This window comes from Antechinus flavipes, chromosome 6 (genome assembly GCF_016432865.1).
Source record: "Antechinus flavipes isolate AdamAnt ecotype Samford, QLD, Australia chromosome 6, AdamAnt_v2, whole genome shotgun sequence".
Lineage (NCBI taxonomy): Eukaryota > Metazoa > Chordata > Mammalia > Dasyuromorphia > Dasyuridae > Antechinus > Antechinus flavipes.
This window is the reverse complement of record NC_067403.1, coordinates 123367610-123439698: the sequence shown is the minus strand read 5'-3', so window position 1 is coordinate 123439698 and position 72089 is coordinate 123367610. Positions and strand designations below refer to the sequence as shown.

The 72089-nt window shown below is 36.3% G+C and overlaps 1 protein-coding gene across 2 annotated transcripts; it reads right to left on the bottom strand.

Moving 5' to 3' along the window:
• Positions 1-16535: 16535 nt before the first annotated feature.
• FAM149A (family with sequence similarity 149 member A) lies at positions 16536-63650 on the bottom strand. 2 transcript variants are annotated; one of them, XM_051964272.1, is made up of 14 exons: positions 62813-63650; positions 47816-47926; positions 44205-44343; positions 43063-43205; positions 41033-41158; positions 38009-38158; positions 37013-37203; positions 34638-34792; positions 27358-27461; positions 26195-26422; positions 21735-21843; positions 18738-18866; positions 18263-18341; positions 16536-16797 (listed from the first exon to the last, which is right to left on the bottom strand). In XM_051964272.1, the coding sequence occupies exons 1-14, from the start codon at positions 62950-62952 to the stop codon at positions 16724-16726; spliced, it is 1878 nt and encodes a 625-aa protein (XP_051820232.1). In that variant the 5' UTR covers positions 62953-63650; the 3' UTR covers positions 16536-16723. The 2 variants fall into 2 exon arrangements, with proteins under 2 accessions (XP_051820232.1, XP_051820233.1); XM_051964273.1 differs by lacking the exons at positions 44205-44343; positions 62813-63650 and having other exon boundaries at positions 47816-47833.
• Between the last annotated feature and the right edge of the window lie 8439 nt (positions 63651-72089).

Sequence of the window (72089 nt, the reverse complement as noted above, 5' to 3'; positions counted from 1 at the left end):
CTGACCAAGGGCAGAATTGGAGGTGGTCTCCCAACATAATCTCAAAGGGAGTTAACCCTAATTTGTTAGGAGTGCATCTACTCCTTAGTAACGCTAATGGCAGGAGTGAGACCCAGGAGTTCTGGGTCTCCAAGACAAGCTTTGAGAGGAACTCCTTAAGTGTTCTATTCATCCTTTCCACTTGCCCAGAGCTCTGCGGTCTGTATGCAGTGGAGTTTCCAATCAATGCCCAGGGCCTTGCTGATGCCTTGTGACATTTTGGCAACAAAAGCAGGCCCATTATCAGACCCTATGGCTACTGGAAGACCAAAGTGGGGCATTAACTCATTTAGTATCTTCTTACCCACTGTGAGAACTGTTTCATTTCGGGTGGGGAAGGCTTCTGTCCACCCTGAGAAAGTATCTACAGATACTAACAGGTATTTGTACCCAGCTGTTGACAGCTGTACCTCAGTATAATCTACCTCCCATCTCTCCCCGGGGATATGTCCCTTAAGCCTGATTCCCACACGAGCCTCTATAATTCTTTTCATATTTAGCAAGTGTTGCATCTATGAATATAACTTCTGATCAAATGGCTAACATCCTTTATGTAATATCTGCTCAATAACTGATGCATTTTCTTTTCACCCAAATGAGTGAAATCATGCAAATCCTTCACTAGCATTCTACTTAATGCTTGTGGAATAAAAATTTTGTCCTCTATATACCACCGAGGTCCCTCCCTTTGTCCTCCCCTCCGATTCGCGAAAGAATCTTCTGCAGGAGTGTAGACAGGAATGGGAGGAAAGAGAGAAACTGCCAAAGGCAGGGAGGAAGTGGGGGAGGAGGTGGCAGCTCGCCGAGCCGCTGCATCCGCAGCCCGATTTCCCACTGCTTCCATGGTCTTGCCAGATTGGTGAGCCGAACAGTGAATAATAGCAACAGAGAGGGGTAACCAGATAGAGTCTAGTAAGGAAAGTATCTTGGCCTTATTCCTAATTTCCCTCCCAGCGGATGTCAGCAGGCCCCTTTCTTTGTAGAGAGAGGCATGGACGTGAGCTGTTGCAAAGGCATAACGGCTGTCAGTATAAATATTTGCTGATTTGCCCTTTGCAATGCACAGAGCTTGAATCAACCCTATAATCTCTGCTTTCTGGGCAGAAGATCCGGGGGGAAGGGAAGAAGACCACAGGGTAGAGAGAGACCACTGCTGCCCCAGAAACACGGGTGTTCCCCGCAACAAAATTGCTCCCGTCTGTAAAAAGAATCAGGTCAGGGTTTTTCAGCGGGGTGTCAGAAAGATCAGGCCTTGCTGACTGGGACTCCTCAAGGAGCTGGAAGCAGTCATGCAGAGGAGCCGGGTCAGAACCAGGATCTGGGAGCAAGGTGGCAGGGTTCAGGGCGGACGATTTGGAGAAAGTGAGGCGAGGATGATCGAGAAGCAGGGCCTGATAGTGGGTAATGCGAGCATTAGAGAGCCATTTGTCAGGGGCAGATCTGAGCAGAGCCTCAACAGAGTGAGGGGCAGAGATAGAGAGAGACTGGCCCAAGGAGAGCTTGTCGGCTTCCTTTACCAGGAGAGCAGTCGCAGCTATGGCCCTAAGGCAGGGGGGCCACCCAGCAGCTATCGAATCCAAGCACTTAGAGAGATAAGCAACAGGGCGTCGCCAGGGGCCAAGTGTTTGAGTTCGAACACCTTTCGCAACACCTCTAGCTTCCTCCACAAAGAGATGAAAGAGCTTTGTGACATGGGGCGGAGCTTTAGTAAAGGCGGTCCTGAGATGATCAAAGGCAGATTATTCAGCAGAGCCCCACACCAGGGGACCCTGTCCGGCCGTAGCAGAATAAAGGGATTTTGCTATCTCAGCAAAAGAGGGGATCCACAACCTACAGTATCCAGCTGTTCCCAAGAATTCCCTGACCTGCTTTTTAGTAGTGGGGACCGGAATAGATAGGATAGCCTGGATTCGTTCAGAAGACAGGGAACGGTGGCCAGATTTGAGAACATAGCCCAGATAAGACACTTCAAGGAGGCAAAGCTGAGCCTTTTTAGCAGAAACTCTGTAGCCTAGGGATTGAAGGAGATGCAAAAGGGCACGAGTTGCCCACAAGCAGAGGGACTCATCAGGGGCTGCAAGGAGAAGATCATCTACATACTGGACCAGAGAGCAATAAGAATGCTCCTTACGAAACGGTTGGAGGTCCAGATGGAGAGCTTCTCCAAACAAAGTAGGGGAGTTCTTAAAACCCTGTGGCAGCCTAGTCCAAGTAAGCTGCCCTGAAAATTCCCCTTGGGATCTATCCACTGAAAAGCAAAGAGAGGCTGACTGACTGGCGCAAAGGGCATAGAAAAGAAAGCATCCTTTAGATCTAAAACAGTATATACAGTGTGAGTAGGAGGTAACAAGCTGAGTAGGGTATAGGGATTTGGAACAGTTGGGTGGATAGTTTCAATCCTTCTGTTAACTTCCCTAAGATCCTGAACAGGACGAAAGTCCGAAGATCCAGGTTTTCTGACTGGAAGCAGAGGCGTGTTCCATGGAGACTGACAGACTATTAAGATACCAGCTTCTCTTAATCGATTAATGTGAACAGAAATACCTAGAAAGGCTTCTCTTGACATAGGGTACTGCTTGACAGAAACAGGAGAGGCAGTGGCTAGAAGCTGCACAATGACCAGTGCATGATGAGCAGCCAGACCCGGAGGGTTATTCTCTGCCCACACCTGAGGAAAATCTGTTTGCAGCTGAGTGAGAAGGGGGGAGGGAGCAGGAGAGGGCGACGCAGGGGAAGCCACTAAGATATATTCAAATTGGAGAGGTAGGGTAATAAGAAGACGCTTAGGACCTGGAGGATTTAAGGTTAGAGAAGCCTGGTCCTCAGAAAAGGAAATAGTTGCCTGAAGCACCTTGTATAGGGATAGATTTTGGAGATAATGGGCCCAAAGGTTTTGTTAAAGCAGAGTAGGTAGCTCCAGTATCTACCAAAAATTCAACAGGCTGACCCCCAATTTGTAAGCATACCCTAGGTTCTCCGGGGTCTAAAGAAAGAGAGAGAGAACCAGGGCTCCCTCAGTCTGTCCCTCAAGAGCGAGTACATCCTTGGGACGATTTCGGATCGGGCATTCGTTCTTCCAGTGCCCAGTTTTCTTACAATAGGCATACTGGTCTGAGCCTAACGGCTGCCGTCCGCGAGGGTGCTGGGAAGTACTCCTAGGGAAATTGTTTGCTTCTCTCGTGGCCGCCACTACTGTCTTGGTGCATTTTTTACCTGCTGCCGTAACTGGCGTGTCTCGGGTATTAAAGACCTTCAGAGCTATCTCGACTAGTACCCTTCTTGCTTTTGTAATTTTCTACGTATATCTGGGGCAGACTGACTAACAAATGCAATATTCACAGATCTATAGTTCTCTGGAGCTTCTGGGTCAATAGTGCTATAGGTACGGTAAGCCTCATACAAGCGTTCCAGAAATGCCCCAGGGGATTCCTCTGCACCCTGAATAACCTCAGAAATCTTAGTCATATTAATAGGTTCCCTTGTTGCTGATTTAAGGCCTTGGAGAAGGTACCTATGATAAGCAGAAAGCGCAGTACGACCTTGCTGGGAATTAGGATCCCAGGAGGGCCGTTCTGAGGGAAAGCTAGCTTCTACCTGAGCTCGATGCTCCTCTACAGACCCTCCACCCGGTCCCAGGACAGCTTTCCTTGCTTCCCTTTTAATCTTATTTCTTTCCTCTGTAGTAAAGAGAGTAGTAAGGAGCTGCTGACAATCATCCCACGTGGGCTGGTGGGTATGGAAAACAGATTCAAGAAGGTTAATCAAGGCTTGTGGTTTCTCAGAAAAAGGGGGATTTTGAGCTTTCTAGTTATAAATATCATTTGTAGAGAAGCGGACATAGACTAAGAAAGGAACCACTTCTGAGCCCACCATTTCCCTCAGAGGCAGAATAGGTTTGGGGAAAACTGGGGCTTGCTGGACAGATCCTGAAGCATTGTATGCAACTCCACCTCGAGTACAGGAAGGTGAGAGAGTTAGGGGAGCTGAAGGGCTAGCTGGAGTGGGAAACGGCACAGGAGGGACAGAGGAGAGAGAAGGCAACCGAGCAGGAGTCGGCACATCGGTGCTGGCTGTACCAAGCCCTTGTGCACTGGCTGGAGAAGGAAAAGAGGAGGGAAACAAAGGGCCAGGCGATGAAAAGCCAGGCTCAGGAGGGTTTTGTCCCTCAGGTGGCAATTCGGGCGGGGAGTTTCCAGGTAAAGGTGGATACAGATGTAAACCCAGATATGGTGGGGGAGGGGGATTATCTAAGGGGTCTTCCAGAGGATCCTGTAGGATTTTTTTCTCTGGCGGTTTACAACCCTCCCTGTCTGTCCTCAGGGACTGCGTGACCAGAATGCGAATACCATTTGTCATGGTCGCAGCCCTCAGCCAGGAAGGGGGGTAAGAGACAATTTGTAGCCAAACATCAATGTAGGGGTATTGATCTGGATGGCCAGATTCACCAGTAACTACCCAGTGCACTGCCAATGCTATTTTCCTGTCATATGTGCCCTCTGGAGGCCATCCTACCCCAAATGAAGGCCACTCCTTCTGGCAATACTGCTTTAATTTATTCTTTTTCCACGATATTCCATAATCGTTATGTTTAAATGTCTCAGAAAAATGACTAAGAAGACATTCAAGTGGATTCATTGTTTTTGAAGCAGAGTTTCCCATGGCTGAATTAACAGATAATCTTATGCCACCAAGGGAGAACTCCTCCTATCTTTAAACACTACTTCTTATCTAACCTTTTCTATCCCTTATATCCAATTACAAAGTTTCTTAAAACCTAAGTAACAAGCCAGGCAAACAAGACACACACAAAACACACGGACTTACACAGTTACAACATTAAACAAACATATAACATATACCAGAGGATATTTTCCAGCATCCCAGAAAATACCCGTCTCAGAACTTTAAACCCGTCAGTATTTATTCTGAGACCACAGGTTGTTAGCAACAGAACAGACCAGAACCAGAATAACCAGAACCAGAAACAAAACCAGATGGTACCCCAAAAGGTACCCAGACAGACTTACTCTCCCGAATGCCGAATCAAATGCCGAATCGATTTCGTTGTCCACTGTAGGCCAGACTGAGGCTGAAGAACCACTTCCTTTTCCTAGGAGTCTCTGGGGGGTAGCCAGAGTGCTGGTCTTTTCTCAAGGAACAGACCCAGGTCCTGAGCCCCCCTCAGGCCTAAGAGGAAACCGAGAGGTCTCTAATCTCTAATCCAGTTCTCAGTTTCTATTATCTCGCTGGGGCCTCCAAATTGTAATGCTGGAGAAACTGAGGCAGGAGAGAGATTAGAGAGTTTAAATATTTTGTTAATGGGAGAGTAAGATTGACTGGACAAGACTCTCATTTGGAATTATCCAGTGCTGAATGAGAGAATCTCAAATCTTTAAGTACCTTTTTGGAGACAAAGAAGAGGAAGGGAGGGAAAGTTTCTATCAGGAAGGGGAAGCCATAAAACCCTAAAAAAAAAATCCAGAGACAGGATGTTTGAATACAAAGAAGTAAAGATATGGGGGGTTATCTTGGAATATTTTAAAGGGATATTGTAAATCCTTAAGGACACAAAAGAGTCAGGAAATCTACTCTCTTGTTTATCTTGCTAATTTATAACCTGAGAGCGAATAATCCTTAGTTTTACTGGCTCTGAGGGGGATTTACAACTAAAGAGATTGAGACAGGACAGTTAAGGAAACTGGGACAAGGGAAACTTGTACAGGGAAACTGAGTCAGGACAGTTAAAGAAAACTGTGGCATAACACAAACACTATCATTACAGACTCCATCAGCTGTTTCTAACAGCAGAGGGGAGAAATTTGAGGGCCCAATACTGGATTCTGCAGCTTCCTCCATATAGCTGGGGCAGATTGTTTAATATTAACATTTTTCCCAGGAAAGATCAAGGAGGACATTAGCCTTGGACCCCTCAAAAAGCTGAGTGGGGTCCTCAGAGTAATGGCCAGATTTTTCCTTAGTCTGGGAGAGATTTGACATTGAAAGAGGCACCTCTGCTCTGAATGTCTCTCCCTGAGAGTCTGTTGCTTCTCTCAGGGGGCAGAGGTTAAAATCAGTATCCGAGGAGGAAAAATAGGGGTCACATCCTAGAATCAGAAGGATTGAGGAGTGAGGGTCTGGGAATTCTCAGGTTCTGGTTGAGGAGGTGAGGGGGATAGAGTTAAAGAAATATTGTCGGACATAAGGTCCTGTTCTGGAAGGGATTCAGAAGTCTCCTGATAAGGACTGCATAGGGATGCAAAGGAGGGATCCTATATCCCTACAGGAGCAGGATGAAGGGAGTTTCATTTCTTTCTAGCAAATTTAAGCAGCGTCCTGCAGTGCTGTTTTAATTTAAACTTTTTAATTAATAACATAAATTATACAACTTAAACACAAGTATAGAAATTTTAAATGATGAGCTAAGGATAGCATATTATGATCCTAGGGAAGATAGGAAGCCATTGGAATTTATCTAGATGACTGACTTGTTCAGCCCTACACTCTAGGAGTATACTGCATCAGTACAAGCTACTATAGGGACCTAAGGAAGGATTTTGGCAATGTGAATAAAGAGATGGACATGTGTGTGAGAGATGTGGATATAAAACCAATGATTTGGATATAGGGATGCTGGGAGTGAGGAGTCTTAACATGAAGGTTACCCTGGATGTTGGAAAGATGTTGGTGATCCAGGTGATGCTGCAGTAGATAAAATGCTGTGTCTTCTCTCCTTTCTGCCTTGACAGTAATAGGAAGTTTGGAAGAAATGTTTTTTTTGGGGCAAGAGAGAGGAAAGGAAATAATGTAATGAGATCCTCATGTAGGTTACAACCTGTAATGCCAGAGAAACTGAGGCAGGAGAGAGATTAGAGAGTTTTTAATATTTTATTAATGGGAGAGTAAGATTGACTGGACAGGACTCTCGTCTCAAATTATCCAGTCAGACAGAGATAAAGATATACTAGGACCAAGGAATTCATGTTGGTCCCAGGTCTGGAGGAGACTATCATCTCAAAGAATCCAGTGTCCAGCATCCACCCGCCAGCCGCCATTCTCCAGCAATGAATGGAGAATCTCTAACCTTTATATACCTTTTGGAGACAAAGAAGAGGGAAAGAGTAGGAAAGATCAGGAAAGCCAGCTGGAAAAGGCTATCAATCAAAAAGGAACCCAGAGACAGGATGTCTGAATACCCAGAGATAAAGATGTTAGTGAAATATCTTGGAATATTTTAGAGGGATGTTGTAAATTCTCAAGGACAGAAGATAATCAGGAGGTCTACTCTCTTGTTTATCTTGCTTGGGCTAACAATTTATAACCTTAGACTAATTGGTCCTCAGCCTTCATGGACCAGAGGGAGATTTACAGCTTAGGGGGAGTAATTAGGGAGACTGGGACAAGGGAAACTTGTACAAGGAAACTGAGTCAGGACAGTTAAAGAGAACTGTGGCATAACAAACCCTTCCAATTTTGTCTATCCTGTGTTATCACTCTGTCCCACCTAAAATAAAAAGAGAGGAGATTTTTGTTCACCTACAACTCAGTGAAGGGATGCCTTCAGAAGCCATAAAGTGATAAGGAAGATTGAAGGAGAGCAGAATTTCCCCAAGGATACCTGTGCAACTATTGTGGGTAGCAGATAATTTAGGTTATAACTGTGCTGGGAGGGTTACCACCTGCAAAGGGTGGGGGAGGTGGTTAGGAGGTTACACAGCAGAGGAAGGGGCCAGATTGGGTAAGTGTTGCAAACAAGCCTCAGGATTGGTTATAACATCTGGGTAGGGTTTGTGACTTGATTCATTGACCTCCTTAGGGTCAAATGACAATCTCTCTGAGGAATGCTACAGTCAGCCCAGAACACCTGTCTTATTTTGAAAACTACTATGCTAGAATATGAACACTTCAAAAATACTAGTCTTTCAAGCCTTTATAGGAAACTTCTCTAGCTAACACCCGCAAAATACCTTTTTTTTTTTTTTTTGGTCCCATCCTTTTATAAACTTCCAATTGTTACAGTGTTCCTACAACTGACTTTCCTACAAACTATGTAGTTCTATTTTCTGTATTAAGCTGATCAATCAAATCTTTTTTCAAAAATTCATTTCATTTAGTGCCAAGTAGATTGAGTGAACCTGAGATGAGAAGCAGAAACCATCTGTGCTCTTGTGTTTTGTTTAACAATCAGCTTTTCTGACTGCCAGAGACCATGTCCTTGGGGGACATGCCAGAGACCATGTCCTTGGAATCAAAGAGCTACATGTCCTTGGAATCAAAGAGCTAAAGAAGAATGTAATCGCCTGCACATAAATTCTGAAGCTACAACCTTATCGTAAACAAACTATACACCCTAAACTCCTGAGACAAGATGATGTGTGTCCCAGAAAATTGGCCCTATCAGCCCAGGTGCAAGATAACGATTAGGCTCCAGGATGTCTGCCACACATCTGGTGTGACATTCTTTACTTTGCAACCCCCCATTCAGAAATGTATTTAACTAGACCCTCTTCATTCATTAAACTGAGACTTTGTTTCACCCCAACTGGTCTCCCTCCTCATTTCTAACCCCATCCCTTTTCAGGCCTAGCCTCACAGACAAATGCCAGCCTCAGGACCCACACTTTGATGACCTGCTGGACAGGTCATCTGACTCCCACTTTAGAGCAGGAATAGACTTCTCTATATTACTGTGTCCTTTGTAGGAGCAAGATACGCACAATATTCCAACCCCTGACTCCTTCCAAGCTACATTATTTTTTCCTTTAAAAAAGTGTTGAGACCATCCCCATGACTTGGTTGGCTCAGGAGACCAAAAACTCAGGCTGTTGATATCACTTCCTGGTTGCCCCAAGTACAAAGCATCCCTGAGGTAATCCAAGCATCCTCTCTGAAGCTGGGCTGACAGATCATAGTGACTAGCTTGAGCAAAGGAACTCACTCAGCCAAATCAATTCAAGGTGTCCTCAATGCCTATGTCTATTGAATGTCCTTCTGTTGTGGCTAAATAAATCTCCTTTTGTTAACTGCTATGAATGTCTAATTCGTCCCAATATCAAATATAAACCCCTATGAGGCAGACCCAGCCAAAAAGAACTGGCCTTGCTTCTCCAAGACTAAAACCAAAGATATGCTGAGCAGCATTGATGGGACGTAGGAGGAATCATTCCAGCTCCTGACTCAAGACCTACAAAGCCAGAAACAAGATGCACACTGGGCCAAAGTTTAAATGATCATTTTCAATTATCCATCCAATTAGAACTGGTTATAGGCAAAACTAAAAAGTAGGACATCACACCTCCCCATTCTTCTCTCCAGAGTCAAGATTTCTGAACAGTGCCTTTTAGATTTCCCTTACTTCTCTAACCTCCTTCTAATGGAGATCTCCCGCGGATCATAAAATTACACTTGTAAAAGATTGTTAATAGCTTAAGAAAATTTTTAATTCCCAGGAAAAAGTATCTCTAGTCACTCTGAGAAGCAACAGAATGTGGTAGCTGAAAGTATTAGACTTTGAATCAGGAGCCCTAAGTTCAAATCCACCCCTCCTCAATGCTGGCTAACTGTGTAAACCTATGCATCCCTTGTGTGCCTCAGTTTCTTAATCTGCAAAATGTGTGATTGGATTCAATGGCTTCTAAAATTTCTGTTTAGCTTCATTTCTATAACCCTGGAAAAAGGGATTCCTGGGAAATAGATCGAAATTAACAGATTTATTTTAGCAGTTTTCAAACGGAAAACTTTTCATGAAAGCCATATTTAACATAGAGATAATACTTTGCAGTAAGGCTTTGGGAGAGAGGAATTTTAAAGTCAAATTAATAGATCTTTCTCTACTCCATGGAAAAAGGTTCAAGATGAATGACTAAAGCAAAAGGAAGCAGCAATAACAGGAGAGGCAAAAATATGAAGCCCTGAGCATTGAGATTTCATCTAATCAAAAGTTGACTATGTACTAGAAACTCCTTGGCCCTTAAGGATTTCCCTTAGATCCTGGAAGGAAACAGTAGTCAATTTGCCCTCCAGGGACCCAGATCCCTACTGTGAGTGGAAGTTGGAAAAGTAGCCTCAGAGTATAAGGGAAATTTCTGCTGAGGAGTGAGGAGTGAGTATTAGGAAGAGATAGTAATGTTTTTTTGCTTTTTTGTTTTGTTTTTGTTTTTACTGAGGTCATGGGGTCAAATGACTTGCCCAGCTAGGAAGAGTTAAGTGTCTGAGGTCACATTTGAACTCAGATCCTCCTGACTTCAGGATTTCAGATCCACTGTGCCACCTACCTGCCCCAATAATAATGTTTTTTGGTTTTTTTTAAGCATCAATAAAAGCTTTTGAGAAAGACAAAGACAGAAGCATAGATAGATTTCAGTTCAATTTAGGGCTGAATGTAAGAGTCACACATATAGTCACACTCTGCTAAGAGTATCTAAAAATAATGGCTACCCTCTATAATAAGCAAAGAACAGTTTTTCATTTATTCCCAGTGAAGAAAAAAGCTAAACCAGTTATTCTGGCAACCTTCCCAATGTTAGTATTGACCTGAGGCCATAGCATATCTACATATGCTTAATGTTTTTTTCCTTTCTTCATCAGCCTATCTAATATACTTGGAGATTCTTAAATGAAAATAGGGGAAGAATTTGGGGATTACTAGGAGAGCCATCTAGCCACGTATAATCCCAGGAATATCCTAACCTTTGTCCCCCATGCAAGTTAGTTTAGCTTTTCCTTAAAAGTATTAAAGCTGTACTTGAAATTTGATTAGCTCAGTGGACTAAAAAGTTCTAGCTATTAATGTCACTATGTGATTGGTTGAGTATAAATCACATGATCTACAGTCTTTCTCTGAAGCTTGGCTGTTGGACTATAAGGGACAACCCAGAAGTTAGGGAGCTTTATTCAAGTGAATCAATTCACTGTGCCTTCCATTAGTCATATCTTTGTTTCTGAACTAGTGTGTAATCAGAATAATATAAGCTTGGAATGCTCTGCCACAGATTGGATACAGATAATCCCTAAAAACATTTGGGGTGGCTTCTCTAACTTTGCTCATCTCACATTTCTTCTGAGCTAATTCAATTCTGCTTTGCTTTTCTCTGATGAGGGCATGCCATGCTAGATGATCCTGTGCCAATGTCTCCCATGTCATATAATAAATGTATCCAGATCTCATAGACATGATGAAAGCAAAGAGGACATTGTTTTAAAAGTTCACTGGCTTTGCAAGCTCTGTCTTTCCCTTCTTTGTTAGAATCTTCCAATCTAATTTGTTAGAGAAAAAATTAGAAACAAAAACAACTGCCAATGATTTTGGAGACCCTGAAACTCTAAAACTCCTTAAAGGAGAAAATCTCCTTCAATTCTGCCTCAATGAGGGACCCTGCCCCAGACGGAAACAAGATAAATAGCTCCATTCTGTTATCTAGGTGGGGTTGGTTCAGTCCTGAGCTAAAAAAATTCCAACCCTATTCAATTAAAGAAACTCATTCAATTCTATTCAAATTCAGCTCAAGCTGAAACACAGCTTGTAGCCCAAACTCTTGTTATAAAAGAGCCAATCTAAAATCCTCTCTTTGCAGGGGTCCTGACATGCCAGACTAAACCATGCTATGTCCAGGAAGCCTCTGTCCACTGGAATAATATTCTTTTCCAGTGCTACCCTCTCTTTACCCTCACCTATTTTCCTAACGAGACCTTATGCCCCTCTATTGGGATTTCTCTAGATTTAACTTCTCTGTCAGACTTTGCCTCTAAAGAATTTAGCCCTTCTATTCTTGCATAGTAAAGACTGACTTCCAATGCCAATAACAAACCTCTTTTATCAATCTAGGTTTTAGGGTTTGTAAATTCCTTTACAGAGAATACCTGTGCTGCTAGAAGGGAGTTCCCTAAAACTCCCTACCCTTGAGCCAAATCCCAAGGAGATGTAGGGGAGCCAAATCTCTCCATTTGGTTCCCTGAATCCCAAACCTGCCACTAGACCATATCATTTAAACTCCCTGACCATCAGAAACCCTAATCTCATTTTGGTTCCCTAAATCTAGATCTCATATTTTCGGTTCCCTAACCAGGAACCCCCAAAACTAAATGTCCTTATGAATTTCTGCTTATCAGAAAACTTTGAAAATTAAATATTATTATACAAACTGTATAACTGCCTCATTTGACTTCAAAATTGGATGGCATAATTATTTTCCTTGGAAAAGAACACAGTAGTTCAGGATAACATTTCATTATTTTATTTCCCTTCTCTCTTCTCCCCTACTCTCGTTGTTTATCAGTGATTATATCTAAAAGCCTTCTTTTTTCTTCTGAAATAAAACAATGGAAATTATACAATATAGCTAGTAATTGAAACATAAAACTATACTAAGAATTAAAGACATATTGACAATTTCCTTGGAATAAAAATCTCTTGGGGAAAATTGCTGATTTGTAAGAGTGGCTGATTTATGAAACTGTCCCAAGTGTTTTCTTTTCTTTTTTTAAAAAAAATAACCTTTTATTTAAAGTTTTGAGTTCCAAATTCTATCTCTCATTCTCTATCCCACCATACCTGGGATGATAAGCAATCAGATATCTATATATAGATATCTATATATCTATATATATAACTGAGCTAATTCAATTTCTGAGCTAATTCAATTAGCTCATTGAATTAGTCATTTTGACTAATTCAAATTAGTCATTTTTGTACAAGAAGACTCAAGTAAGTGGGGGGGAAAAGAAAAGAAAAAAAAGAATGTAAAAATAGCATGTTCAGTCTGCATTCAATCAATATCAGTTCTTTTTCTGGAGGCAGATAGTATGCTCCATCATTAATCTTTGGGGAGTGACTTGGATCACTGTATTGCTGAGAATAGCTAAATCATGGACAATACTTTACTGAACAATATGCACAGCATTCCCCGATTGGTGTTTACAGGATATCCTTGTCCCAAGGAATCCAATTTCATACAAACATTAGCTCACTTATCTTTCAATCTCATGGCAAATTAGGACCCTGGGGAAAGACATGTCTCTTTTATATAAGTAGGAAACAACTGAACAGCTAGAAGATTGTTGTAGAGGGCCTGGAGGTAAGAATCCATTCTAAGTCTTGAATCTTACAGTAACCAACCTCTCTTTTCATATGAAATAGCAGAGATATACTTGTTTAATATATATTTAGGACTGAAGCAAAATATAAAACTACTATACAATGGATCAAAGGCTTACCTTTGATCTTAGGACAGGAAAAACAGCCCACAATGGAGACTAAAGGCATTTGGGAGAAAGGTACTTGAGACATTGTTTACTCTGATATATCTCAACTATTTACATCTCTCTCTAAGTAACCAAGATTAGGGCTTTATCACTTACTTCTCACTAGAATTTGCTTCTTAGGAAAGTTATTGGGACATCAGAGAGTGTATTTTGTATCAAGCCTATAAGAATTGGAAATATATATATATATATATTTGTCTTGTCTGATCAATGAGATTTAGGGGTCCTCAAACTTTTTAAATAGGGAGCCAGTTCACTGTCCCTCAAACTGTTGGAGGGCCCGACTATAGTAAAAACAAGAACTTTGTTTTGTGGGCCTTTAATAAAGAAACTTCATAGCCCTGGGTGAGGGCGATAATCGTCCTCAGCTGCTGCAATTTGCCGGAGGGCCGTAGTTTGAGGACCTCTTACTTAAAGAGTTCTAATCTAATTTTCTCCACCTGGTCTTTGCATTCCATGCCCTTTATTCACTAATGGAGCTGGACTTCAATAGGTTGTAACTTCATTTCAAAGACTGGCAGGTCTTGAAAGTCTTAAATCTTTGTTTCATTTTTGAAAATACTTTTTTTATTTTTGCAAAATGCCTAATATATGTGGTTTTTAAATTAACTATTAAGAGTAGTTAATATTTTAAAATTGTTACCCAATTGGCATAAGGCATTTTAAAGAGCCTAAGCTATAATTTGAATTCACATTTTCTCCAAACTATGATAAATGAATGTAAGAACATTATTATTGTTGTTAAATCATTTTTCAGTCCTTTTGACTCTCTGTGACCTCATTTGAGGTTTTCTTGGCAGAGATACTGAAGTGGTTTCTAAATTTCTTCTCCAGCTTCTTTTTCAGATGAAAAACTTGAGGCAAACAGGGTTAAGTGACTTGTCCAGGGTCACACAGCTAGTTAATATATGAGAGAAGATTTGAACTCACAAAAATGAGTATTTTTGACACGATGTGCAGCATTTTATCCACTGAACCACATAGGGGCCATAAGGAATATTATCATGCTATTGTTGTTGTTAAGTCATGTCCAATTCTTCATGACTTCATATAGAGTTTTCTTGGCAAAAATACTGGAAGGCTTTGCCATTTTCTTTTCTAGTTTAAGGCAAATAGAGGTTAAGTGGCTTGTCCAGGATCACACAATTAGTGAGTGTCTGAAGCCAAATTTTAACTCAGTTCTTTCTGACCTTGGACCCATTTTATCCACCGAGCTAACTAGTTATATATTATGTGCTGTAAGAAATACCACATATGAAGAATTTGACAAAGTTGAGAAGGCTCATATGAATTGATGTAGAGGAGAATAATCAGAACCAGAAGAACAACTTATATGACCCCCCCACAACTTATGTAAACATAAACACCATTGATAGGCTTCAAAACTCTGAACAAAGCATCAACTAATAGTGACTATGAAGGACTTGGTGGGGAAGCATCTTTCCTGCCTGATGTGGTGGACAATAGAAACAAAATGATTTCTGATAGGGATTATACTGAATTGTTTTGTTTGTGCATATTTATTATAAAAGAGAGTTCTATTGGGAAAGCATTACTCATTGGGAAGTCTTAATGATGTAAAAAAGAAAGATAGCAGTATCAATTAAAAATATTTTAAACATATAAATTCATTGAAGCGAAACTTTTGGAAAGAGCCTCACCAAGAGAATTGAGGGTAGTCCAAGCTTCTCTGAAATAGGATTATAAGAATACATACAGCACTATTAAGCTAATATCTTAGAAATAACTTCTATGAACCAGATTTTTTTGTCTTGTATATTGTGTGTGTGGAGGGGGGTGGGAGAGAGAGGGATTCAGGCCCTCTGATTTCATCTATGTTCAGAGTTCCCAGGAAGGGATTTTTCTCTACCAATGAAGATTCACATTTGCATTTCTAAAAGTCTAGTTTCTTTACCGAAAAAAGATGTCTATGTGTAAATTTCAGGGGATCTGTAAAGTTGGATAGATAAAAAAGATGCCTTTTTTAAATCAACCTATAAATAAAATTTCATTATTATTTTGTTCAGTTATTTAAATATGTGTGTATGTGTATGTGTGTAAAAGACACTTTGTGAACAATAATCCATTTACAACCTGAGGTTATTATTCTAAGAAGTCCATAGGTTTTTCCAGAATGCCAAAGGGATCAATTACACACATCAAAAAAGAAAAAAAAAAGAAAAAAGGTAAATAATTTATGTAGTAAGTTTTCTGGGCTACTGATGGGTGAAGGGATTTGTCTAGGGTCACACATCCAGTATGTGATATGTAACAGAAATGGGAATGAAATCCATAACCTTTTGACTCTAAGACCTTTGGAAATTCCCAGAAGACTTTCATTTTGATAATTATTCTCTTTATTTAAGAATCATTATATTTTCTTCTAAAAGTATTGCTGCCAATGTCATCACCAAATTAAAGCATAAACATTGTTTTAAAACTAGCCATTGCCATTTTTTAGAAAATTGATGCATATTTTGAGTCTTTTTTTTTTTTTTTTTTTAAGAAACTTAGAATGTTGGATTTAAAAAAGAGGGTTTTATTCATATTATATCACATGTCACATATGGTCACTGCTGAAATCCTCTTTTCAGGGTTCACAGTCATAAACTAGGGACGTGTAACTTTTGAATGCATTAGAGGGTAAACTCTGGCAGGTTCTTCTAATCTAGAAAGGTTTTGAGACTAGATCTGCTGGCAGAAACTGAATTGACCATCTAAGAATTTGCTTGACTGATTTCAAAAGGACTCTTTACTAGATAGTTGGCCACCAGAAGATGACAATTTGTGACCAAAATGACGCACTAAGACCAGGCACTAGAATAAGTAATCATTCTGATTCATACTTGTGGGAAACACATACTGATGAGGTCACAAATGTCTAAAGTTAATCAAAGATAAATAAAGTTTTTAAAGAGAGAAATGTTATAAAATTTTAATAGAATTATTAGAAGTCTACTAAAATTTAGTAGAATTGTATTGCAAAGCGAAAATAGAAAGGATATTCTGATAAAAAAATTCACAAAACTGATTTGTTATCTTTTTAAAAATTGCAAATTTTATATAGGAAGCAGAATACAGGACAACCAACAGCTCTAAAGTGATGGATCACTGTCAGAGGGATTGAGTGAGTTCCCCAAGTTCACATAGATCATCTCTTTAAGCATAAGAAGTAGACCCATAGAGATGTGAAAGTTTGTGTATATGTTCAGATGCAAATGATGCAAAGTTGTAGCACATTCCAATTAAAAATGAGCATGTTTATTATGATTGGTTTTCTTTAAGAGTCCTGTCTTTAGGACCAGGAAACAAAGGGACACATAAATATAGCATAATACTTGCTGTTATTTCTCAAGTAATATAGAATAAGTTGACACTTGGCAGATTTCACTTCACTTAGTACAGTGACTAATCGGCCAAAGTTGGATCAGGAAACCACTGGAAATCTCCTTCTTGAAGTTGAGGTATTTCTTTGATATGATTTAGATAGATGTTGGGAACCTGAAATTACAAATATAAATAAAAGTATAAGAAAAGAAAATGATTTCAAAAAAAGAGATAAACTAAAGTCTATGTAGATATTTTGGATTTTGTCACAAAAAGCCATGATTTAATAAAATTATCACTTTAAGAAAAGAATTGTGATAATATAGTGAATTATTTTTTTAAAGTCCTGACTTCTAATTTCATCAATACATAATATTGCAGGCCTGTCACATAACAGGCACTTAATAAATGCATATTGACTGCTTGACAGTGGGAAACTTCTATTGTTGAAACTCCCTCCATTACCATATTGGCTCAAAACACAGAGACTTAAAAAGTTGCTTGGAGAACTGTATATGATAGATAAGATAATGGTCTGTCTTCACATAGTCATTTATTGGTTAGTTTTGCTGAAATTTTGTTTTTCTTTCCTTCTTTTTTAATCTTTATTACAAAGGATGAAAGAAGCATGTCATTGTAAATAGAAGGCCACCTCAGAGCCAGGCGCATTTGGATTCCAGTACTGTCTCTGATAAGACATTTAACCTTATAAGTCTATTTGTATCTTTATATGTTTGAATTATGCTTTATTGACAATGCAAAGTTATGCCACATTTCAAGTAAAATGGACTTGTTCATTATAATTATGTTTTTCTCTAAGAGTAAGAACTAAAAATTTTACCTGGATTTTTCCAGATCCTGAAGGCACTGTGATAACAATATTATCTCATTTGACCTTTACAAAAGCCCTGTGAGGTAGGTACTATTATTATCTTCATTTTACAATTGAAGAAACTGAGGCAAACAGAGATTAAATGATTTGCCTTGGGTAACACAGTTAACTTAATAAGGGTCTGAACTTAGGGTTCCTGATTTTAGGTCTAATATCCCAACCATTATGCTATTAGCTGCTCCCTACATTATAACTTAAAATATTGAAGTTTGTGTTTATCATTATATTTATTAAGGCCAAAAAATCTGTTATACATCTTTAGAAAGACTTCCATGCTGAATAGCTTAAATATCAATAGTAGCAACATTTAAAGATGTTCAACTACCAGAAAAATTTTACACTGGAAGTAAATAGGTAACAGAGATAGGCTCTGAACTGATGGCTTGTGACTCCTCTAGCCAGATACATGTTATCTCTCTAGTTGTTCTGACAAGAAATCAGGATTCAGTTCAGTAAATACTGTGATGCAAAGCAATAAAATGAAAGACTTGTTACAAAGTAAAATGTGTGCCTGATGGAGGCAATAGTTCATCATTTATGATGACGATTAACCAGTACTACTAAAATATCTCAACAGGACAATTTTACTCCTAAAATAAATGGTCCTTTTTACTAATTGACACTGGTTCTTCTTGCCCTACCAAAAAAATAAATCTCAGGTAGCGCTAGGTTAAGAAAAAAAAATTTTAACCATTCACAACTAATTTAAGTATTCTGAAATGTGTTAAATTATAAAACTTTACTCACCTGTTAAGAAATCTTGACCTGTCCATGTGTGGTTTACAAATTCCATTGGTGTCAATGACCTTTTGTGAGGAGTGTCAGACTATTGGAAGAAAAGGGGAGAAAGAAATGTTTAGGATGTTTCAAATTCTGCCAAAACAAAATCTCTCAGAAGATGCTATCTGCAACCAGAGAAAGAACTATAGAGACTGAATACAGATCAAAGCACATTACTTTCAACTTGTTTCTCATGGTTTTTTCCTTTTGTTTTGATTTTTCTTTCACAACATCACTCATATGGAAATATGTATAACTTATATTGCCTGCTATCTTGGGAAAGGGAGAGACAAAGGGAGGAAGGGAAAAAAAAATTTGGAACTCAAAATCTTACAAAAATGAATTTTGAAAACTATCTTTATATGTAATTGGAAAAATAAAATACCTATTGAAATTTTAAAAAAAGAAAAGAAAAGAAATCTCGGAGCAGAGCAGAACATACCCTGAAAGTGTGAGTGGTATTAGGCCTTGAAAATTGCTCGGAGATAACAGTCCTTTCCCGAAGAGGTGGTCTTTCAATATTGCCAGGCACAGCACTTAACACTCGGTTTTGAGGATATCTTCCTCTGTGCTTAAGTTAAAAACACACAAGCAGTCAATCCAAGTTTATAACAAATTTCAATATTAGCATGGTTAACTGAATAATCCTGAGAACCACTTACCTCATTCATTTTGTTCATTTCACAAGTATATGAGTCATAAATAGGCTGTGAAAAAATTTGGGTTTAATTCTGGGACATAATACTCACTTCTTATATGACCTTCACTTACCTGGACCTTATTTTTTTCATCTGTAAAATGAGGGTGCAGAAATATATGTTCTCTGAGACTCCTCAAAACTCAGAATCATATGATCTGATAGTGCTGCTATTAAGGAGCAGCATAGGACATGTTAATTATAATGATAGGCTTACTTAATCTTTTAAATAAATTTTTATTCTTATTTTTTAATATTATCAATATTTCTCCTACATTCTTTCCTTTCCTCTCTTCCCCCAGAGCAATCTTCTATTAAAAAAGAATTAAAACAACAATAACAAAGGAAAAAAAAGGAAGAAAAAAAAAGTGAAGTCAGCAAAGTTGATCAATAGTTTTAAAAACACATTCATATTACATGCAATATTTTACATTTGCACAGACTACCCCTCCTCCAAATCTCTGCAAAACAATATGGGGAGGTGTTTTTTTCTCAGAGAGGCTTACTTATAAAGTCATAATTTATTTAACCAAGTGTTAATTCTGATAAGATGCCAAAGAACCTTAATTACTTAATGGTTAAAATTTCAAAATTTGAAGGGCAATCTTATTTATTTTATTTTTAGTTTATTGATAACTTTTGTTTTTAATCACCCATATTTTCCAGCATAGATGTTCTCTCTTCTCCCACTCAGGGAGACATTTTTAATGTCTTTAATTTTTTTTATTTTGAATTAAAATTTTAAATTGAAATGAATTTAGTTTTAAAATAAAAACAAAAAAAAAGAGCAAAACAACATAAAAATAAAAAGGGGAGAGCAACAGTTTACTAAGATAAAATTACATTTGGAAAAAAATCTAATATTATATGCAGTGTTCCATACCATTGTCCTCAATCTCTCTAAAGAATGGGGTAAAAGAAATGCTTAAGCTGATTTAAAAAATAATATACACATCAAAACTATGTTAGATGCCTTGCATTTTGAGAAAAATATTTAATATGTATATAATACTATAGTAAACCCTTTGAGATTATTCCATTAGATCCTCAACAATCCTGCAAAATAGATGCTTTTGTTAGTCCCATTTTACAGATAAGAAAACTTAGGTATATCATCACACAATTAATAAGCATCTGAGGCTGGATTTGATCCTAGATTTTCTTCTGGAGTTTTCTCCCTTCTCTATAGCCTTCCCTCACCAACTTCCATCACATCATCTCATTCCACAGAGTCATAACAAACACGCTTTGCAACTGTTGTCTATGTAATATGTTCCTCTGAGAGTAATATATCCTAAAACCAACTTTCTTTCTGCTGGACCACCATACTACTTCCAGTTAAATCTGTAGCTTTATAAAATGAATCTTCCTTTGATATCTAGATATGTTAACTATGTTTTAACTCAATTTCTTCATCTTCAGGCTTCTGTCTTTTTCGCTAATCCTGGAAGCTTTTGGCCACTGATCAGCTTTCTTTTTCAATAATACAAATGACATTGGATGATTGTACCTGAGCTATATAGCTCTAGTATAAGGATATAATTTTTAGGAAAAAAGATGGAAGTTTAATAAGCTAAATATTCCACTGAGCATAAACCCTCTACCTTCAGACTCCTGTCCTTTTTCACTTTAGAACCATGTGATCAGTGATCAAACAGCTTTCTTTTTCAACATTCCAAGTGACATGACTGGTTGTACTTGAGATATATAGCATTAATCTAAGTATATAATTTGGAGGAAAAAAAAGATGAAGTTTAATAAGCTAACAGTCTCAGACTATGCAATACAGTGGAGAGATCTCTGGTTCCCAGTCAGAGGATCTGAGTTTAAATCTGACCTTTCATGCTTGCTACCAATGTAATCATGAGCATATTATTTAACTTCTTTGGGTCTCAGCTTACTAATACGAAAAATTGAGGAGATTGGATTATTTGGCTTGGTTGCTTTCAGTTCTATATCTATAATCCTAGCCTTTTCGGAATAGGTGTGGGACTGTGTGACAATAAAGTCTCTCCACTGAATATCTCCCCTGAAGAACTAGCCCAGAAAATCAAGGCTCTAGAACTGGAAATTTATCTAGTCCAATCCTGTCATTTTACAGAAGTGGAAACTGAGGTACAGGAAGATTAAGTGATTTGAATCCAAACTACTCAAACGCAGGTCTTCTTATCCTAAAACCAACTTTTTTTCTGTTGGACCATACTACTTCCAGTTAAATGTAGCTTTATAAAATGAATCTTTGTTCGTCATCTGAATATGTTAACTCAATTCCATGCTTCCATTGGCCTAAACTAGTATCTTCTTCCATTTAAAAAATGGTATATAATTAGCTTTAATTAATTTATATGATGCCCCCCTGAAAAGCTCATAGAAATGATTTCAAGTAGAGACCATTATGAGTATTTTATTCTATTATGATTTCTGTTATAAATATTAAATTCCTTCCAGTGCTCAGTTAATTTTTTAGTGCTCAGCTACATTTTTTCTGGTGATCTGAACTTGTGACTTCAGCAGGAATTCACAATGTGTAAATGATTTCTATTGATGTAAACACACAGGTCACCTGCATTTTAGAGTATCTTAATAGACTTACCTGGGAGCAGTAAAGGATTAGTTTACTTGCCCCAGGTAATACAATTTGTTTCAGAGGTTGGAATTAAGCCCCAGTCTTCTCAATGAGAATGGCCCATTTTCTTCTATGCTCTACTGCCTCTTAATAGCTTACAATAAAGTAAGTCTTACAAAGGCTTGGCGGGATCCATTCTGTTCGCCAGACTCTGAGCTTATGGGTGGTAGCCTGTTTCGAGGCACTTGAACAGACGGAGAAGACAAGCAGTCTGAGCTAATTTGCCTGTAGAAACAAACAAATAAAGACTTATTAAATGCCTAGTGTATACAAGGTCTTATAATGTTTTGTGTTTACAGTAGATTATGAATTTCTTAAGAGTAGGGGCTGACTTACCTTTCCATTGCTTTGTACCTAGTAATATGGACTAAATATGGGCTTTATTCATTCATTGTATGAAGTATAAAGAAACAGAGACATAAGATACACAGATCTAAAAGAGATGACTTACTTTTGTCATTAAAATAATATTTTAAAAATATCCATTGATATGTTTTATAACTATTTAAAATTATTGATCTCCACTAAGAAAAGTTTTTTTTTTTTTTTTTGGCTAGTCTTTAAAGAGCATAACACTAATGAGTCCAGGCTTCTAATCAAATGAAACATATATTTAGTGTTCTCTATGACCTCAATGTTGCTAGATTCTGTAGGAATTAAGGAAGACCTATAACAGTAAAGAACTGGCACTTCATTTGGGAAACAAGACTAACCATACAGGAAAGATTTAGAGAAAGAAGACATTATGTAATGTAATTTATTCCTAAATCATAAGATTAAGGTCACGTTAACATAATGTAAATCAGGGGTTCTGAAACTTTTTGTGTGTCATCAACTCCTTTGAAAGTCTGGTAAAGTCTAAAAGTTTTAAAATATTATTTAAAATACATGAAATTCCAAAGAAAAACATTTACACTGAAATATACACACATACTCATACGTACTTAAATATTATATATCACATATATCATGTTACATACGTATTAATAAAGGTGTACATATATGTATATATTCTCATATATATCATAAGTATATAAAGGGAGAAGATATATGTGTACATATCCTGAAGTTATTTTACCCTCTCTATACTTTAGTTTCCTCATGAGAGGACTGGTATTAAAATGTAGTGGAATGTAATAGAATGCCCTCTAAGATCCTTTTAAGTTCTAAATCTTTGATCACATGATGAATGATCCTGGAAGTAGTCCTTGCTTGTTTCCATGTCCTTTTCTATGATAAATGTCAAATATTCAAAATGTTCACTACTCACTTAATGGAAATTGTAATCCTAGAAACCAGAGAATTTATAAATAGATTTTTAATGAGTACATGAATTTGGATAAAGAAATAAAATTCATCATCATTTTCACTAAATTTTGATTTCCTTAGTAATTCCATTTTTTTTCATCTTATGCATTTAAAAACATGAGCAGTTCATAGATTTTATTAGACTTCCAAAGGAGTCCATCACCCACACACAAATACCTCCCCCCTCCCCCCCGCCAAGGAACCATGCTTTAGAGATTGTTAATATAGGAGCCCCGGGCTTGCACAGTTCAATGAAACTATCCAAGATGAACAGATCAAATTGGAGAGTTCCAACAAAAGATTATCCACTGGGAAAGGAAATGGCAAACCACACCAGTATCTCTGGCAAGAAAACTTAATGGACAATATTAAAATGTTTCAAGACATTACCTTGGAAGATATGCCCCTCAGGTTGGAAGGTGTACAATACATTATTGGGAAGAATATATGGTAACTACAGATAGCTCCAAAAAGAGTGAAGCAGCTGGGCTAAAACCAAAAGGTAATTCAGCTGCAAGTGTGTCTAGTGAAGAAAGGAAAATCCAATGCTGTAAAGATCACATTGTATGGGAACCTGAAATATTTAAGACCTATAAGCCAAGGTAAGGTGAATATGGTCAAAAAAGGAGATTAAAAGGTTAAATATCAAAATCTTGGGTGCCAATAAACTTAAATATCCAGGAAGGGTGAATTTAATTCAAGAAAATCAAAAGATAATTGGAATGGCAGATGTTTGTCCTTAGAGTATAAAATGAAGCTGCACAGAGACCAGTAGAGATGACATACATACTCATATACATGCATAAAGCCCAAATCAGATTGATTATATACTTGACAGCCAAAGGTAGAAAAGCCCTATCTAGTCAATTAGAACAAGACCTAGGGCTATCTGTAGCTCAGATCATGAAATTCTTGTGGTAAAATTTAGACTTAAATTGAGGAAAGTAAGGGAAAGCCATCAGATCTGAAAGAGATGATCTAAACATTTCTTTGGAATACATTGTAGAAGTGATGAAAAGATTTAAAGGATTAAATCTGGTAGATAAATGGATAAAGGTTGACTGCTGCACAGGAGGCAGTAACAAAAATAACCCAAAGAAAAAGACCCAAAAAGCTGTCTAATAAGGCTTTATGACTAATTGAAAGAAGAAGGAAAGCAAGACAAAGGAAAAAGGGAAGATATTCTGAATGCAGTTCCATAAAAAAGCAAGAAGAAACAGGTTTGTTTGTTTTTTTTAATGAGAAGCTCAAAAAATAATAGAAAACAATAGAATGAGAAAGATGAGATCTCTTCAGAAAAATTGGAGTTATCAAGGAAATGTTTCATGCTAAAAAATGGGCATGATAAAAGATAAAAATGGTAGGGACACAGAAAAAGTAGAAGAGATTAAGAAGACAGAGCAAGAATATACAAAAGAACTATACAAGAACGATCTTAACATTACTGATAACCACAGTGATACAGTTACTGACCTGAAGCCAGACACCCTAGAGGGTAAAGTCAAGTAGACTTTATGAAGCAATATTAACAATAAGGCTAGTGGAAATAATAGAGTTCTAGCTGAACTGTTTAAAATCTAAAAAGCTGAAAACTGTTAAAATGTTGCACTCATTATGCTGTCAAATTTGGAAAATTCAACAGTGGCTATTAGATTTGAAAAGGTCAGTTTAGGTCCCAGTCCTAAAGAAGGACAATGAAAGCATGTTTGAATTATCAAACAATTACACTCATTTCAATACAGCAACAAAGTTTTGCTTAAGATTCTGCAAGCTAGTCTTCAGTAATATATGACAAGGAAATTAGCAGAAGAACAATCTGGTTTTCAAAGAGGGAGATGAACTAGAAAGCAATGAATGCCAACATTCTCTGAATTGTAAAAAAAAAAAAAAAAAAAAAAAAAAGTGTTCCAGAAAAAAACATCTACTTTTCTCTCACTGATTAGACTAAAGCCTCTGACTGTGTGGATCACAACAAATTGTGTCAAGTTCTCAAAGAGATGGAATTAGCAGATTGTTACTGAAAAACCCCTATAAGGGTCAAGAAGCAACTGTTAAAACCAAACATGAAACAATTGATTGTTTCAAGATTGAGAAGGGAGAATGCCAAGGTTGTATGTTATCATATTAGTTATTTATCTTATGAGCAGAATCCATTATGCAAAATGTCTGTCTGGATGAATCAAAAACCAGGATTAAGGCTGCTAGGAAAAATGTTAATCATTTCAGATACCACTCTGATAGATAGTGAAGAGGAATTAAGAAGTCTTTTAATGAAAGTTAAAGAGGAGAATATAAAAGTTTGCTTGGAGTTAAAGATTAAAAAAAAAACAAAAACTAAACTCATGGCCTTTGCTTCCATCACTTCCTGACAAATAAAGGGAGAAGAAATAAAAACAGTGTCAGATTTTATATTCTTGAGCTTAAAGATCACTGTAGACAGTGACTACAGTCATGAAATTAAAAAACTCTTGCTCCTTTAAAGGAAAAATATGGCAAATGTGGATGACCTATTAAAAATCAGAGTTTTCACCTTGCTGATAAAGATCCATATAGTTAAAGGTATGTTTTTTTCCAGTAGTAAAATATGACGATGAAAGTTGGCTTGTAAGGAAACTTAAGCACCACAGAAACTGATGCCTTCAAATAGTGCTGCAAAAACTTTTGAGAGTCCCTTGGACAAGGACATGAAAATTAAATCATTCAATATTTAAAGAAATTAACTTTGATTATTTATTGGAAGAACAAATACTGAAACTAAAGCTTAAATATTTTGGCCACATAATGAGAAGATAGGACTCATTGAAAAAGACTGAAAGATTGAAGGCAAAAGAAGAAGATGGCAGAGGAAGAACTGGGTAGCAATGAATATAAGTTTGAACAGATTTTGGGAAATAATGGAGGACAAAATGGCTTGGTGTTTATGGTCACAATTGGACATGACTTAAAAACTGAACAAAAACAATCAAGAAGCATTTATTAAAAACCTATTATGTGCCAAGTACTATGTTACACATCAAGGATGCAAAGAAAGGCAAAAAAATCCCTGCTTGCAAGTAGCTCACAGCCTTATGGAGAAGACAACATGCAAACAACAATGTACAAACAAAATATATATAGGAAAAATTGGAATTAATCTCAGAAGGAAATCACTTAAGAGTTCAACTTCAAGATAACATCTCAATTTTTTCTTTCTTCAACCCTGACTGGGAAAAAAAAAAAGTTTTGTCCAAATTGATATTCAGTTTAACAATAAGGAAACAAGACTTACAGCTTAGTGCCCCTGAGAACTTTATCACTGTGCACATTGGAGGTTTTTGACTGATGCAGATCTGAAGAGAGAGATGGCAGCCTCCTGTGAGCAGGTGTTTTCCTTGCAGCTATAGAGAGTGCCCGAGAAGAGGACAGAACACTATGATCTGAGATTTGTCCCAACCGATGCCGGGTTGAGGAGAGAACACTGGACCCTACAACCATCAGTCTGTCCTCTTGATCATGCCTAGGAAGGAAACTCAAATTATATACTGCTCCCATCTAGATCAAAGAACCGCTGTAGAAATGTGCTAAGATTTTTATTTTTTACAAATAAACAAGAACAACAACAAAAACCACTACCCAAAGGGTTAAGTTAAAGAGTATGTGCTCCACATTACCGTCTTCATTTTCTCCATATGGGTTTCATGGGAGATAGCCACCAAGTCTATGTCAGGTATCAGTTGCCTCCACTATTACTGGTCATTCTTCCCTGACACAGGTCTATTATTTTATGTTATAAAACTGAATTCCATAAGGATAGCCATGGATTAAGAGCAGCGAGAATTGAGGTTAGGAGGTAACAGAATACAGGTGAAAAGATGAGAACTGGATCGTAGGGTTAGACTAGACCTGAGGTTAAGCTTTCTTTAATGCTACGGATTCTTTTTTTAGTTTAACCCTGTGGACTCCTTCTCTAAATGGTATTAAATGCAAAACATACATTGTAGCAATACAAAGGAAACATTATATTGAAATAAAGATGCATTTTTTTTCCCTATCCAAATTCCTAGATCCTGTGACATTCATTATTCCTGGACTAGGCAATTTCTCTAAGGTTCTCTCCAACAAATTCTATCAGGTTATGAAAAAATCTGAGTTTGGGTTCTGGTACTATCACTAAATAGTTGAGTAATATTAAGCAACTCTCCAAACTTCCCTGATTTCATTTTTCCGTATCTATATAGTTAAAGGGTTTGGACTAAATGCTTTTTCAAATTCTGTCTAACTCTGACATTCTACACCTCTTTGGCCTTAGTAACAAAGAAGTTTACAATCCCCCAGGCTATGTTTCTTTCAACCAGGAAGTTAGGTATATTTGATAGTATCTCTCACAGTCTTCCTATCCTCAAAAGTTTTGGGCGCAGAAGAATTGAAACTAGGTCATTTTTCCATACTCACAGTGTCCTGTCTCCAAAATGGGTATGTCGTTGTTGAAGAGGTTTTGCTTGAATTGTCATCACACCATTTAAATCGTTGTAAAAACTATTGGATAAGCGATGGCTCTAAAGAAAAATGTAAAAATGAAAGTCATTGTAGTCGTTATTTGTCAGTTTCTTAAACTGATATGAGCAAAGGCAAGAATAGTCTATTCCCCTGGTGGTGAAGAGCCATTCGACATTTAATCAGACTGGTCCTTAGATAACAAACAGCCCATTGCTGGATTTTCCTTGTAGCCTTTCTATCTCAAGGGAACTTGCTAGAGTTTTTGCTCTGAAGATCTAGTCTTTTAGAGAACTAGAGTCCTACACACCGTGATCCGGCATAAGAGTATGTCTTTAGTGGAGGTAGACTTCCCAAAATCTAAAACTTCAAGAAAAGGGAATCTAGTGGGCGTGGCATGGGTTATTTGAAAGTAGGATATGTCCAATCTCACTCACTCAGATTGGACAAGAATCAAACACAACGAGACAGCAGTTCCAATCAGTATGAAAACTAATGAAATCTTAGATATGTCCAAGAATCAAAAGACTCACAATAATGTCGGGATGAACAAATTATACCATTTGTTGTTCAGTTGTTTTTCAGTTATGTCAGACTCTTTATGACCCTATTTTGGGTTTTCTTGGCAAATATACTGAAGTAGATTTTGTTTTTTTTTTCCTTTTCCAACTCATTTTACAATTGACGAAGCTGAAGCAAACAGGGTTAAGTGACATTCCCCAGGTTGCCCAGCACTTAGGAAGCATGTTAGATTTGAACTCAGAAACATGTCTTCCTGATTTCTGCCTCAAAACTTACACTTATTTTTTGCTAAAATATGCCTTTTCCATTAAATTATCAGAAGAAGAATTTAATAGAGATATAACAGGATTTCTTAACATTCTATTTTAGTTCAAGGATCAATGCAACTCTTCTATGCTGGATGTCTGTGGAAAGGGAAAAAAATAAAGAGTTTAGGTTGGCAATAATAGACATTTTTAAAAAATCAGATTTAATTTTTTGAAATAAAGTTAACTTAATTGCAAATACAGTTCAGATGATTCTATTGATGTTCAACATTCAGTTTTTAATAGATCATTTATAGTTAAAATAAAAAAGAATAAATATAATATACTTCTTGAAAGCTTGTAAATATATTTTGCAAATATTTCATTTGATCCTCACAAAGTACTGTGGGGTCATTTTAATATTTCCATTCTATGACATCTAACTCTCACTTCATATGCAAAAGAATTAATTGATAAAAACTAAAATTATAACTACTTTGCATTTGATCAATCCCTGATCATTTGTGCCAGACCTGGAGTCAGAGAGAGCTGAATTCAAATAAATCTGACCTCAGAAAACTTACTAGATGAGTAAAGCTGGGCAAGTCACTTAACCCTGTTTGTCTCAGTTTCCTCATCTGGAAAAAGGGAATGCCAAACCACTCCCATATCTTTGTCAAGAAAACATCAAATGGAGTCACAAAAAGTTGAATATGGCTTAAACAATTAAACAACAAAAACATATGTATATATGTGTATGAATGTATATGTGTATATATAGTCTGTCTATATGCATAAATGTATATATAATATACATACATACATATGCACATATCATTTTGCATATTTTAAAAATCAGTTATTTTCTGGGAGGAGGCAACATTATATAGTCCAATGGTGTCAAACTGAACTAGAAATGGGAGCTATTAAACTATACATAATAAGGCTGCAAATTGCAGTTGGACTTAGAAAACCACATATGGTCAATTATTTCTTTTTTTTATTAACACATTAAAATCACTAAGATGGCACATTTTAATCTATTTTGAGCTGTTTTTAGAACTGTTGTGAGTCCTACTTTAACAACACTTCTGTAGTTGATAGAGAGCTGGCTGGGAAACTAGAAAATCTGAATTGGCTACTAATAGACTAGTTATGTATTCCTATGCAAGTCATTGTAAGTTTGGACAACATTTAAAGAACGTTTACTTGTTACTGACTTGTATTACTAATGGGAGTTTCCTACATCAAAGTGTGGATGGGTCCAGGTCCACTGTCTTAATACTCATATCCTGCAGTATTTGCAATGTAATGACAGTAATGTGGCAGACTAGATAGAGAGCAGATCTCAAAGAGATAGGAAGGCATTCTAGTGCATGGGAAGACAACAGGTATCTAATAATTGTTTATTGACTGACTGACGGGTTCAAATCCCACTTCTGACACATATTGGTTTTGTAACCCTAGACAAATTATTTAACCTTTCCATATCCTAAACAATTCTATAAAAGAGTCATTCTTAACTTGAGGTTCATGAGCTTTTTTATATGCAACACTTTTTCTTTATGTATTTATGTATATGTTCTTTTTCATATTTCAATAAAATTGGTTTTTATTGTATTCCTATATATTTTATTTTATTCACTATTGTAAAAAAGGCTTCACCAGACTGCCAAGCTAAGAATAAATTGCAAAAAGGTGCCAATCTACATTGTTAAGCCTAACTGGGACCTCTTTTAACAGAGATAAAATCACAATCCTTGTCAAAAGAAAGTTAAAAAGTACAAAATATAAATAATTTACAGAAACATTCTGAACTGGCAGGATGAGACATTTGTATAATTGCTATTTGCTTTGCTTTTAAATCCCCATCTTCTTCAGGTCTACTTGCTTTACCAAATGTTTTCAGGTCTTTCCCTATTCTGTTTTTAAAACTCATTTGTTAGATCCTCATATTAATTTTGCAGGAAAGCAGATAACAATGCAGTACAATTAGGCCAACTCTAAACCTTTGCTTCCTTATGCCAATGCCTTTATTGCTTGGCTAGTTCTCAAGCTTGGACCACCTTGGTCACCCACCAGTTGTCATCCTACTACCTACTACTGAGGAAGTCATAGAGTTGTGCTGATGAGTACATAATTCAGATTATTTACATTCACTTTCACTCTCACTGGTGTATGGTAATCCCTTTAAAAATTCTTCCCTGGTTCCACTTCTATATACTCCACAATAGTGATTACAAAAGTTTACTCTCTTTTCCTCTATTCTTCCCTCACCCAGCTTTTTCAGCAAATGACTGCCTTCTACTTAACTGATAAAATTAAGGCTATTCTTTATGCCTTTTATCTCTCATAGCACTTATTCCATATCTCAAAAAAATCACTCAATTCTTTACTTACTCTATTCTTTCCTCAATCTCCAAGAAAGCTCTTTCAATCCTTTACATAACAACAATTAATAAAATATTGCAAGGTTTAGAAAGCACTTTAAAATATTATTTCATTTTATTCCTACAATAATTCTGAGATAGATGTTACTATTATCTACCCCACTATAAAAATGAGGAAACTGAAGCACAGAGCAGTTATATAAACCAAATAATAAATAAGCTAAAACTGGTTTTAAATTGAGTTCTCCTGACTTCAGGTCTAGAGCTCTCTCTATTGAATTATCCAGCTGTCCCTATCCCATTCAGCCTTTCTCATCCCTTCCGGGAATTTGCCTTTCTACCATTCCCTCTATCATCACCCCCTTTTGAATCACTGTTTCCCTATTACCTAAAAATGTTATATAGTCTTCCTCATCTTTAAAACATTTTCATTTGACATCCCTTCCAGCTATTGTCAATTATTACTTCTTTTTACAGACTAAAGTCCAACGAGAGTTATTTATTCCCACCATATTCCCTTTGTCACCACCCACTAAGTTCTCAATTCCTTGCAGTCAGGTTTCTGACCCTACTAATTAACAGAAACTGCTCTCTTTTAGATTACAAATGAGCTCTTATATTACAAAACCAATAGCTTTTTCCTCAATCTTTTCTGCAGATTATTGTGATGCTGTAGACTATACGTTCTACTGACTACTTGGTTTCCATGACAATATTCTCTACCATTTCTCCTTCCTTATATCTTTTCCTTTACAAACTTTTTTTGCTGAATCTTCTATCTCTTGCCCTCTAAGCATAGTTTGTTTGACCTTAAGACTCTGTTCTGGGTCCTCGTTTATCTTTATACCCTCAATTAGTGATTTCATTTTCTCTCATGAGATCAATTATCATTTATGTGCATATGACTACCTAATTTATAAACCCAGATTTTCAACATTAGTCCCACATGACCAATTGCCTGCTGATTATCTCTAACTAGATTTCTCATCGACATATCAAACTCAACTGTCTAAAATATCATTTTTCTAAAAATGCCCTTCTTCCAAACTTTCCCTGCCAAGAGCAATGGCATTTCTCAAAACCTGGGTTCTACCATTTTTGACATTTCTCTCTCTCTAACTCAATGTATCCTGTCAGCTCCTAAGACAGGTCCATTCTGTCTCTGTAATCTAATTCTTTTCATTTCCTTTCTTTTCACTCCTATTATCAACCAGCCTAGTGGCATAGGTTCTTATCATCTTTCACCTTGACTATTGTGATAATCACCCTGCTTCTAGTAGTTTCCTTCTTCAATCCATTCTCCCCAAAGACAAAAAAATAAAAAATAAAAATTCTTCCTAAAGTCTAACTATATTTTCCCCTTCCATAATCTTTATTAACTCCTTCTTGCTTTTAGGATCAAATACAAATTCTTCAGCTTAACATATAAGACCCTCCACATTAGAACATGGAAGACATCTACATGTTCCGGGGAACAGGAGGGAAGAGTATTACAAACATGGGGGGATAGCTTCTGTAAGAGATAGATATAAGAAGTGGAAAAGGGAGAATTATCATGTTGTAAAACAAACAAACAAACCAAAAAAAAAAAAAAAAAAACAAAACATTAAAAGCAATTGTAGAAGTATAATCCACTTGGAATGCTGGCTCACAGCCAGAGAAGTCTGGATTTTATATTAAAGGCAAAGAAATACCACTAAATGGCACTGGAAAAGGCTTTAGGAATATCAATTAAGGAGCCGTTTGGAGAAGACACTGAAAGCAAGGGACACCAATTAGAATTCTATTACAACAGTCCAAGCAACCACTAGGGTGGCTTGGTGTGATTAGAGAGAAGGGGATGAATATGAGAGATGTTTAAGAGGTAGAATGGATAAGACTTGGGAAATTATTGGATATGAGAAGTTAAATGAGAGAGAAGAGTTAGAGTTGCCTTGTAAGTGGTAAACCTAGATAACTAGAATAGTGCCACTCCTTACAGAATTAGGGGGATGTCAAGAGTAGGGGATGGAATGCATTCTGTCTTTGATATACTGGGTTTGCAATGCCTGTAGAACATAGTGATGGAAATGCATAATACCATTAGAAGTATCTTACTGGAGTTCAGGAGAAAAATAACTCTTTTGAATAATGTGAGATTCACATGCATAGTTGAATGTAGTAGTTGAATACATAGAAGCTGATAAGATCACCAAGAGATAAAGTGTGCAAAGTAGAAATTTTCAATATTTTTTATCATAGATTCACAGAAGTATGATGAATTCTATGGATTCTTTCTCAGAGTAATGTTTTTAAATGCACAAAATAAAATACATAGAATTACAAGGGAAACTAATTCCACTTAAATATACCTATTAAAAAAGAATTTTAAGAATAAATTCCCAGATTTTAGGTTAAGAACTCCCATTATAGAAGAGAACAAGGAGAGGGCCTAGGATAGAGTTGGACTTGAAGGTTGAAATTCCCCAAAAAGATGGTGGAGGAAGACTGTGAGCTAAATGCAAAGTCATGGAGAAAGTTGGAAGATATTGGCCTAAGTGTGATGTTAAAATTGACAAGAAGTCAGATCATATGTTGAAACTAAAGAAAAGATAGAAAAGGATATAGAGGAATTTTGAAATGCAGAAAAATGGAAGACACAGGAGCTCACAATAGATGCTTTCAATCTTCTTAGTAAAATAGGAGGTAAGATCACCTGATTAAAAAAAAAAATTAGGGTGGAGATGGAAGTTAAGATTTGAAGTTTTAAATAGAAGCTAGAAAACAAGATTAACACAATAGACTTTGGGCAGGCATGACAACAAAATGACAACATGAGATAACAAAACATAAATGTATAATGGAACATTATTATTGCATGGCTTCCTCTAGTACTATTTAGTTTCTTGATAAGAAAAACAGAAGAGACATGTTACATCTCAGGGATCAGAAGTAGCAAGAAAGAAACACGATAAGGACATGGAAATAAGGGACTAAAGAGTAAAGAATGGTGCTTTGCTGAACTGGATCTAGAGTCAGGAAGAATATCTTAGTTCAAATCTGGCCTTGGAAACTAGCTGTTTAATGCTGGGCAAATTACTTAACCTCTGCCTGGATTAGTTTCCTCAACTGAAAAATGGGAATCATAATAACACCTACCTCCTAGGGCTGTTGTGATAATCAAAAGAGAAAATACTTGTAAAACATTTGGCATGGTAGCAGACACACAGTAGGCACTTATAATAAATGTTTATTCCTTTCTTACATCTTTATTACTCCAAAATGATACAAAATCAATATAAAAATAAATCATTTTCTACTTCCCTCCCTAATCAAAGCAAAGAAAGAGAAACAGAGAGACCACATGGCACAGTAACTGTCCCTGGAATAAGATCTAGGTTCTACTACCAACATTTAAAGGTGCCGTGATCATGGGCAATTCATCACCAGTGGTTCTGACTTATGTTTTGCCACTGAACTCCAAAAACACTAAAGGAGAGACTGAGGCTGATGACTTTGCACAGTGCTGCTTCACTTACATTCAATTCACTTACAAGTCAAGACATCACCCTCTTGATATCATTGGTCCTCTTCAAGAACAAAGAATGAACAACTTTCAATGCTCTGAGCCTCAGTTTCCTTCATCTAGGAAATGGGGATAATAAATCATGCCTGTAGTTCCTACTTCACAAAGGTAAGGTGTGAGACTTAATAAAATTCTACAAAAGTACCATGTAATTATTGCTATTTAATGCAAACCTTAAAATTAGGAATGTTTTTTCCTCCCAGATCTACTAGCTATATAACTTGGGACAAGTCACTACAATTTTCTGGACCTCTAATCCCTCATCTGCAAATTGGATTAAATGATCCCTATGGTCTCTTCTGTCTCTCAAATATGCAACTCTATAGTCTTTGTATTCTTCAATCAAGAAGAAAATTTCTTCCATTGTTTTTCAAATATATATAGACAGAGTTCAGTAAGATCCTATATTTAGATCTGACCCGTCTGGGAGATGATTCTAAAGAAATTATCTCCATTGAAGAAACTAAGAGAAGTTTTCAGGACCAAAGAATAGATTTGAACAGAAAAGTATCTGACCTGAGATGGACCCAGATGAGACCCCAACGACATACTGTGGGTTTCAGAACCTCTGGAAGGGGGAACACTTGATGGATTGGGAGGAATACGAGAACTTGGGAGTTTTGCCAATTTATTTCCAATTGTCTTCAAGTTTTCTCTCTGTTTACTTCCTCCTGTAACAATATTAAGTGTAAATAACAATTCAAAACTACAACCATTTGTCCAATGTGAGCAATGCAATTATGTAATTTTTAAAGTTCTTTTATGAGAGAATTGTCAATTTTCTCTTTCTTAGCAGTAAAGAATCAAACTAAAATTTTTCATTCATGATACCACAAAGTAACATAAGTACCCTCCTCAGTCAGAAGAGAAAAGGTGCCAAAGTAGTCAAGGAGCATTCAATTCAGCCCAATTCAATGAATATTTATTAAGCACCTGCTGTCTACAAGATTTTGTGTGAAGCACTGTTCACATAATAAAGTGATCCATTGTCCTTTGGTTCACTCATTTCCAAGGGCAGCTAGGTGGCACAGTGGATAGAGCACTCAGCTTAGAAGCAGGAATACTACTCTGGAATTAATAAATAGTCAAAGCATAGGAAGAGACAGTTTTCAGATGAAAAAAATCAAAGCTATCTATAGGCATATAAAGAAATATTCTAAATCATTTTTGATTAGAGAAATGCAAATTAAAACAACTCTGAGGTACTACTTCATACCAATTAGATTAGTTAATATGACAAAAAAGGGAAATGATTATTTAATTGGAGAAGATATGGGAAAATTGTGAGACTAATGCACTGTTGGTGGGATTTTTTACTGATCCAACTATTCTGGAAAGTAATTTAGAACCATGCCCAAAAGGCATCCAAACTGTGTATGCTCTTTGATCCAATGATACAACTACTAGATCTGAATCCCAAAGACATTATAAAAAGAGAAAGGAACTTATATATATAAAAATATTTATAAGCAACCCTTTTTTAGTGGCAAATTATTGCAAAATGAGGAGATGTACATCAATTGGAGAATGTTTAAACAAAATGTGTCTGAACATATGAATGTAATGGAATACTATTGGGCAATGAGAAATGATGAACAGGAAGATTTCAGAAAAACCTAGAAAGACTTGTACAAACTGATGCAAAGTGAAATAAACAACCAAGAAAACATTGCACACAGTATCAGCTACATTCTGTGATGATTAACTATGAATGACTCAGCTCTTCTCCAAGACAAAACAATCTAAGACAAGTAAAAAGGACTCATAAAGGAAAATACTATCCACATCCAGATAAAGAACTGATAGACTCAGAATGAAGAAACATTTTTTCACTACTTTATTGTTCATAGTTTTTTCCCTTCTGATCTGTTTTTCCTTTCACAAGTGTGACTAATATGGAAATATGTTTTACATGATAGCATATGTATAAACTATATCAAATTGTCTACCATTTTAGGAAGATAGGAGGGGAGGGGAGGAGAAGAAAAATGGAATTAAAAATCTTGTAAAAATGATTGCTAAAAATTATCTTAATGAAATTGGGGGAGGGGGAGGAAAGAACCAGGAAGATTCATCTTCATGAATTCATAACCAGTCTCGGACACTTAATAGTTGTTTGACTCTGGGCAAATCACTTAATCCTATTTGTCTTAAGTTTCTTCATTTATAAAATGAACTGAAGAAGGAAATGGCAAATCACACTAGGATCTCTGTGGAGACAAACCCAAAATGGGTCACAAAAATTGGGTCCATGACTGAAAATGATTGAATATGAGCAACAACAAACCATTTTTGGTTTGATGTATGGTGAACTCATAAATTATGCATAGCCTATCTTTGTGGGGGTCTATTTTTCTCCTTCTGGAGGGGAAAATGGAGAAAATTAGCTTTTTTGATACTAATCATATACAATTAGTCATCAAAATAGTTTTATTATGATTTATAATTCTTCATCATGTCAATTTTTGTCAGCCCAACCAAAGATATTTTTTAAATTATCACTGGAAGCCAGGCACAACTTTTTTTGACAAATACATTTCTTGATTTGTGTTTCATTACAGCTCCTCCAGTGTTAGCAATGATAGTGAACAAAATAATAAATAAAATTTTCTCTCATTAAGAAAGCTTAGGAAGTAAGCTTAGCTTACTTGGAGGAAAAATAATGCCTTCTTATGTAACATAATAATGGTATGTGCCTAAAACAGAAACTAGACAGAGCTGGGAAATATTCTTTAAAAGTGTTTTCATATATATATATATATATATATGAAATATATATGTATCTGTGTGTGTATATACACACACACATATACATATATACATATATGTATGTATTGGTGGATTGTTATCTGTTATTTTAAAGTTTTACATAAAGGATATTTCTCAAATACCTTGAGGGCTAGTTTCCCATGTTTTTCTAACCAAATCTTCCAACATCCTAACCACATTTCTCCAAGCATGATCAAACACTTCAGCAGCTGCAGCATCTTTGATACAATCCTCAGGCGAAATGGGAGGGATACCATGTTTATTCCTTTGTTGACCGACCATAACATTCTTGGGTTCCAGACTTTCATTATCACTTAAAAGAAAAATGAGGAAATTCTTCTTACTAAATTCAGTCAATTTTTTGTTAATAAAAAAATTCTCTAATGAAAATTAGGGTCAAACATGCATTATTTCACAATTGATTTGCTTATGTGTAAATCACAGATTGATAGTAAACTAGTTATCTAAGGATTAAGTAGGACATCAACTGGGTGAATAAAGAGATCATAAGGTAATAATAATAATTTTTTAAAATCTTCACTATCTCATTTATAAGCATAACAAATTTATAAGCATAAGCAAAAGAACTATTCCTCTCTGTAATGTTACTGCCTTTCTTCTGAGACTCCCTCCAATTTACCCTGTATATATCTTATATGTACATAGCTCTTTACATGTTTTCTTCCCCCATTAAAATATAAGCTCCTTCACGGCAGGAACTGTTTTTTCTAAGGTTGGGCTAACCCTAATAAACTGATTTATTGAGCACAATGAAATAATCCAGTTGGGAGGGATCTTACAGGAATCATTTAGTTTACACAAGAAAAAATCAAATTCAGAAGCTAATTGACATTTTCAAGACACACAGTTTGTTGACCAGAGAGGCAGTATTACAACTCTAGCATGTGATCTTTGTGATATTCCTGTATTAAATTACTTTGCAAGAAAGACATTTGCACAAAAATTTGACTTAAAATCCATGAGAGTTTCAAAAAGGAAGCTTAGAAACTTAAGAATTATAGCATCAACCAACCAAGCAAAGAAATTTGAAGACTTAAATTCAAGCTAATAATAACACCTTTGAAACTTTGTGTATCTTAATATAATGCTCTACTTACAGTTCTTTTTTGTCAAAAGCAAAATACTCTTCAATTTCTCCTTCCATATCGTAGATCTCTTCTTCTAGGAATGAAGCAGTTACATCAGAAACAACAGAAGAAATCCTTGTGAAATCTTCTGGGACAAGCTTGGAGCCTGAGATACACAGTCTATAATCACCAAAGATAATAACCATTGATTATATTCAGGAAGGTGCTCCAAAAATTCCAGGCCAGAACCTAAATGATTAAGGCTAATTTCAACTTCTGTTGAAATAACATAATTCCAAAGGAAAAAAATCAGTCAAATCAAAATGTATTTTTAATAAATAAATATATTTTAAAAGAAATATGTATTAGTAAATGTATATTTTGAAGAAAAGAATATACCTTTAAAAATAAAATAAAATCCAAACTTCACTCCTCAAAAAATAAAATCCTTAAGAGACTTTTTATAAATCCTAATCACTCTAGGAGATTGTTTTTCTCTCCTAAGCAGGAGAATTCTATTTAAACATTAGCCACCCACACTGTCCCTTCCTTTCAAAGTAATATGGACTACAAATAGACTGCCAGACACATTTTATCCTTTACTCCTACCTTTACCTTTTACAACCTGCACTATGAGGTTCCTCTAACACTGTAACTACCTCACCAGATAACCAAGTTCTATAACTTGGAACAGGAAACTGACATAAGGGAGGGGCATTTCTCTTTTACCACAATCCTCGGGATTCCTGTACAATCTCTGCACTTGCCATCTCACCTGGATATACTACACTATGAGAGCCTCAACATTAATAGATTCACTTTTCCCTCCTCTTCTCATGACTAGAAGAATCAAAAGACAGGGAGTTAAGTGATCAGGGATCATTTATAGTTGGAAAAGGTCATCTAACTGATTTCCTTATTTTACAGATGAGGAAACAGAGGTTCAGAGAGTTAAGTGTCTTGCCCAAGTATAGTATCATAGATAGTAGGTATCATAGATAGAATTTGAACACAGCTCTTTTTACTCCAAAGTCAGAGAACTTTTGTCTTTAACACACTACTACTTCTCAAGGATTGAGGATGAGACTCCCTGAGAGACAGTTTCCTATCCTGGCACAAATGCTCCTAACTGAGATGAATTAATCTCTTCCCCATTCTCTCCAAATGAATTTTTCTTGAACACCAGCATTTCCAGTTATAGCATATCTAGGAATACTCTCCTTTAGTATTTTTAAGGGTATTTTTAAGGCAGGGACCCAAACCAAAGTCATTTAACTGGACTCCCTAGCCTAATTCATACTCAAAAGGAATTTTTGAGGAACTGCTCTCTCCTTGTCTCCCATCCAAATCCATATTTTCCTCATTGGTACAATGTTCTGATATATTAGTCTGCCAATAGTTACGAATGTCAATCAAGCCTTGATTCCTGAACTGACAGAGATGATCATGAGTATGATAAATATGAGGGGGAAAAAGTTTTGAGAATAACTTATATAAACAATGATAGAGTGAAGAAAAGTAATGTGACAGAAACAGAATTACAAGCCCTCAACCCCATACACATTTACTTTTTTTTATAGGTAATGAAATCAGCATCAAGACTTGATTGGCTCAAGTAACTAAAGACTCAGGCTATTGTTATGACTTTGTGCTCATTTAAGTAGAAAGAGCCATAAGGACCTCTTATGCTTGGCTGGCAAAGCACAATGGACAACTCAGAAACAGGGGAACATCATCCATCTGAATCAACTCAAGTGTATCCTCAATATATATCCTTGTTTAATATACTTTCCTTCCCCCTTGACTAAATAAATCTCCTTTTGTTATATGTTGAATAAGAAATCTCCTTATTAGTAGTAAGTTCATTTCAAATCATTGTAAGGACGTGACTTTCCCCATATGAACCTAATTCCCATGTAAACCATGAGAACCCAATCGAGGAAGGACGTGACTCCCCCTGTGAGGACTTGACTGCTCTCTCACCCCAAGAGCATATATTTTAACTTCTTCTCCTATGAAAACCTGACCGTTCCTTGACCCATAAGAACATATATTTCAACTCTTTCCTTTTTAATCTATAAGACAGGCATGTACCACCTGTGTTTTAGCTCCAATTATATGATTCCAGGAACTCGCCATTCCTTGGAACTGTTGCTGTTGATAAGGACTGGCCCCCTTATCAATGCAACATTTGATTATAACCACCTGGAGCCCTAGTTGGTGCGTCCTTGTCTTAGATGAGGTCTTCATTTGGCCCAAAGCCAAATAGGCTATAGGGGTTTGGACCCCTATAAAGAGTGGGCAAAGCATTCTCCATTTTGAAGCCTCACCTATGGAGATGACGATCTGCCTAGGACTTTCCCAATCGAGACTCACAGGCTGAAATATCGGGGCCTTCCCAGCCCTCCAATTAGAGTTGAAGCTCCCTCGATCGTACTGAGTAATGTATTCCCTCTCTTTCTCTGCTATTCTAATCATAATCCTTATTATTCTTTGCCTCTTGTGTATTATTTGCTGTATGTGTTGTTATTGTAAGCATTCTATCCCGTGCATTGTATAATTAAATTTTACCTTTACTTTAACTGAACCTGAGAGCGTCATTTATAAAAGCGGATTCGAACTTCTCTTAAAAATCATATAACATTAATATAACATATGTTGACTGATTTGTGAGTGCCTCATTTCATTCTAACATCAAACCCAAACTACCAAGAAGCTGGCCTCAGTCAGACTCGGCCCAGAACACTAGGATAATAGTATGTTAAAGAATACAATAATATAATGAACACAAAACTGAGATAATCACAATTATAATTTTGACCACAGAAAATAGATGATGAAATACATTTCTTTCTTACTGGTGTCAAGATGAACAACTACAGAGATGAGATGATGAGCAATTGCTATAAGATGCAACCCTTTTAGGTTGTCTATATAGATTTCACTTAGTAAAAAGGACAGCTTTATGACAGGGTAGAGGAGCCACATCTGAAAAATCACAAGGACCACTCAAGAGGTATCAATAAAACTTAAAGAACAAAAAAGAAGACATACTCTTTGAGATTGTTATTGCTTTCACAGAAATAAAATGAGGACTTGGTGCGGACAGAGCTAGCGGTATTGCTTGGAAAATGTTGAAAACCTTCATCTGTTGGAAGCATGAGTTGTTTTCCTAGAACCCTGTGAAATAAAAAAAATTGATAATAATGTAACCACAATAAGAACATCATTCTGAATTTTTAAAAATAGAGTAGTTATATAGTGGAAACTATATAACATAGTTATATAATGGAAAAGATGTTGAGAGGAAAGAACTTTTTTCCATAGGATTATAGATTTAGAATTAAACTAGACTTTAGAGTTCATCTAGGTTCATCCAGTTCATCTAGTTAGTTAAGTCCCTTAATTTCCTCATCTGAAAAAGAAGATGAGAAGTTAAGAAACTTAACTAACTTAGCTAACTTATGGTCACACAGCTAGTATATAGCAGAGACAAGAGCTGAACTCAAATTCTCTCATTCTAAACCCAGAATTTTTCCTGCACCAAGCATACAAGTATAAGATTTAAAAATAAAAAAATATAAGAAAGTACATAAAACTCACATACTTTTTAACATGTATTTACATTATCCAGATATATATTTTGAAAATAAAAAAGCTTTAATTAAAAAAAAAGAACATGTAAATACAACTATCACTCACATATCACTTTAAAGTTTGCAAAGGAGTTTATATCACATTTGAACCTCATAACAACCATGGGAGGGTAGTGTTATCATTATTGTGGTTTTTGTATGATGGGGAAACTGAGGGAGACATAGCTTAAATGACTTGTCCTATGTCACATAGCTAACAAGTATCTGGGGGAGGATTTGGACTCAATTCTTCTGACATTAGATCCAGTGTTCCAACCACTGTGCCACCTAGATATCTTTAGATATCCATTCATTGACTCTTTCTATGTCCCTAACTATTTGGAATCACACTATCTATTCCATGTAGCACATTAGATGGAATAGAGTAATTATAAACATATTCAATCAGTATCTATTGAGTTCTCTTACATATTGCTATGATGGGACAGAGTAGTAGTTAGCAGATTTATAATAGTATGAAGATATGAACCTTAATACATAGACAAATAGGCTATTCAAGTATCTGTCTATCTAGGTAAAGAAAAATAGCAGTCTGGACAATGAAAATTAGTTTGCAAATTCATTTCTTTCCATTTTGGCCCAGCTTTTTTCCCCATGGATATCTTGCATCTGTTATATAGCATCACTAACTATTTATTTATTATCTATTATGTATCAGGCACTGTGCTAGGTACTGGGAACTCAAATACAACTAATAAAACAGATCCATATATGGGAATGCTTTTTCCCCTGCTATATTACAAGCCTACTACAGGCAGAATTGTTTTTCTCTTACCTCTGAATCCTCAGTATCCTGCACTGTACATAGTACAAAATAGGTACTTAATAAAGTTTTGCTGATTGATTTTCATATATCGTAATATAGAATGAAGGCATTTCCATATGATTAAGCTTTATTTTCCTTTTAGGGCTAGAAGAATATTAACTACATAGCCATCTGAGAACTGAGGGCAGAAAATCCTCCCTTTGTGAACTTCCTATATTCTTTAACTTCAGTTTATTTGTTCATACTGACCTGGCACTACACTATCATTGCCAAGAAAAATGCAAGTGGAATTATGAAGAGTCAGACATGACTTAAATGATTAAAAAACAATATTCTATTTGAATTTATTTTATTTTGTTAAATATTTGCCAAATGCATTTTAATTAAGATGCACTTGGTAACATGGCTAGAAGCATATTAGACCTCTGTTCTACATTACTTCAACATATACATACACTACATTATTTGTAATGTACACTGCATACTACAAACACAATTATGCTCTACATTAGTACAACACAGAATTATTTAGATATTTCAATATTTCCTAAGGTTTTGCAATAGAGGGAACAATTTCTAGAGTCATTTACCAGCTGATAGGGTTCTTTCACTAATATTTCCAAGGACCCACTTCAGAAAATAATACTCAATATTTCTCTTACCTGAGATGAAGTGACCTTTTAGTCCACTCTTCACATTCTGCCTGCAGATTCTGGCAATGAGGACTGATCTTCCCTTCAAAGAGCATTTCATCCACCTCTTGGAATAACTGCTCAACTTTTTTTGTTGTGGCTTTATCAAACTCCTAAAGCAGCAACACAAATGGAAGTTTGTTTGTTGAAATTTTCTTAGGAAAGAAGTATTTATAACCTGAAAGTATATTTTAATTTAGTAGAGGTAATAATTTCATAAAAGATACCACAGTCACCCTTAAGGATATACCCAATTCCTATTACAAATCCCAACGATACAGGTTTGTCTTGAAATTTGTGAGTAGATTGAGACAATTTGGATCTTGCATAGAGATATGCAAGGAACTCAGGAAGCCATCTATGCATAGCATTCTAGATCAGAAGCAGAAGGAAGACAATTTGGTGTATCACTCTCATTTTCTAGACCCCTAGATGGGTACTGGAGGCAGAACACTTAACCTGAACTTCAAACTGAACTCAAATCTGACTTCAAATAACTATTTAACTGTGTGACCCTAGGCAACTCACTTAACTACCATGTACCTCATTTTCCTCTTTTGAAAAATTGGAATAAAACAGCACCTACCTCCCAGGGATGGCTGATCCAAGGATAAATTAAATGATATTTGTAAAGATTTTTGCAAACCTTAAATTGCTATATAAATGGTAGCAACTGTTACAAAAAAGGAAGCTGAGGGCTGGGGAAGTTTAATGACTTGGCCAATATAATAGAGGTAGTATGTGTCAGAGTTTAAACCCAGTTACTCTAATTTCAGAGATTATGTTTTTCCCACTGTATCATGCTGCCTCAAATTCTGCAGTCAGATCATAAATGAAAATTTTAAAAGGAAATCACCATTTTTCAAGCACATATTTTGTGCCAGAAACTATACTAGGTGCTACACAACAAATATTATCTCATTTGATCCTCACAATTATCCTGTAAAATAGGTGCTTTTATCACCAGCATCTTACAGGTGAGGAAAATGAGGCAGACAGAGGTTAAATGACCTACCCAGGGTCTGAATCTGGGAGCCTCCCTCCCTCCAGGGTCAATGCACTATACCATCTCACTTTTTCTAGGTAAGTTTACAAAATACTGATCAACATACATCATCTGTCCAAGAGGAGACTGAGCTTCGTTCAGTAGATGCACTTCTTTCAGTAGTAACACTCTGTATTCCGGACCAAGAATTATTCAAGTCTGTGGGGGTGGTGTCCCCACTCGACAAAAGAGGTGAAACAGATTCACTGGAGAAATTAAAGCAAATGGGCAAGAATAACATTTAGAGAGAAAAGGAATTCATTGGATAGCTTTATTCTTTTTGCGTCTCATTTCTTTTTTTCTTTTTGGTTTTACATGAGCTCATTTAGCTATCAAGTCAGCTATATCTGTATCAATCTGCAATCTGGAATTGTAACTTTCTTCCATCTTCCACTTAAAAATCCAATTCTTCATCATAATATGGAGGTGAATTTATAAATCCATACCAACAGAGGGCAATCTTTGTCAATGTTCTAGCAAGCAAAAGATATGATGAATATGAGTATGACAAAGTTACTGTGTGTCTGTTATCTGAAATGATAATAACTTTGGTAAATTTTAGGACAGATTATCATTAGAAGGCTAGCCAACAATCAATAAGCTTGTCAGCCACAAGCAACCCATGAAAAAGTAACATCATGGGAAAGAAACTATTCTCAGAAAGTGGATATTTACATGGATATGTGTGTAAAATTAGGTATCACATATATTCTAAAAAATTCAGTTATTCAAAAAAAGTTGAGCATTTAAAAAATTGATTACTTAATAATTAGATTATATATATGAATGTGTATGAGTATATATATACCAAGTTGTAGAGATTATATATAATATATATATATGTATATATATATATATATCAATAATCAGTCAATTAGCATTTATTGGGGACCTATTATGTTCCAAATACTGTGCTAAGTGCCCAAGAATACAAAAAAAAAAAAAAAAAAAAAACCTCCCAGTTTGTGAACTCCTTGGGGTTAAAAAAAACAAACAAACTGGGAGGTGGTGTACAAAAAAACTATGGATACATTGGTAGATAGGATAAATTTGAAATAATCCAAAGAAGGAAAGCATTAGAATTAAGGGGCATTAGGAAAGACTTCCTGTGGAAGTTGAGTCTTTAGCTGAAATTTGAAGGGAATCAGGGATCTAGAAAACAGAAATGAGAGAAAAAGCATTCCAGGCCTGGAGATGAGCGAGTGAAAACTCTTGGTGTCAAGAGGCATGTGGCATGTTCCAGAAACAGCAATGAAGGCAGGACCACTGGCTCAAAGAGTACAGGCAGAGGAGTAAGGTGTAAAAAGAAGGGAAAGGCAGAAGGGAGCCAGTTTATGGCTTTCAACAACAGAAAATGTATTATATTTGATACCGGAGGATTATATGTGCATATATAACCTAGTTACTGAGGAATAAATTTTTAAAGTATTCAATCCTTGTTTTATATTCTTGTTTATGTATACCTAATCCTAGACTTAATCTATATCCCTATCTATATCTTGACTATATTTACATATCTATATTCATACTTTTATATCTATAGATAATATCTATATTATCCTTATCGATCTACACATACACCTCCAGATCTAGAATTATAATGAAATTCAAGTGACTTGTTCTTAATCTTTTTGTGCCATTGATCTCCTTCTGCAGCCTGGTGAAACATACCCCTTTGGAACACCATTTTCAAATGTACAAAAAAAAAAAAAAAAAAAACCTCCCAGTTTGTGAACTCCTTGGGGTTAAAAAAAACAAACAAACTGGGAGGTGGTGTACAAAAAAACTATGGATACATTGGTAGATAGGATAAATTTGAAATAATCCAAAGAAGGAAAGCATTAGAATTAAGGGGCATTAGGAAAGACTTCCTGTGGAAGTTGAGTCTTTAGCTGAAATTTGAAGGGAATCAGGGATCTAGAAAACAGAAATGAGAGAAAAAGCATTCCAGGCCTGGAGATGAGCGAGTGAAAACTCTTGGTGTCAAGAGGCATGTGGCATGTTCCAGAAACAGCAATGAAGGCAGGACCACTGGCTCAAAGAGTACAGGCAGAGGAGTAAGGTGTAAAAAGAAGGGAAAGGCAGAAGGGAGCCAGTTTATGGCTTTCAACAACAGAAAATGTATTATATTTGATACCGGAGGATTATATGTGCATATATAACCTAGTTACTGAGGAATAAATTTTTAAAGTATTCAATCCTTGTTTTATATTCTTGTTTATGTATACCTAATCCTAGACTTAATCTATATCCCTATCTATATCTTGACTATATTTACATATCTATATTCATACTTTTATATCTATAGATAATATCTATATTATCCTTATCGATCTACACATACACCTCCAGATCTAGAATTATAATGAAATTCAAGTGACTTGTTCTTAATCTTTTTGTGCCATTGATCTCCTTCTGCAGCCTGGTGAAACATACCCCTTTGGAACACCATTTTCAAATGTACAAAAAAAAAAAAAAAAAAAGCCATAGGATTACAAAGAAAAGCAGTTATATTGAAATATAATTAGAAAACTATTTTTAAAAGTCCACTGACTCCTGGTTAAGGATTCCTTATCTAGATTTAGTTTTACATTTTGTCTGTAGTTGAAAGGCTGTGTGGTTTAATTGGTAGAGTAGTGGCCTCAAAGACAAAAAGATCTGCCTCTGTTAAATATTGACTGTGTGATCCTGACTAAGCCATCTTAGCTCTCATTAATCCAAGCAACCCTCTAAGACTATAGATTACAAAGAAAATTCCAACCTACTTTGGCAAAATAGTTTCTTCTCCTTTGGAGTGCCTTCCACCAATGAAATCACCATTCTAGTCCCTATAGACAGAATTAGATTTGGGTCTATAACCTTTCTAAGTCCTAGTTTTCTATTTTAAAAATGAGGCTATTGGACTTGTTGATTTCTGAAGTCCATTCCAAATATCTATCTATGATTTTCAGAGAGACAGTATGATGTAAAAAAAAAGCTGGTCTCTGAGCCAGAAAGAACAGGGCTCAAGTCTTGCCTTGACAGATAATGAAATCACAAATATGACAAATCATACACAAATATGTCTCCCTCTCTCTGTCTTCTATGTACATATACATATACACATAGATGTATTATATGTACATATATGTAAATGTGTGTATCCACCTACATATATATGTATATGCATGCATGTGGGTGTATTACACATGGTTAGATATTTTATTTATATGTACACATTTTAAATATTGTATATGTGTATATATATATACATATATATATATATACACATTATATCCAATATATGTAGCATTTGTGTATCATATACACATTTATGCAAATATATATAGTATACTATATTATTACTATGTTATAATAATTAATATTATACTATACTATACTACTATGCTATGCTATGCTATACTATACTAATAATGCAACCACCATAGTAAAGTACCTACCATATTATTCTATACTATACTATACTAGACTATTTTTATATTTCTAGGATTTCCTAAAAATGTTGTTTAAGGTTTTCTACTTTAATAGCTTTATAACATTTTCTAAAGACTAAGAAAACACTCTATGATGCTTTACTTTTATACATGTAAGGCTTCCACCTAATATTCTTCCCTACCACATAGCCAGCACACATTTCTCCATTCTGAATTCCATAAGAAATCACAAGTTTATTCTTACCACTTATAATTATGAATGGCTTCCTGCACATTTTTGGTGAAATGTTTAGGAAGAAGGTCCTTGCTCTTCACAGTAAGACGTTGCTCCCCAGGTCCTTCAGTTAGTCCTTTTCTGGGAAAAACAAAAACAACAAAACATAGAAAAAAGAGGAAATGGACATTAATGTATTTGCCATACTTAAGAATCTTTACTTCCAGAAAATCTAATTACTGTGCATTTTATGATCAATTTACAAACTCTGACAGAGAAGCATTTCTTTATATAGGTGCTTCTCTTGCCTTTTGTTAATTTTAAATTTAAATACAAAATGAGAGAAGAAAAAAGGACTTTTCCATGTATACAGCAGAACATAGAGGATTTAATATAAATCAACAAATTTCCATTCTGTTTATTTTTTAAAATCCATGAAATAAATACTATATACCATTTTCAAGGATACCTACTTTTCTAAGCTTCCATTTAAGTTTTCATTTGTTTTCTGTTGTTGCACTTTTATTAAGTATTTTCATGTTTTTCTACAATCAACTTAGCTCATCATTTCTTATATTCCATCACAATCATATGCCACAAGTTTTTAGCCATTCCCCAATTGAAAGGCATCCACCATTTTAGCCAATCTGATATATGTAAGATGATATCTCTTTTCTTCCTATGTATCATTTTTTATTGAAGTTTTTTATTTTCAAAACATAAGCAAGGTTAATTTTTTCAACATTGACTCTTGAAAAACCTTGTGTTCCAATTTCTCCCCATTCTCCCTCCCTTCCCTGGATGGCATGTAATCCAATATATGTTAAACATGGTAAAAAATATATGTTAAATCCAAATGTTTATACAATTATCCTGCTGCACAAGAAAAATCAGATAAAAAATGAGAAAGAAAATAAAATTCAAGCAAACCACAACAAAAAGAGTGAAATGCTGTTTAATAATCTAGCCAAATGACTTTCATCATCACAAGATCATTGAAATAGGCCTGAATCAGTAAGATAGTATCTCAAAGTAGTTTTAATCTGTATTTCTCTAATCAGTAATTATTTATAGTATTTTTTCACATTACTATATATATTTTTGATTTCTTCATTGAAAAACTTCTCTTCATATCCTTTGACCCTTTATCAATTGAAAAATGCCTTTTATTCTTAAAAATTTGACAAAATTCTTTACATATCTGAGAGGTTGTCTGTGGAAGTTTTCCTCCAATTTTCTACTCTACTTCTAATCTAGTTTAGTTGGTTTTATTTGTATAAGAATTTTTAAACTTAATACTGAAATCATACATTTTACTCCTCAATTCTCTACACCTTTGTTTCTTCATATATTATTCTCCTATCCATGAGACCTGATAAGTAATATGTTTCACAGTCTTCTGATTTTCTTGTGATAACTTCCTTTTATCTATATTATATATCTATTTTATCCTTATTGTACTTAGTACATGGTTTAAGATAATGGTCTATGCCAAATTTTTGCCAAACTGCTTTCATGCTTTCCCAACAATTTTTACCAAATAATGATTTCTTATCCCCAAAATGTCAATCTTTTCATTTGTCACACACAAGTTACTATAGTCCTTTACTATTGTAAATTGTATGTCTATTCTGTTCCATTTATCTTTCTATTTCTTAACCCATCTCAAATAGATTTGATATAAGATGATATATATTTACAATTTAATTATAATGACTTATAATTTAATTTAAAGCCTAATATTACTGAATCTCTTTCTTTTATATTTTTTCATTAGTTTCATAGAAATTCATGATTTTTTATTCTTCCAAATGGATTTTTAAATTATTTTTTCTAACTTGGTAAAATAATTTCATAGTAATTTCATTGGGATGAGGAGCTTTGCTGTGATCATTCCACAAGAATATTTATCAAGCAAAAACAAAAGCATGTTTGAACAAAAAAACAACGAAGTTTACATTCAGCAAGACACTATCACCTAATAGAATAAAAGTCTTGTTCCTCTGACATGTGAGTTTCCACTATCAAAAACTGAAGTGGTATTCCCAGGATGGGTTTGATCCATTACATCATCCCATCCCAGAGTTAGTAACCAATACTTGATAAGTCTTTCATTAGGAGAGGTATGAAGCTGATTTCATGACTATAAGAAGTTCTCCCATTACTTTCCAGGACTCCCAGCAAAATGTAGTTGAAATCAGTCAATCAAGTAATTAATCCATAAACGAGTATCAATTGCTAGACTATGTATGTGGCACTGGGTTAAAGATTAGAGATGGCAAAAACATCGTCCCTGCAAAAACATTCAAGGAGATCATACTCCAATGGAGGAGACAATATGGTAATTTCAGAAAGACAAATAGGTAGCTCAGTGAATAGAGTGCCAGATCCAGAGTCAGGAAGACCTGTGTTCAAATGTGGCCTCAAACACTGGTCAAATCAACTAATTTCTATTTGCCTTAATCCACTGTAGCAGGAAATGGTAAACCTACTCCAGTATCTTTGACAAGAAAATCCCATACAAGCTCACAGAGAGTCAGACATGACTGAACAACAACAATCTCAGAGAAGGCACTAGCACCTAGGGAAATCATAAAAGGCATTCTGTGAAAGGCAGGTTTTAAAGCAATTCTTTAAGAAGGTCAGAGCACTTAGGAGGTAGAGATGATGAAAGAGGGTATTCCAGGAATGGGGAGCGTGCAAACACACTGAAGAGGAAGCAATGAATGCAGTTGAATCATATAGTGTTGTGTCAGGGAATAAAATGTAACAAGACCGGAAAGCTACAAAAGAAAAAAGGCTTTAAATGCCAAATAGAATTTTTCAATTTGTCCTTAAAAGTAATAAGGAGTAGGATAGCTCAACGGCAGCGTGGATAGAGCATCAGCCCTGAAGTCAAGAGGACCCAAATTCAAATACAACCTCAGAAACTTAACACTTTCTAGTCATGGGACCCTGGATAAGCCACTTAACCTAACAGCCACTGAGGAGGAAGGAAGGGGAAGGAGAGAGGAAAAAGAGGTAATAAGAAATTTTCTGCAAGGTAGGAATGGGGAAAATCTGGTCAACTCTAAACTTAGATTAAGATTTTAGTAGCCTCATTAATTTTGTGTGGGATTTTGAACAGTTGCTTAGCTTCTCTGGATGTCTCAATTCCCTTGTCTATAAAACGAAAGGCTTAGATTAGATCTGCAAATAATTCCAGCTCTAAAATTCTATGAATCCAGATACATGAGTATGCACACATATAGTTATAAGATTATTTAGGTAAACTCAAATAAGACAAATATATCCTAATCTTACAATAAATCCAGAATTCCTTTCTACCTGGTATCTAGGAGTTGGTCATTGGATTCAAATTTAGGATGCAAATTCTTTAATCCTATTCACTTGCATGACTGTGAATTTGGGTCTCCTTCAGCCCAGGTTTATGATTTGGAAGGAAGTCCTTTGAATAAAGTCCAAACAATGAATGTCAGTATTACTTCTTAATTTATAATTTTAGAGATGAGTTTGGGATAAGCACTAGGTGTAAATAACTTTCTCAGAGTCACACAGCTAATATATGTTAGAAGCAAGATTGGAACCTAGGTCTTTCTGATTGAGGCCAATTTTCTACTCATTACATCATGCTGCTTTATTTAAGAGAAAATGGTAATCGAAAAAATACCTTTTAAGTTATGGAACTTGTCCACTGGAATGCATTCATTGTTAATTATTAAATGTCCTTTTGTTGAACCTTCTGAAAACTTCAGTTTAACTCCAATTAATTCTTGGTCAGTATGTATTAATAGTTTCCAATGCTATGGGAGGTCTATGATTTTTCATGGAAATAAAATGCATACAATATAGATCCCAATTTCTTATACTGTGATTTGTGACCCTAAATCTGGTCTCGTAAATGAATGTGGGAGTCATGAATTATGATTTATTATCAGTGTTTGATTTGTATACCTATTTTTATATCCATATACTGGGGGTAATGTAAAAATTTGGGGAGCAAAAAAAAAAGAAGTCAAGTAGAAAAAAGTTTAAGAAATTCTGATCTAGAGGACTACCAAGTACATGCTCTGTCCTTGTCATCTCCAGTGGACTGCTGAACATCTCTACCAGAATGTTCCTCTCCTAGAGATACCAAACTCAACAGCCCTGAGAAAGAACTTCTTTTCTTTCTCCCTAAACTCATCTACCCTTCTTTCAAGTTTCCCTATTTATGTTGAAGAAATCATAATTCTTTTAACCATCCAAGTCCATAACCTTGGGGTCATTCTAGACTTTTCACTCCCCCTGATTCCCAATATCTAATTAGCTTCCAAGTCCTATTGAATTAATATCCTCGACCTGGATTGTTTTTATTTTCCTTTTCCCAGTAAGCCAGCCTAATAATCCCTTCATTTATCTCCTTAATTATTACAACAGCCTACTAATTTTTTCTCCCTGCATCCATTTTCTCTCCATTCTTCAACCCAGTATCCACACAGCTGCCACATTTCACACCTTTAAAAACCCTGTTCCAATTAAGTCCCAACCCTTCAGGTGTTCATTACCTCTAGAATAAAATATAAACTCTTCTCTTTAACAGTTAGAACTCATCCCAGTCTTGCTCCATGGTTACCTTGCTAGACTGCTTACATATGTTGTACTTCCCAATATGTACTTACCATTGCATCCAAACTCACTAGATTTTCTGCATACATGACCTTTAATCATTCACCCTCAAGCTCTCCCACAGGCTATGTTCTTCATGGCTTCAATTCTGCCTCTTCCATTCTGTCTCTTGGAACCTGAAACTCCTTTCAAGGCTCAGCTTAGGTGCCATCTCTCTTTGGATCCCTAGTTGTTAATGTTCCTGCCCCACCCCCAAATCATTGTGTTTATTTCATGTACACTTTGCTTGTCCTTATCTTTAAACAAGTAAAAAGTCCCTAGCAAGGGCCTTGAAACATACTATCCCTAATAACCAGTATGCTGCCTCAATAAACATAAATTCTTAAACTTCAATTTAAGGCAAACCTCATGCCTAAAAGAATATAATAGAAAACTGTTGGAATCCTAGTGTTAACTCAACTTGAAACAAGGTGATAACTCAAGGGAGATGTTAGAATCCTAGCGTTAATTCAATGGAATTGATACAATGCTTATTGGTTCACACCTTAGAGCAAGTCCTTACAAGGTGATAAGTCGCTAATACTAATAGAAACAGTGCTTGTGTTTACACCTTTAGAGAGCTCATACAAGCAAGAAGTATGTAAGTACTCATTGGAGTTCACACGTTTGGGAGATTTCAGGGTTTAGTATGAGATATCTGAATTCACACCTCCCTTAATCCCTCCCTCGAAGCGGAGGAGTAAACCTTTGGGAGATGATATATAAGAAGCGGATTCAGTCAGGAGTTCAGCTGAATTAGATTGAGATAGGAGTACTCTGGGAGGAAGCCCACAAGCCCACTCTCAGAAGCAAGTCAGATTCATTCCACCTTGGTGCTGGCTGGAGGCTGAAGAAAGCGGAGGCAGAAGCCAAGGACAAAGCTGCAAGAGCTCTTAGAACCAAGCAGAGAGAGGCCTCTAAGAAAAACTAATTGGGCTATATTGGAGACAATAAAAGAGCTGAACTTTTAGCACCTGGCTGCATTTGGGTGATTATTATTGATCTGAACTGATACTAAGGCTGCCTCCACAAAACCTCCCCAAGAAACCTTCTCCCAGAGAGAAAACCATTATTTATTTTAAAGACGAAAAACACCACAGAAAACAAATAAAAAAGAACATAAATAAAATAAAATAGAAACACATAAATAAGACATTATCTATAATCAGTGCCTGATTAAGAAAAGATGTGCCATTTCTGGTTTTCCAAGCTTTTTTTTGGTGATCCTCCACACCTGAAATGCTTTCCCTCCTCATCTGTACTTCCTAGTTTTCATTATTTTTTAGTTGTCATCTTCTTGGTCAGTCCTTCCCATTCATGTCTGACTTTTTGTGATCTCATTTGGGGTTCTCTTGGCAAAGATGCTAGAATGGTTTCCCATTTCCTTCTCTTAACTCATTCTACAGATAAGGAAACTGAGACAAATAGGCTTAAGTCATTTACCCAGAGTCACATAGCTATAAGTTTCTGAAGACAGATATGAACTTAGAAAGATGAATCTTCTTACTCTATGTCCAGCACTCTGTCTATGAAGCTGCCCTGGCTTTCCTTAACTCCCACTTAAAAGTCCATCTTCTATAGGAAGCCTTTTTCACCCCCCTCTTAATTTTAGTCCCTTTCCTTTGTTAATTATATTAACTTATTTGAATATCTTTGTTTGTTTGCTTTCTCCTCCATTAAACTATGGGCTCCAAGATACCAGTTTTGCCTCTTTTTATACCTCCAGAGCTTTGCACAGTGCCTGGCACATAATTGTCACTAATACATATTTACTGATTGACGACTAAAAAATTAAAAGTCATTTAAAAATAAAGTGATTTGGATATTATACCTTCAATTCACTGGGAATTAAAATGGGAGCGTAGAAAAAATACCCACTGGATTTGGAGTCAAAGGACTTGATTTAAGGTCCTGGTTCTGCCACTTCCTATCTATGTGACCTTAGGCAAGCTTACTCCTCCATAAAATGAGAGAACTGAAGTCCAATCCTTTTCAGGTCTGAATCTATGATCCTTTAACAAGGCAATACAAACTATTAATGATATTTGTAAATCCCTGCCAATTACTGAATATCTCGTAGTTGAAAGTTTAGAAATAGTTGGGGAATTAAACAGTTACAGAAAATGTTCACATTTCATAATGAATCAATGAGTATTCATTAAGAAGCACTTATCTATGGAGAGACCATGTAGTGTTGTAGACAGAGAGCTGGCCTTAAGGTCAGAAAAACCTGGGTTTCAGTTCTCCCTTTGACACATTCTTGCTTTAATCACTTGCTCTAGACAGCCCTCCAAGACTATAAATTGCAAGAAATGTGCCAGCTTTCATTGGCTAGACAAGTTAGATTCCTTACCTGGGGGTTTCCTTTATTAATAAAATTAAATATATGCTCCTATATTAATAGCACTTATTCCTATACTAATAAAATATCTCTATGTGTATTAAGTCCTGCAAATACAAAGAAAAAGCAAAAACAGTCCCTGTCCTCAAGGAATTTCCATTCCAATAAGAGAGATGACAAGTATATTAAATAAGAATATAGTAAGTAGATAAAAGTGAAAGAAATTATTATTTCTTTCCTGTATTGAGGCCCAATTATTAAATTAGGACTAAGGATTTTCCCCTTCCTTTTCTTCATTTAGAAACCACCTTGGTAAAATTACCCATGCATATAACCTGTAAATAAAAAGCTACATATATATAAAGAATTATTTATACTAATGAAATCACAAAAAAGAAAGAAAGAAAGAAACCACCTTGGTAAGTAATTCAGGCAGTCTTTGAAGTGCAGGGCTCATAATGAAATGAAATCTTAGGCTAAATTAACCCAACTGGAAAACTCAGATCTGATCATAAGATAAAGAAATGTTAGGTTAGGTGAACTAACTTAGGTAAACTGATTCCAGCCCATTATATTTTAATCAGATAGATCTAGGTAGAAGTGGATTCTCTCTTTTATCCACTAACATAATTAATAAAATGATTAATCACCCAGAAACTGTCTCTCAAACTTTTTATACATCATTCAAAGTAAGCTTATAAGGGGGAAACAGTAGGAGCTGAAGGGAACAATACAAGCCTCCTGCAGAAAGCCTCAGAACGAAATTCTTTGCCTTTGTTTTTTCTTAACTTATTGCCCATTCAAGATGTTTTCTTATTGTCTCCATGGTGAAGTTCATTGTCACCTAAGGTGATATCTACAAGAATCAAGAGTTGTTGTTGTTGTTGTTGTTGTTGTAGGGCAACTGGGAAACTAGCCAAGTCTCCTAACTCCAAGCTAGGGTTCTTTCTACTTTATCATAATGAAAGTTTCAATTAAATATGAAATCTCACATAACTATTAGAGATTGGCACCATTTTTAAACTGCCATTTTTTGGTCTTCCTGGTTCTGTTGCACAATTATATGCTGCACAACAATCCATATGGAGATATTTGTGTACTTATTAATGAATATTGTTTTATTGACTATAGATTATAAATTCACATTGCCAGAATTTAAACTGCTTTTACGTGGCACACATGGGACATTCAATCAAATATTTAAATACTATATAGCAATGATAAAGCCTTTCCTGGTCCCTGAAATTAGCATTTCTTTCTTCCCAAACTACTTACTTATTTATATATATTTTCTTTCTATAGAGTGTCTCAAAAATCTTTTAAGTTATAAAAGCTGTAGTTTAATCTATTAATCTATTTATACATGTATTAATCTATTAATACACGCTTGTTGACTAATCAATTAGTAGAAAGACATTTCTAGAGAGCTAAATCACACAATCCTCTGGACCCAGAGTCACAAATCCCTGAGTTCAAATCTAGATTCAAATATTTACTAGCTCTATAACCTGGGATAGTCATTTAACCTCTACTTTAATTTCACCATCTATAAAATGGGAATAATAGCAGCACCTATCTCATTGGCTTGTTATGAGGAGCAAATGAAATCATATGTGTAAAATGCTGCAGATCTTGAGTGTTATAAAAATGCTAGCTATTATTAAGTTGGAAGAAATTTTGGATCACATGTTACAGGAATTTAAATCAATCTTTCTGGGAAACATCTATGAAGAGTGTAATGAATTCTTTATCTTTGTAGCTCTAAGTGCTAGAAAAGAACACTTGGCTGTTCTTATGGCTAATCATGCAGATAGGTCATAATTTCAACATATTATTATCATTTAATGATAATTATTAAAATTAGTGATAATATATTATTGTCGATATTAATATTATTAATAACAATCTCAACTTGAAATGTCAACATGGAGTGAAGGAATCTCTGGGAATGAAACCTTTTCTTGATGAATATCAGCATCTCCTCTACTGCTTAATCTTGGAGAGGTAGCTGGGACACTAAGAATTTAAGTGTCTTGCTGCTGATCACAAAGGGAATTCTGTGTCACAGGCAAGACTTGAAGCCAAGTTTTCCTGATTCCAAGGCTGGCCTTCTCTCATTATATATCCTATCACCTGTTATTTATGTATTCACAAATATCAAGGGGCCATTATACATGCTCAATATTGAAGATGTATATTTGTCAAATGCTTTGCAAAAGTTAAAGTGCTATGTAAAGGCTAGCCATTATTATCATATAACTGCAAATTTTTTCTCTAAAGTTGTATCCTTGTACCTCATTAAAAAGCAAAGAAGTCAGCTGAGTTTGAAAGACTATGCCCACAAAAGGTTAATCTTACCAAGTTGAAAGGGCTGCTAGGATAAGGCAATGATCCACCATATCTTTCATCCCAAAGAACTTATTCTAGACTGGGCATCAGATAATAACTTAAGAGAGTGGCCTCTCCAAGGTCAACAGAGTGAAGCTGAAGCTGAAAGATATTCATGGCTCACTCCAGGGCTACAAAGAAGTTATGATTTCCTAATACTGGTCATGGTCCTACCACACTTCAATGAACAATCTTTAAGTGGCATAAAGTTATTTCATAGACGATCTTGCAATATTCTTCTCCAAAGTGAGCTAGAACCACCACTTGACCTTAACTTTATAATAGTAACCAGAACATCGCCATCATCACCCCCACTACCACTAGCATTTTCTCGAGCAAAATGCTTTATAAATATTTTATACTCACAATGAACCTTAGTGACAAGTGCTATTATTATCCCCATTTTAAAGAAGGGGAAGCTTTGAGATTAAGTGACTTGCCTAGGGTCACAGCTAATTATCTTGACTCTGGATCTGAACTCAGGTCCTTGTGACTCCAGGTCCAACACTCTTTCCATCTAGTTGCTTTTACATTTATTATTTGCTGACATAACTAGAATCTGTGTTGTGATAAGTTTAGACTGAGAGTCCATAGCATTTAGAAAGGTTCAAGAAACATAATTTGGGGTAATTAATCATTTTATTAATAATGTCAACATATTAGTAAAAGGATGATCATTTAGCCATCATTTTCTTAGATCATTCAAAAAGATGAAAATCAAATCTGATTGGTTAATAATTAACGAGAGAATAAATATTGAAATGAAGAGCTGGACCTAAACTTTCATTAAAGTCATTTACTTCTCAATGCCAATCCTGGGCAAGCTATTCAAAGGAATTATGCTCCACCCCAATATAAGGGGAGGGGCAGGGTGGAGTAAGGCGGGGGGAGAGAGGTTAGTTGGATCTTGCTAAATTCTGAGGCCAAGAATGGTCTTTTACCTCTTTTTTCCTATTCCCAGTGAGCACCTGTTAGAATCCTTACAAAGTGACAAGTCAGTTGCCTAATTTAGCATGGTACTTAGCAAATTCTCTAACTCACTAATGTAGTTAAGTCTCATTGGAGTTCACAAGCACGGGAGATTCATAAAGTTAACTTTGTAACCTCCCATAATCCCACTCCCAGAGGAATCAACCTTTGAGAGAGCATAAAAACGGCTGAGCTCGGTCAGCAGGGTCAGTTGAAAAGATTCAGAGTGAAGGAGCGTCAGTTGAAAGATTGCCCCGAGTCAGAGTTGAGCTAAAGCCAGAAGTCACTTTGGAAGATTGACAGAGTGAGAGTTCAGTTCGAGAGATTGAGAAGCTAATCTGCAGTCAGGCAGAACCAAGATTCGGGGAGAAGCTGAAAGAAAGCTAACTGGGCTATTTTGGGAGAAACAATAAAGAATTACTTTAACACCTGGCTGCATTTGAAGTGATTATTACATGGAACTGAAACTAAGGCTGCCTCCAGAAAACTTCCCCAAGAAACCTTCTCCCAGAGAGAATGATCTTATATTATAAAAAAGAATATATAAAAAAAGATCTTATATTATAAAAAACACCACATTTTGGCACCCAATGTGGGGCTGACAGGACCCTGATTCCAGTGGAAAAAATCTCCTTAACCCAGAAATTAGGGTGAGTACAACAAAGAAATTTTGTTTAAAAAATTAAAGTAGAATTTCAGCTAAGATGGGACAGATGTTTAGAAAATAGCCTTCTGTTTCTGTTCAAGGAAAATGTTTAGAGAGCATTGTCAAAGTTATGGAAAGCCAAGATTTGATTATAATTTTGGAGCAGATCACTGAACTTTTAGAAACTGTAAAGCACATATATCCTTGGTTCTCTATTGGAAAAAACTGGATCTAAATGATGGAAATTAGTAGGAAAGCAACTGGGTGAACACTACAATTCCAATCCAAACTCAATGGAGTGGAAATTAGTAGGAGAGGATCTTTATCAATTCTGCAATAAAAATGCAATTTTCAAAGACATACTTAATACATACAATTTAATACAACTGGCTTTAGGAAATTATGTAAGTGTTAGAATGAGGAAAAAGAAACAAGAGCAGGAGGGGGAGGTGCCAACTAAACTAAGTGAAAAAGAGGAAGAATCAGATAAGAATGGAGTTAAGTACAATTTTGAGTGTGATACTTCACAGCAGGAGAAATTAGATCATTCCATATCTCATGACCCTCCCCCCTCAATTAACCGTTCATGGGTGGAAGCAGAAGCTGGAGGGGGAGAGGCAGTAATTCAATTAGAACCACCTATTAAGGAGCCTGTGACAAGATTAGAAAAGGCATTGATTAAGGCAAAAAATGAAGGAGAAGATATATCTGATTTTATAAATGCATATTCTGTGATAGAAGAGTTTGACTCTTCAGGTCAAAAAGGGAGAAGATACACTCCTTTTAATTTGGAAAAAATTAAGGATTTGTAAAAGGGATGCAATCTTTATGGGGCTACATCATCTTATGTGAAGATGTTACTAGATAGTTTGTCTTATGAAATCTTAACCCCAAGTGATTGGAAATCCATAGCTAGGACATGTTTAGAACCTGGACAAAATTTGTTGTGGCTTTCGGAGTTTTATGAATTATGTAGGATTCAAGCCCAAGGCAATAGGCAAACAGGAACTAATGTACAAATAGCTTTTGACCAACTAGCTGGTGAAGGTCAGTATGGAGAGAATTCAGAACAGATTTATTATCCCATACCAGTGTGTGAGCAAATTTCTAAGGCTGCAATAAAAGCTTGGAGTTCTCTCCCCAGACAGAAAGATGGATGCAAAGCCTTCACAAAAATAGAGCAAGGTCCCAAAGAATCTTTTGCTGATTTTGTGGGACATTTGCAAATAGCTGTAATAAGAACCATTGGAGATAATGCAGCTATAGAAATAATGACCAGACATCTAGCTAAGGAAAATGCCAATAAGGTTTGCAAAAGAATTATATGGGGACTAGACAAAGATGCTCCTTTAGAGGAGATCATAGGGCGCTGTGCCACAGTGGGCACAAATGCTTATTATACCCATACTATGATGAACATGGGAAGACAGGCTCCCTCTTGGCAAAGGACTTCTAGAGAAAATCGTCAATGTTTTCAGTGTGGAAAAGTTGGACATCTAAAAGCTCAGTGTAGATATAGAGATAGAGTGAGAGGACAGGGTGAGAGAATAAAACCCAAAACCCAAAATAAAAATGCCACAAGGGTTAACGCTGGACCTCAGACTGTAGATTGACCCAGGGAAATGAGAGGCAGGGCCCAGCTCCAAGATATCATACAAAAGACAGATGGGGCATCCTGGCAGCTGAGGTTACACCCAGAGAGTCTTTAGAAGGTCAGGACTCTGATGTGATCAATCAGCCTAAAAATAATCACATGGCAGAAAGAGATTACAGTTGGGTAAAATACAGGCTTTTTAACCCAATAGGGTAGTGTCCAGTGCAAACAGCTCCAATGTAATTGCCAGATGATGAAGAGAAATCCCAAAAGTGGTAAATAGAAGGGAATTAGATAGGTTAACTGCCCAGAGAGAGGGTCTGTTTATATTCCTACAGACAGAGAAGGAAACAGATGGAGAAGGAAACAGATGGGTGGCAACGAGCATCTGGAGAGAGACAAAAAAGGAGAAAAACCTCAAAGCAAAGAAGAAGATTTAAGAAACATCTGATACTGAAAGAGCATGGCTGACAATGAGACTGTTAAAAGAACTTTAAAATCTTCAGGAATCAGATGTCTAACACAACATGACTGTTTCAAGGACTTGAAAACCAGCAGGAATCATTGGATTCCTTGAGATGAAAAATTATTGATGAGACTATTGCAGTACTTCAAAGCTTGCAGGAATTATTGGATTCCTGGCACATGAACTAATGGACAATGGATTCCTTTTGGACAATTTCTAGCACTTATGGACATGTATAAATTCTCATGTTGATTCATGTTATTTGTTATATCACTACTAGCCTGTGTTATATTTCCATGTGCTTATGTAATTATGTGTAATGCCTCCCATATTGATGGATTTATGTATATCTGTTTCAAATGAGCCCCTTTAGAAACCCACTAATCTGATTTGATTTCCCATTTCCTTTGGTGTTTTCATCTCCCTTACTAAGATGTCAGGGAGTGTGTGACCACCTTCTTTTTATAGTGTTTTTACTTCTTTTTTGAGCAGTCAGGGAAGGCGTGATCACCTTTTTGGGGGGGTTCTCACCTCCTTGAGAAGTCAGGGAGGTCATGACCACGTTAGGTTCTAAATCAAAAGAAAGCGTGCCTTACCCATTCATCAAATAGAAATACAATTAGTATAACATGACACATGAGGCAGCATGATAAATTTCAAGTCAGACCATCTAGTTTAAACTTGATTCTTCTCCTTAGTAACTTTAACTTTGGACAAACTACTCTAGAAATCTCAGTTTCCTCATCTGTAAAATGAGGGGTTCGAAATATATAATTGTTAAGATCCATCCTACTCTAAATCTATAATCCTATGATTCTGAGAACTTTAAAGATCAAATGCTTTAGTTAATTACTCCTTTTCCAGGACTACTACTTTCTACATATATAACACAGTGAAAGGAACACCAAATTGATAACACCTACTCTGTGCCAGGTACTATGCTAACTACTTTACAAATATTTCACATTCTCCTCACAATTAAATGGTCTGTAAGTGATGTGAGGCCTAAAATTTGAACTCAGGTCTTCCAGACTTCAAACCCAGTGTTCTAACCTGCACCTCTACTGCCTAGAATCAGGAAAACTAGATTGTTGTGAAATTTTGGCTTCAGCTTCCTTTGTCTGTAACAGGACTAGTTTGTTCCTTCAGTTCCTTCCTTATAGAGAAGAGTTTCATCATCTACTAAATGAGAGGAAGCATTTACTATCTACTTACTATCTCCAGAGCTGGAGAAAATCATTTCCCTTAATTCTTCAGGTGTAAAATGAAGCATTTAGATGATCCTGACAGTCCCTGACAGCTCTAATCTAGATTTTGATCTATCTGGATTCATTCTCTGATTCCCATACACAGTGGATATCTGAAAGCTGACACCATAAAAAGGGATATACTATCTAATCCAGAGCATTTTTAATTTACCTGAATTGTATAAATAAGCAGCTGATACAGTGGTTAAAAGTTGACTTCTTTGGAAAAAAGATCTGGTTTGAAGTCCTAGCTTGGACTTATCCTGGCTTTCTGTATTCCAGAGAAAGTCACTAAACATCTTAGTTCCTCTAGAACTAAGGCAATGCTTCTAAAAGGGGACAATAAAAAAGGAAGGAAGGTGCGCGATCTGCATGGTTATGAGGAGTTTTTCTAATGGGAAGATCCCTATACCGATGAAATCACAGGTCCAGTTCCTTTTTACAATATAAATGCATTGTAAAGAGAGAATGCTGTGCTCTAGACAAATGAAAAAATCTTTTCATTCAGGAATAACGTTCTAAGAACAAATATTTGTATTCCTATATTAAATATCTATGGAATGTATTGATGAGACTATTTACATGTTTATAAACCATGTAGAAAGGTAATCCACCCTCCCGAAAACCTAAAACGATCTCTGCAGAGGAAAAAAAAATCCTAGAGGCCTCTAATCTCCTGCCCCGCCCCACCTCCACGATAAACAGCTAAGGCTTGCCCTTTGGACTTACCCAATGACAATCAATCCTTTTTTGCTGCTGAAGCTGCTCCAGTTGCTGCTGCTCCTGCTGCTCGCGGGGTCCCGAACCTGCCGACCGCTGCTGGGGTGCAAGGCCCGACAGCGGTGCCAGCCCCCACGACCCCCATGCATGAAGCAGGCAACTGGTTCCCCCTACCCCACGGGAGCTCAGGGCTTACAATCTCCTCGCTCCCCTACTCCCACTCCGCGACCGCCCCTTCTTCCAGGGCCTACGCCCCCTCGGGGCGTGCGGCCGTCCCCCTAGGAATCCAACCCTGGCTAGTCCTGCGCATGGACCTCCACAATTAGGTCCAAGGGAATGCGTTCCGGACAGAGTTTCCCGTCAGGGAGCACGGGCTGCCTGGAGTCCTGGAGCTGGTCAGCTCCGGCCATGGGCTCCTGAGGGGTTCCTGGAAGACCCTTAGTGCTTCGCAGCCGCCCTTTATCCCGGGATAGCCTCGGTCTCTTCTCCTTGCTAGGTGGGCGTGGGAAGGCGTCCGGACCCAGCCAGCTTCCCTCCTGCCGGCCAATGACCTGAATGTTCTTCCTGGATTCTCTCTCCTTAGACAGCTTCGCAGCGTTTCCCAGACTTCCCTGCCCCCAGTCCTAGCTAAGCTGGGAAGAGCTGACCTTTCCTTCATCCCCCACCCCACCTCTGGCTCCCACTCCTCCCCGGAGCTTCCACGGTTAGCAGCATTTGCCTTCCAGGGACACTCGAGTAGATGAAAACATCCGCCAGTTTTCCCCTCTGGGGCAAGGGCGAGGAGCCTCCCCTAAGCAGATGCCAGATTTCATTGTCAAATGACAGGGAGGCACTCCCACCTCCAACCCCAGGAGGCCCAGTCAGACTCCTGGCCCCTTCCTGTTCTCCCAAAATTCCCAGACCACAAATTCCGGAACTCCTTTTACCTCTATGGTACCGGCGTACTGCCCCGGAGTGGTAATAAATCACTCAATACGGGGTGGGAAAATGGAAAGAACAAAGAAGCAAAACCAGTCCAGCAATCTGCTGCATCCCAAGAGCAAGCATCCTTACTCTCCAGTTTCCTCAAGAGGATGTTAATTCAGGAGCACCCCTCCCTCTGGATTTTCCTTCTCCAAATTAGAAGAGGGAGCCTGCTCCTTTCTGCCTCTCAACCAGCAAGAAAATCAAACTCGATTTGAACTAAGATTTCTTTAAGCATCATATGCCAATCACTGTTCTGGGCAAAGAAAGATCAGGATGAAATTGTCCTTGCTCTGGAGGGGCTTACATTCTACAGGGAAGGAAGCTTATAGGCATGTAAGTGACACGCTAATAGACAAAATTAGTGAAAGGTTTTTTGGGGGAAATTTTGGAGGGAAGAAGCTTTAAGAAAAAGCATTCTCAAACTGAATTCAAAAGGAAACTGGAAAGCACTTAGATTCCCAAAGTGAAGTTGTTGGATCCCTCTGGGAACTCAAGAGTCTTTCTGGGGATCCTAAAGTTCAAAATTATTTTCAAGATAATACTTTTCTCTTTTCCCAATGAGATATCTGTGTGAGGTCAGATAGTTCTCATATATTTCAACTAAAATCATCTCAAGCGATTGAAAGCAGAAGCACAGAGAATTCAGAGATCTGTCTTCTCTTCTCCGTATTTTTTTTTTTTTTTTTTTTTTTTTTTGCTTTGAGGAAGTTATTTTTTCATTCAAAAATGTTACTTATGTGAACATGTAATGGATTTATTAATTTTATTTTTAAATGAATCTTATTTTTAGAATGTAGCAGGTTTAATCTGAGAAACTAAATTTTTATAGACATGATCCACACAAACAAGTTTTATGGAGTCAAGTTTGCAAACTGCTGATCTAAACCTATATATATATATAGAGGAAACTGAGGCCATTAAGATCTTAGGATCATGGAGTTCATGATGGAAGAAACTGGAGGCCCTTTGGTTCAATCCCTTCATTCTATAGTTGATGAAATTAAGGCTCAGAGAGAACCAAATGACTTTTTGAATCAGTCAGTGATGGAGTTGGAACTGGAAGCGGAGTACCCTGTTTCCTGGTCAAAAGGTTTCTGGATCTCCACCAGCAGGCTATTAGGTCTTCCTCTATTTTACATGCTCAGTCACAAGATGGCTCTGGAAACCTTCTGGGTAATGTTCATCCATGCCAAGGTGAACTCCAGAACATGCTTCAATCACAATGCAAAGGCAGAACCATTTTCCTTAACTCTCTACTTTATATCAGTTACATCTGTTATAAGAGGGAGAAAGAGAATGAATAGGGCGTAAAGACCCAGGTTCGAATTCTGCCTCAGATGTATGACTTTGTGAAAATCACTTAACCTCCTTGGGCCTCAGTTGCATCATCTGTCAAATGATGGGATTGGACTAAGTAATTTTTAAAATCCCTTCCCAGTTTAAATTCTATAATCCTATTATCCTATTTTCTCCTCTCACTTCCACCAATCCCCACCATTCCAAGAGCATTTATTTGCCAATACAGGACTTCTTGAACATTTTCTATACATAGGTATATAGGTATGTAAAATAGATATACAAATGAAACATTTATGGTGATAAGTAATAAGTTTGCAACCTCCACATCCATTTATCAACTCATTCCAGGGCAAACCACAGTGTAAGAAGCTGGGCTTTATTAAATGTGAGGGTTACAAGTAGAAGAATGTAAAGAGATCACCACTCTCAAGGAGCATGCATTCTAACCTAAGAAATTCTGTTGTTCCTGATCCCAGAGTTTATCTCGTTAGTCCCTCCCTCTCTTTTCCCATTGCCACCATCCTAGGAAAGGCCCTCACTACTATCCTGGGAACAGACATCTTCCTCTCATAACTAGTTTTTATGTAGCACTTTAAGGCTTCAAAGTCTTTTATACATATTATTTCACGTGAGTCCCATAACTTCCCCAGAAGGCATGTGCTATTATCATTTTACAAAGGAGAAAACTGAAGCAGAGGGCAGTTAAGTAACTTGTCCAGAGTCACACAGCTAAGGAAATTCTAGGTGGAATTGCAAATCAAGTCTTCCTGGCTCCAACTAAAAAGCTCCATCCTGTTATTGAGATTTTTATTAGTTTTTCTATCGTTCCTCAATTACAAAAGTTCAAATTCCTTATTTTGTCATTCAAAACTCTTGACAGTACTTCCATCATTGTCTGCTGCAGACCACATGTATATGAAATACTGTAAGAAGACCACTAGGTGTCCACCTTTGCTTTCTGAAGGGGAGGAGGGCACAGCACTTTTGTTTATGTATCTTAGATTTAATAAAAACAAAGAGTGCTGAGTCTGTGGTTCCTAATCTGTTGCTTTTTCCACTATTCCACCTTTTTGGAATTGGAATTTTATGACATTAGAATGTTTCTGCTTTGTCATCCATTCATCGTGTTAAAATTTTAAAACATCATTTTCTCCATTATCAACTTCTATGAATTTCTAACTCTATTTCTTTTTTTTTTTTAATAATATCTCTTTATTTTCAAAATACATGCAATGATAGTTTTCAATATTCACCCTTGCAAAACCTTGTATTTCAAATTTTTCTCCCTCCCTTTCCTGCACCCTGTCTCCTAGACAGTAAGTAATCCAATATAGGTTAAACATGTGCAATTCTTCTAAATATATTTGTATGTTTATCATGCTGCACAAGAAAGATCAGATCAAAAAGGAAAAAAAGGAAAAAACGACAACAAGCAAACAACATCAAAAAGGTGAAAAAACTAATTTGTGATACACATTCAGTCCCATAGTCCTCTTTCTGGATTGCAGATGGCTCCCTCTATCACGTCTCTTGGAATTGGCCTGAATCACCTCAGTGCTGAAAAGAGCCAAGTCCATCACAACTGATTATCAATAATCTTGCTGTTGATGTGTAAAATGTTCTTTTGGTTCTACTCACTTCACTTAGCATCAGTTCATATAAGTCTTTCCAGGCCTTTCTGAAATCAGTCTGCTGATCATTTCTTATAGAACGGTAATATTCTGTTATATTTCATATATCATAACTTATTCAGCTATTCCCCAACTGACTGATATCTACTCACTTTCCACTAAAAAAGGGTTGCTACAAATGTTTTTCCACATATGAGTCCTTTTCCCTTTTTTGTGATCTCTTTGGGATACAGATTCAGTAGAGACATGTACAGTTTGATAGTCCTTTGGTCTAGCTATATTTCTTGTTCAACAACTATATATGAAGCATTTATTATGTGCCAAGTACTGTTCAAAGTCCTGGAGGTTAAAAAAAAGTTAAGATAAGGGAAAGAGAGAGCAGGGAAGGGAAGGGATTGTATATGCTGGTATTTTGTATATAATATTAGACAATGTAATATTCAATATAAATATAATATATGTAATTTATATTGTTAAGGGGCAGGTCAATTCTCTGAGAGTCTCCACAGCTGTGGATCATAGCATCTGAAGAAGGTGCAGGGCAGCCTTTGCTGACACAGGTGTTGCTTGTGGACTGGGAATGAAATAAATTGGAGGCAGAGGGAAGAGGAGAGAGGTCAGACAACACAATGGCCTCTTAGTCAGAGAGGTCAAAGAACAACAACTGCCTTTCAATCTCCTTGCATCATCCTTTCACACGAGGAGATCCATTCTGCAAGCCTGGGTTGGATCTCCAGCAGCCACTGTCAAGTGGCTCCCACATTACAACATATATTATACCTTGTATTTTTACATAATAATGCAATATACAATATATTACATAAGTTTTATAAATATTATCAATAAGTAGTCACTTCTGAGAGACAAAAAAACCAAAAATGAATCATTAAGAGAAGCTGAGCTTCCAGGAATGAGGAAGTAATCATTCCTCTGTATTCTGTTCTGATCAGACCATATCTGAAGTATTATGCCCAGTTTGGGCACCACAATTTACAAAAGCATTGATAAATTGAAGCACCTTGATTTAACTTTCTCTCTCCCATCATCTCCAAACAAATCCCCAATTTATTTCATTCTGGCTTGCTCTGATTACATTCCTTCTGTTAAAAGATATCCTTGAAATACATATATGATGGGGCCATCATTTGTACATTTTATTGGCCAATTCTCTCTCTCTGGATTCAAGATTCCTTTTGGTTTTTTATCAGTACCTGTAAGTCTTTGTTATCCTTTCCCAAAGAAGAATCTAGGAAACTTTTGGAGAAAACCTTCTTTTCAATACCACAATGAAAACTACAAGCCAGTCATTATACAAGTTTTGTATAGATGATTGACTGATAGGGAGAGGAGGACACAATAGATTTCTTTTCATTGCTCAGAGTACACAGAACAGAGTGGAGAACCAAGCTCGGACAATGTTGTCTTGTTTCTTTTTGTTTTCTGTCTTACAAAGTAAACTCATTCAAACTAGGGCTGTGTTGTTTTTCCTTTTCTCAAGTCTCATAATGTTATTCCTTAACCAAACATATGATGTTATCAGGAAAAAAAGAAAAAGCAACTGAAATGAGAAAAAAAAGACTACTTTGTTAGTTAAAAAAAAAAAAATAATTGAAGGAACAGGCTATTGACACTCTGAAGTTGATCAAAATGACTAGTGTGCACAGTCACAGATCAAGATCTTTTATATAGTAAGTTCCTGATTTTAAAAAAATATTGTTGAATAGTCTAAAAATGACAATCACTATGTATCCTTTAATCAGCTCATTTAGATCATGGAAGCACTGAAAATTGTGAGATAAGAAATCGTCTTTCTCTGTAGCAGCTAAATTCTTTGTAAAATTGAGTTAGTATTTAATCTTTCTTTTTAAAAGGCTCACAGGACTTATAGTTAAAAGATCACCTATAATCTTATGCGATCTGAAATCTTTTCAAATGAAGAAATTGAGGCCCAAGCTTACAAAAGTAGGAAGTAGCAGATATGGTATTGCACCAAAGTTTCCTGTCTTCAAACCCAACGTATTCTGTTTGCTAAACCTTGTTCCAATTGAGTGATTCATGATCCCCTTTGAGATTTGCAAAGGATGTTCCAAAGGGATCACAATAAAAAAAATTTAATGGTATTGTAAGCAGTAAATTACTACAAAGAATATTATGAGTAGTATATTAAATCATCCTGTAGATTTGCAACAAATTAAGGTGTTCGTGAAGCAAAAAACATTTGAAATCACCATGTAGCCTTGAAAAACTGCAGGAGCCATTGCTTATCTAAACAAACAAATGAATTCCACTGAGCTGAAATGCTAGGTGTTTGACATTTTGTGTTTCTATCAGTTACTATAGAAGGTACAGAGATTATTATAATCTGTATTGTATATGGTGAACAATTGAGAAATCACAAATATTACATTAGAAAGTAAACTCCTTCAGAACCAAGAGAACATTGTACACAGAGACAAGATTATGTGATGATTAACTATGATGGACTTGTCTCTTCTCAATAATGCCATGATTTAAGCCAATTCCAATAGACAGGATAGAAAATGCCATCTGCATCCAAAGAGAACTATATAAACTGAATATGGATCAAAGAATAGTATTTCACTTATTTGTTTTTTTCATTCTTATGTGTTATCCCCATTTGGTCTGATTTTTCTTGCACAACATGACAAATATAAAAATACATTTTAAAAACTGCACATGTTTAACCTATATCAGATTACTTACTGTCTTGGGGAGAGGGAATTAAGAAAGGAAGAGAGAAAAATTTTGAACACAAAGTTTACAAAAACAAATGTTGAGGGGCAGCTAGGTGGCACAGTGGATAAAGCACTAGCCCTGAAGTCAGGAGGACTTGTGTTCAAATGTGACCTCAGACACTTAACATTTCCTAGCTGTGTGATCCTGGGCAAGTCACTTAACCCCAATTACCTCAGCAAAATAATAATAATAATACCAAATATTGGAAAACTATCTTTACATGTATTTGGAAAATAAAATATTATCTAAAAAAAAAAAAAAAAAAAAGCATGTTAGCTCCTTGATGGCAAGGATGACTTTTCTATTTGTATTCGAATTCCTTACACCAAGCTCATGCCAGGTATATAGTAAATCTTTAATACATACTTGTTGACTTGACTTTCAAAAGCCTTTTCCTTAGTCTTAATTTTCCTATTTTTTTCTGGAGCTTTTGATACTATTGATCTCCTCAATACTCTACTCTTTAGGACTTTGGACACTACTTTCTCCTGGTCTTCCTCCTACCTATCTGACCACTCACTCCTTTGCTGAATCCTCTTCCAGATCACCTCTAACTAAAGGTATCCCTGGGGGTTCTGTCCAGGATCCTATTCTATTCTCTGTCTATATGATTTTACTTAGGGATCTCATTAACTACCACGCATTTAATTATCGTCTCTATTCTGATGATTTTGAAATCTACCCTTTGAGTTGCTTTCATTATTCCTATTTTACAGGGGAAAATAGATTAAGAGATTAAATGATTTGCCCAGAGTCACAAAGCTACTATCTAAGGTAGGATTAGAATACAGATATACCTAACCTGTCCTCCAAGAATCTTTGCAAATATTTTGTTAGGAGACCAAGTTCACATTTATATTAACTGCTCTTAAATATGGCAGTCAGTGATGTCTAGAGGTGATGCAATGAATAGAAAACTGGAACTCAAATCAGGAAGAACTGAGTTCAAATTTGACCTCAGGGATTTTCTAGCTGGGTAATCTATCAATTACCCTCTTTCTGCCTCAGTCATAAAATGGAATAATAATAGCACCTACCTCCCAGACTTGTTTAGAAGATTTTAAAAAAGTTTTTAACCCAGCATGAAGTAGATTTTTAATAAATGCATTTTCCCTGCCTTTCCTATTCTATGGAGGCAGAGAAATTAAATTGCATAACTTTGGGTTGAAGCAACTTGCTTTATTTTTTCAATGTGAATTATTGGATTCCCTTTCCTCCCCTCCAAACTCAGACATTCATTCAAACAAAGCACTGGCAAAGCAAACTGAAGTTTGCTTAGAACTTAACCACCGTTGCTAAGAAAAACAGAGATAATTTGAAACAAAACTTGTAGTCAAGAGACTACTAAGGAGGATGTTTATTAAAAGGCTTTAAGTAGAAATGCTATTGTCTAGAATCATATTTTATAATCTTATAAACAGACTTTCTTTATCACTTCCCAAAATTGGTTGGTTGTTTTCCTTCATTCTTGAATAGGACTAAAATAACATCACAATGTCAGAGTCAAATTTATACTTGTTTTCTAGTTTATACTAGTTTATACTGGTGTTTTCCACTGTGGCTGGTCAGACCAATATAAACTCAAATGGCTCTATCAGAGGTTGGGCACAAATAGTCCTCATGAACATTTGGAGTGGAGATGTCCCTAAATTTGTGCATATTGTCTTTCTTTTGAGCTATTACAATTCCTTCATTTATGAAATACATCACCTTCTTTGATGCAGGCACACTATGCTAGGCAATCCTTTGTTAGTGTCTCCCATATCTCAGAATCAATTCCAAACTTCTTCAGATTGGCCTGTAACACTTCTTCTGACCACCATGTGAACACTTGCTTTGGTGAGTTTGTCATAAAATAGTCGTTTAAGTAAACGGACATTTGGCATTTGACAATGTGGCCAGAGTATTAGAATTGTTCTCTCTGCCATAGAGTTTGAACACTTGGTAATTTAACTCAAGAAAGAACCTCAGCGCCTGGTACCTTATCCTGCCAGGTGATCTTCAGAATCTAAATGATTTAGTTTCCTGGCATGGCTCTCGTATACTGCCCAGGTTTCACAATAACCTCATGGTCAGCATAGCAGCTTTGTGGACCTTCAGCCTGGTAGACCCTGAGCTAGCTCTGGCAATGTGTGCATCAACCTCACCATCTACTTGAACTTCTTGAAAAGTATACTGCAAAGGGAAGTGAACTTATCCATAATATTAAAAATTTCTCCATTTGCAGTAACTAGTTGGTAGTTCTACATGTGGATGTTGCAGTGCTGGCTGATGGAGTACCTATGTTTTCTTGGTGCTAATTGTTAAGCTAAAACTAGCACAAGCAGCAGAGAATTAATCCATATTTTGTTACACTCAGTCATGCACCAGTCTCCTTCCACTTCAGTCTGGCTTGCTGCATTTGGGAAAATCACAGGGGCCAACCCTGTGGATGAACCTCACCCTGGGGAAACCATCTTCATGAAATCACCCCTGTCAGATAAAGAATTGAAAAGAGGGTTGATTTGAGTCAAAGACCCTAAGTTTGAATCTTGGCTATGCAATTTGCTATTTATGGGATCATAGAAAGCTCATTTAGTTTCTTAAAAAACAATTTTCTTTTCTGTAATTAAGAATAGTAGATAACCTGATCT

What these genes read in the sequence shown, in the direction of transcription:
- FAM149A (XM_051964272.1), bottom strand. Translation starts at nt 62,952, where the DNA reads ATGCATGGGGGTCGTGGGGGCTGGCACCGCTGTCGGGCCTTGCACCCC. An exon ending in GCCATTCATAATTATAAGTG is followed by an intron (nt 44,344 to 47,815) that starts GTAAGAATAAAC and finishes TAATTTCTCCAG; the next exon opens with TGAATCTGTTTCACCTCTTT. An exon ending in ATGGGAAACTAGCCCTCAAG is followed by an intron (nt 34,793 to 37,012) that starts GTATTTGAGAAA and finishes ATATTGTTACAG; the next exon opens with GAGGAAGTAAACAGAGAGAA.